Raw genomic sequence first — 72,089 nt, forward strand, 5'->3', positions numbered from 1 at the left:
AACATACGGATTTGATAAAATAACTAGCTTAAGTATGTGTACGGGTATGCGTACTTAAGCAACCGTATTTTGAGTTAATCTGTTAAGTTTCCGAACTCAACAGAAATTCTCGGTTCGAAAACTTCCGCCAGCATGCGTACGGGTACGCATACTTAAGGTGACTAGTTTAGGAGTTTTTAATTCCCAAACCCAGCAGATATTTTCGGTTCGAAAACTTCCTCCATATGCGTACGGGTACGCATACTTATCTTGTCTCCTTCACCAATTTCTTATACACATATATGCATACACTTGGCTCCCGGTTTATGGATTTATACACTAATGTGCGAACATACTATATATGCTTATATCCAAAGATGGTTACATTATCAACTCTACATTTCAATCATTGAAACATTCTTCTATAATGACAATAGCCGTTTTCACACACTATTAGTATCAAAGCAATTTTCAAGATATTAAAATGTCAACATGACTTTCGTCACGAATAAAGATGAACATGGCTAAAGCGAAAGCTTGCCAACACATATTTTGAGAAATATGTAAGCGAGATATACTCAGCTCGAAATATTAACTGTGTATAGAGAAAACTATATCTTAACACGACTTATCTCTCAATACAGGAGATAGTAGAAATAGACTTTCCAAGTGATAGATGAGTTCAAGTCTCCACATACCTTTTGTCGAAGAAGTTCCACAAGATCCTTAGTAGTTGTTCGTCTTCAAATGATGAACGTCGAGAATTCTAAGCTCAACTACACTATCTATGTCCTAGTCCGAGACATCTATGAATAGGCTAGCACTTATAGTTTTGATCACTAACATTGACAAACATGCTTTAGATAGCAACGCATGCGAGTTCGACCGAGCAATGCTCTAACATCTTTCTCGAAATATGTGTTGATAAGCTTTTTGCTTTAACCGCGTTCATCATTATTCTTGACGAAAGTCAAAAGATGATCATTTGAAAATCACCTGGTAACATCTTACATGATTTGTGTGAGACGGTTATTTGATGTAGGCTCGAAATGTTTCGTATTGATCATTCGATCACTTGAAAATTGCTTATAAGCTAATAGTTTGTGTGAGGCAACAATTCTCGTTTTCTAAGAATGTTTAAATGATTGAAATGGGAGTTAAGAGCTAAAACCCATGTCTGGATACATTACGGTTTGTGTACTTAGTGTACGAAATGTTTTGACGGAATTCAGGACCGGAAGTTTGCATACCTGTTCGCAGACTTATTCAACTGTTTAAGTCATGGTACTTAAGTTTGCATACCCGTTCGAAAACTGATTTAATTGTTGAAGTCCGGGAACCAAGTTTGGGTACCCGTTCGAAAACAGTTTCAACTGAATTAGGTCCGGAGCTAAAGTTTGCATACTTGTTTGCAAACTGTCGGCTTGTGACCAATGTCCGAAACTTAAGTTCGCGTACCCGTTTGCAAACTTAAGTGGTTCAAGTTCTTAAATCGGATAAGTATGATTTCATACTCATGAACAAATACATTTATAATTAAGGAATGCAATCTTTGCAATCCGTGGCTAAAATGTTCATGAACTGATTCTTTTGAATCAATCCGATTTTGCTTCAATGTGTCTTGTATACTTCTATGAGAATATAAACAATTGAACGACTCTACGAGTAGCACAATTAGACTCATTTGATTATCAATTGATCTAGAACTGTTAAGATAAACAAGTTAAGAGAAAAGTGTTCATATGGCTAACTTTGGTTACCTGTTATTGAGCCAACTCAATATACACGTTTAGGTACGGTTACCCATATCTAATGAAGGTATATTTCATTTGTGTGTAACAAGGTAAAGACCATCTAACGTTGGAAAGATATTAGCTTGAATCTTAAATCAAGTTTCATTTAAAGGTGAATATTGAATGCTTTGTTACCAAGGTAACATTGATTACAAACCCAGATTTGAAGACTATATAAGGGAAAACTCTAGCATCTGGGAAACCTATTCCCCACACCTCATGTGTGATACTAGTTGCGATTAGAGTCGATTTTCCTTTAACCTAGGTTTTTTCCTAAAACTATTATAGGTTAACGACTTAAAGACTTCATTGGGATTCTGAAGCCAGACCCAACTATTTTCTCTGTAGTTGCGTGTTTTGATCTTACTTTGTTCTATCTATTGAGTACTATCTTCTCTAAGATTTGCTCGAGATTTATCTCCGACAGGTAAGATATAAAAATTAATCACAAATCTCTTCGGCTCATTCTTTGTGATTCCACAATAACTTGTTCTACTACCATATAGTTAAGTTATTGTGAGGTGGTTGATATTTCTAGGGTGTTCTTCGGGAATATCAGTCTGGTATATCAATTGGTTCATCTTCACCTTGATTTATCAAAAAACGGAACAAAAACTTCATAGGTATTTTTGTGGGAAACAGATTTATCTATTCAATAGACTTTTCTTTGTGAGACATATTTGTTTATCAAGTCTTCGACTTTGGGTCGTAGCAACTCTTAGTTTTGGGTGAGATCATCTAAAGGAATCAAGTGCGTAGAGTCCTTCTGGGATTCATAGGCGTAAGGAATGCGACTGTACCTTAATCAGTGTGAGATTGGTTAAGGCTCAACTACATTCCAGTCTGAAGTTAACTTGTAGTAGGCTAGAGTATGTAGCGGGTTAATACAGTGTGGTGTTCAAATCTGGACTACGTCCCAGGGTTTTTCTACATTTGTGATTTCCTCGTTAACAAAACTTCTGGTGTCTATGTTATTTCTTTTCGGCATTGTATTTTCTATATAATTGAAATATCATAGGTTGTGTGTAGTTCAATCAATTGGTAAATCCAACCTTCGGTTGTTGATTGAAATTTATTGACACTTGGATATTGGTCTTTGGTACCATCCAAGTTATTTCTCATATTGATCCGGCTCACAGATTCCTATCTGTTCGATTGCATATTGATAGGCGCATTTATGTGTCTAATATATCTCATTTGTATATACTGTTAGTGCCCATTTTTGTACTTATTATGGTGTTTTATTTATTTATAGGTGTTTTTAGAGAAATAATCCCTTGCGGCGAAATTGGTTAAAAATGCGGCGTTTGGAGCTCCGTTGATAGCGTACCGGAAGTACCCCAGAGGTATGCCGGAAGTACCCTGGAAATGTCCCGGAGGAACACCGAAAAAGTGCGGAAAATATCCCGGAAGAATTGCTAAAGGGACACCACTGTTTGCTAAGGGGGACACCACCTTCACGATTTAAAAGAAAAATTGGCGGGAACTTCTCAAACACGTCTGCATGAATTTCAACCCGATTGTTAGACGTGTTTTGGAAGATTCAATTGCTGGAAATGATTGGGATGGACCTAATATGTCTTAATAGGCCTGGTGCAGCTGTTTTAATCGAGCAAATTGGGCCAGGGAATCCGTGGGAGATAAAACAGAGCAAAATAGGGAAGAATATTTTGAGAGTGATTCTCGGGATTTTTAAGCTATCTTTGGAAGATTGGCATGTTCCTGGACGAGCTTTACTCAATATTTAGGAGATTTGGAGCGTGCATGAGCAACAAAATACACGGGAGAATCAACAGAAGACGCGTGAAAGGTGAACAGGGAAAGAAAATATTCTCGTGAATAAAAACCATTAATGGGTATTTCTTGGAGTTATTGTGAGGATTACAGAGGTTGGTGATGTATAAATAGGATACTAGGAAGTCTGTTAAGGTGATCAAGAGTTGGGGGTCGAGCCAGAGCCGAGAGGAGCGAGAAATCGGGACTTGCAGGATTGTTCACCTGCTGCCGCTGAAAAAGAAGGAGGAGCTCAAGAACACGAAGAACGGACGGCCAAAGACCGTCGTTCTTCAACAGTTCCAGCAGCAGTGGAGAAGTGTCGCAGCTTAGCTGCAGTTTTCTGTTATCGTTTCTTTCTGGACGTGTTTTGTGAGTCTCAGAACCATTGTTTTATAACTTTTGACTCTTTTAATCATACTTTGAGCATCAAATATATATTTTGAGAACATGATTATTATGATTAGCTAAACCCCAACACTGGGATGATGGAGGAAGTCGTTCTTTACGCATATGATAATTATATTAATTATTTTTTTTTGACTATTTGCACTTTTTATTAATCGATTTATGATTTTTCTTAATTGGTTGTGATATCGTATGATGATGTATGCTTGGTCGTAGTGCTTTTGATGCGTCATGCTAGTGATATACAATAAATATTCTAAAAATCTACCTTGGAAAGAATGAGAGTCCTTATGATTTGAGCTATAATTGTTTCGAATAAATATATGAATTGTGTGAATGATTAATGGTGGAATCCTGTGTCCTAGTGTCTCTTGATCCTGTGACAAATATTGTGTATATATTTTTATTTTTAAATCTTTACAAGTCCGAGCAACGAACTTTTACTTATCACTAGAAAAAACTAAACAAAATGGCGCCGCCGACGCGGACTTGTGTATAGATTTATTTTTATTTTTTTTAATTATTTTTGCTCTTCTTTACGTTTCTGGGTTTTTTGTCTTTTTCTTTCAGATTTTGGAAGTTGGAGCGAAAGAAAATTTTGCCAAAGTTTTTGGTGAATACTTAAAGACTGGAGTAAAAGGCAAAGCGAAAGGGGCGAAAGAAGAAGATTTTTTTTTATTTTTTATTTTGATAAAAAAAGAGAGATATTTTTTTTTTTTTTTAGACTTTATTTTTCTTTTGCACTTTATTTTTTTTATGGACTTTGGACTTTAAATTTTGGGACATTATTTTTTTATACCCTACGGAAGGGTACCCCTTAAATATAAATTGTGTACAGGGAAGGACGACGATTACTATATCGTCTCGTCCCCTCGGGTTCGTACATGACATAGGAGTCGTGGCCCGAGTCGACTTCAACGGTTCATCCCCCGTCTAGTACGGGAGGTAAGTCTATCGAAACACTCGCGAATCTCCTGTAAGCGAGTTACTGTATTCCTTAAGGTGGTTCATTGATTGAGGACGAATTTGGACTGTTTTTAAATTCCTAGTAAAGGGAAAGGCCTGGCCATATAAGACAAGGGTTCGGATTTCATCACCGTTCCCTTCTTGCCCGCCTTAGGAAAACGAAACCTAACACGAACCCAAGCTTAAAACTTGACTATAACGAGACCGATAGGGTATCGCGCTTATCAGGAAAAATTTTCGAAGGATATTGGTTACTTTCTTAAGCACACCTCGAAGTTCATGATGGTTTCTGTGAGTTGAATGCGTGACTGCGCCGCCTTGTGATAGCGGTGAGGCCTTGGGTATCAAAGCTCCACTGAGCTTCCCTCGCCTCAATTCAACTTACTTTGACTCGGATTTATTCCAGAGGGGTTTGCTTAAATTGTAACGAATTCCCTTTCGAAGGATTAGAAGCTGGTCTAGAAAAAATCTAAGTGGAGTCATCATGCTTTTTATTTGCTAGAAATCAGTAGGTTTGATTTGGTCGAGTCAGCCTTGTTTGTGATTGTGTAGAATTCCCTTGCAATTAAGAATGTCTAGCTGGTATGACAGAAGCCAATACAATGAGTATCGATCTGAATTTGAATATGGACATCATCATTTTTTTGACCATGGTGGGAATAGTAGTTGGGAACGCCAACCTTTTCAAGGTTATGGTTCATACCATGGTGAGCCCAATTACTATCCACACGCGAATTGGTCTTACGAGCAAGAAAATCAGGAACACTGTAGTACTGGTTACTCGTTTTTGGAAACTAGTCCTGATTATGATATTTCTGAACCTGTTCCTTCTCTAGAAGAGACCCAACAACGGATTGAAAGGACGTATAAACGTTTAGTTGCAATGAATAGTTCAAAAGAAGAGTGTACACGATATTCTGAGATGATAAACGAGAGTGGTGAACGTATAAGTGTTATGCTCAGTGAAATTCAGGCACGTCTAGAGTCAGAAAATGAACAGTTGGCTAATTCTGCTCGAAATAATCTAAATTTCCAAAATAGGGTTTCTAATTCTACCCTTGATATCAATAGTGAATATTTGCCTAATTTAGAGGACGAGGCTAGAATAAAAGACACTACTTATTTAGATAAGGTTCAATCATCTTTATACTATTATGATGATGAGGATAGTAGTAATGAAGAATCTGAAATATGTAGGCATAGTGATCAGGAATTTATTAATCCAATTGAGCTTTATAATGATTATATTATTTCTAGTTCATATCCAAATAATTTTTTATGATTATTCACCTATTCAAAAGGACGAGGATTTGATTAGGGATACCACCGTTTTAGACGATGTAGTTTTTCCTTTTGATTACGAAGCCGATAGTGGTTTAGAGGAACGGGTTTATTCCGAAAATGTTGTTTTAGAGTCTAGCGACTTAGAAACAATAGTATTAGATGAAGAAGATATACCCGTAGAGATGAGTAAAGATGCACTACCTGATAATAAATTAGAAGAATCAATTGACCATTTTCAAGAATCTAATGATCCAGAAATTAGGGAGATTGTAACTAGTCTATCTAGAGACACTGAAAACTCTAAGTTTTGGGGTGATTATCACCTTCCTAGTGCCTTACCTTTAACTCTCAGAAAGTCCCTTCACTTAGGACTTGATATCTCTGCCTCGACAATTTTACAAGATTACCATCATACTCGTTTTCCCGAACCTAATGATGTCCAGGAAGAAGTTCAGTCGTTAGAAACCCATCCTTTGGTTGATGTGGTTTTCCCAGGCTATGATCCCCAGATTGACTTTGTTTTCCCACCAAATAGTTTTCTTCCAACTGTGGGAACGTTTATATTCCAAATGTGTCGAATATTAAGTTGTGAGACTAAACCTAAATGCTTTAGGAAATTAGAATCGACACATTTGCTTAAGAATGACCACTACTCTCATTGTGGTCAATTATGTAAGTCAAATCTTATTGACTTAGAGGATCCTCAGTTATTATTGTGCGCTTCTAAGATCATATTTGAGTTTTTCCAGACTCTAGGACCTACTGATTCGGATCCCACCTATGAAGAAACACAGCCAATGAAAATTTTCTATTTAGACCCTTTCATAGAACCTGAACCTGAACCACAATTAGATATAAATTTCTTAATCAGGAAACTAAGTAAGGGCATGCTAGTATTGTTCACTTTCTTGGTTCATTGCAATTTCCTTTGGTCAGCTCTATTTAGTTTTGAAGACCCACAGTTATTTCGACTGTTACTATATGATTCTACGTGGTGACTAATCCCTGCTTAGTCTGGCTGAATACTTTAAACTTAGCACTTCTTGGGAGGTAACCCAATATTCATGCGACACGGTAATATCTTTCCTTATCTCTTTTGCTTCATTGGTAACAGTTTCTCCTTGTTCATGTTTTTAATTTTATCTTTAGAACATTGAGGACAATGTTAGGTTTAAGTTTGGGGGTATGGGAGAAACTTTTTAGTTGCATAATAAATAAACTCCAGAGCCTAGAAATTTATTCTTATTTAGGATGGCACTAACCAATCTAAGTGGATGGAAGCATTTTGGTTTTAGGAGTTGAAGGACCAATCTGACTAGATGGAAACATCTAAAGAGTCTATTCATAAAAGCACAGAGCTCAGGTGTTAGAAATAACATGATAGTTTCACCATATCTCGTTGAGTCCTTTTCATTTCTGTTTCTATTTTTATTTTTAAACTATGTTTCTCTAGGTGATTAGGTGGGGCTCACGATTCAAGTTGTTACCACTGCTAGGGTAAAATAGAGTGACTGAGTATTGAAAAAAAAATTTAAAAAAATTTAAAAAAAAAAATTTAAATTTTTTTTTAGACCAGACCATTTGACCAAACGGAATAAAATTCAATAAAGTCGGCCACTGGAACCCTTGTATATGCCAGTTGTGTTGACCTAGAGTTAGGATTATCGAACACTGGTTCCCTTGTATATGCCAGTGATTTGATATTAGTCAGACTATCTCAGTCATTTAGGATAGGTTTATTTTGGCAGTGGCCTTCAGACAAATATGAGAAACATTGTTCACCTAGTTAACATCAAAACCATCTATATTTTTTCTATATCCATCTCTTAATCTATCCATATGATTAGTCTGACTCCGAGTATGATGTCCATCGTGAAACTATCTTAGTAGAGTTCTGTCACTTATATGAATTTTAGTATACTTGGGTGCAAACTCGTATACATCAATTGGAATTTCGCATCAGGGTACTTCCTCCTGTAATTAATAAGTATGCCAACCAAGGAGGTTCTTTAGTGCTTTCCAAGATTTTGCGTAGATAGTTAGGGTCTGGAGTAATGATTTTGCGTGTATATCTCTGGTAAGCCCTCCCGAGACTATAACTCGGCCACTAGGGCCACCTAGGGGTTTAAAGGCTTATTGCATATGCTAAATGCAATCGATGATGCCTGCGAAAGTGAGTTAGGATTTTATTTTGTAGTTTTGATTTGCTCGGGACTAGCAAATAATAAGTTTGAGGGTATTTGATAGACGCATTTATGTGTCTAATATATCTCATTTGTATATACTGTTAGTGCCCATTTTTGTACTTATTATGGTGTTTTATTTATTTATATGTGTTTTTAGAGAAATAATCCCTTGCGGCGAAATTGGTTAAAAATGCGGCGTTTGGAGCTCCGTTGATAGCGTACCGGAAGTACCCCAGAGGTGTGCCGGAAGTACCCTGGAAATGTCCCGGAGGAACCCCGAAAAAGTGCGGAAAATATCCCGGAAGAATTGCTAAGGGGACACCACTGTTTGCTAAGGGGGACACCACCTTCACGATTTAAATAAAAAATTGGAGGGAACTTCTCAAACACGTCTGCATGAATTTCAACCCGATTGTTGGACGTGTTTTTGGAAGATTCAATTGCTGGAAATGTTTGGGATGGACCTAATATGTCTTAACAGGCCTGGTGCAGCTGTTTTAATCGAGCAAATTGGGCCAGGGAATCCGTGGGAGATAAAACAGAGCAAAATAGGGAAGAATATTTTGAGAGTGATTCTCGGGATTTTTAAGCTATCTTTGGAAGATTGGCATGTTCCTGGACGAGCTTTACTCAATATTTAGGAGATTTGGAGCGTGCATGAGCAACAAAATACACGGGAGAATCAACAGAAGACGCGTGAAAGGTGAAAAGGGAAAGAAAATATTCTCGTGAATAAAAACCATTAATGGGTATTTCTTGGAGTTATTGCGAGGATTACAGAGGTTGGTGATGTATAAATAGGATACTAGGAAGTCTGTTAAGGTGATCAAGAGTTGGGGGTCGAGCCAGAGCCGAGAGGAGCGAGAAATCGGGACTTGCAGGATTGTTCACCTGCTGCTGCTGAAGAAGAAGGAGGAGCTCAAGAACACGAAGAACGGACGGCCAAATACCGTCGTTCTTCAACAGTTCCAGCAGCAGTGGAGAAGTGTCGCAGTTTAGCTGCAGTTTTCTGGTATCGTTTCTTTCTGGACGTGTTTGGTGAGTCTCAGAACCACTGTTTTATAACTTTTGACTCTTTAAATCATACTTTGAGCATCAAATATATATTTTGAGAACATGATTATTATGATTAGCTAAACCCCAACACTGGGATGATGGAGGAAGCCGTTCTTTACACATATGATAATTATATTAATTCTTTTTTTGACTAATTGCACTTTTTATTAATCGATTTATGATTTTTCTTAATTGGTTGTGATATCGTACGATGATGTATACTTGGTCGTAGTGCTTTTGATGCGTCATGCTAGTGATATACAATAAATATTCTAAAAATCTACCTTGGCAAGAATGAGAGTCCTTATGATTTGAGTTATAATTGTTTCGAATAAATATATGAATTGTGTGAATGATTAATGGTGGAATCCTGTGTCCTAGTGTCTCTTGATCCTGTGACAAATATTGTGTATATATTTTTATTTTTAAATCTTTACAAGTCCGAGCAACGAACTTTTACTTATCACTAGAAAAAAAAAACTACAAAACATATTGATTTGAGAAATTGAGATATAACTCCTGTATATATTTTCCTTAATTGAGTTTGACTGTCTAGTTGATTCTTTATGAATTATGTTAGAGTTAGTCCATACAGATTGCCTAAACGAAATATTGGGTGTGGTTGTTAGACCCCCGCTTTTTCAATTGGTATCAGAGCAGGCAAACACGATAAACCTAATAAGTTTGTGTTTGTTTGTTCTTAAAGACTATTCCTATGGGAAATCACTTTGGGAAACTTGTTCTGGGCATCGGTAACGCATACCATAATTCCTCAAGATTGTTCAGAGTTTATTCTTCTCAAGACTGCTGGTCTCTCAAGATAATCTCTCATCATCTAAGACGCTAGAAATCCTAGATGATAGAAAACAATCTAAATGAAAAATTTATGATTCCTTCAAAAAGGTTCGTTGCAGAAAACGTGTGAATAAAATCTTAAGGATATGGAACCTCACTGGACTTCTTATTAATCTTTTTGAGGAATACTATCATGATGGATCAATTGACAAAGATCTATTTATGTCTTTTGAAAACGTTTTTAAATATCTAGAACGACTTTTCTTGATTAAGGAAAAGGCTTGTACTGGAAAAAATTCTGATTCTGTCATCCGTGACATACCTTCGAATTTTGGCAACAACTCAGTCAAAATTGATAAAAATATTTTCACTGGTGGTGTTGCGAGTTCCATTTATTGGAAAAATCCTTTCTTTAATCATAAAAAATGAGTCAAAATTTTCAAATAACCCCGAGTATCATCATTACTATGATTATACTTCTGATATATTTCACAAATATCGACCAGAGAAGGTGCAGGAGGTTTCCTCTGCTCATCCTGCCTCTTGGTAACAAGATTGGCTTCATCCCATTTTTATATAACTTGTAGTGGGGCAAGTAATGGTCTAATTTGTTTTGTATTAAGGGTTAGTTTTTGGAATTGTTTTTTTTTTCTTTCTTTTTGAGGAAAAACTCTCTCAATGGATTCCTCCATCCCACCTGAGGTTAATTGATGTTTTGCAGTTATGCACCTTGTTCTTCATCACACTGGTTCCTCTCCGTATTCAAACCTCTTGGTTCTGGTTTAAAATTGGAATCCTATTTCCCTTTATGGATTACCGAACCAGTATGGGTCCAGGCCCACTACCGGGTTATTTTAAAGGTTCCCGTACGCGTACCCTTCATCTTCATCTCTTTGTCCGAGTTCGTGAGCAACGACATTTCTAGGATTCACGAGTTTACTCCATTAAATTCCTTGTGGAGGTCAATAAGAGACAAAGGATTATCATCATTCTGAAGGAGCATATCAAGTAAGATTTTATCTTTCTTATTACTCTCAATTTTAGAGTTCATGGGGGAAATCAATAATGATGATAAGGTTTCTAAGAAGATGTCAAAAAATCATGATTCTTCATCTCTTAGGAGTATGAACATACCAAGTGACCAAGATTCTATTAATATTAGATTCATCAATGATTCTAGTAGTAAGATCTTTGAAAAGATTTCTTCCAGTGATTTCATTCTTGAGAAGAAATTGGAATGTGGTCACAAGGAAGACTTGATTTGTTTTGAGAAATATAATCTTGGTAACATCTTTAATGGTCTTGGTGAAGGTTTTGACACTCTCACAAGAATCTTTTATGCTAATATACATGATGTTAATCTTGATGACTTAGAATTCAAGATAAATAGGAAAAGGATTCTTGTTGATAGAGAGTTGATTTCAAGGATTACTAAAATTCCTTTGGGTAATTTTCTCCTTCCTAGACCAAGAGGACAAAGACCATCTTATGAAATCATCTCTAATGGTCTTTGTGGCAAGAATGTTGATTGGTTTAAAGGGAAACTTCCTACAAATGATCTTAGTCATGCTTTGATGATTTTCGGAAAACTTGGCATTCCTAATCTTTGTCCCTCCACAATTGATAACTCTCGGTGGAGTCATGATTTTACGGAGTTAGTCTATTTCCTTGAATTGGGTGCTCAAGGTCTTGATATTTGTGGATTTATCATTCGTCAAATGATCTCGATGACGTCATCCAACAAGAAGTCAGGCTTTCCATGCTTAATTGAGAAAATATGTGCACATTCCATTGCTCCCATTGGCAATTTTATTGGAACTCCCAAAATTGTTTGTTCGATTACTTTCAAACGTATGAAGACGAATGCTTGCAAGAGACAAAGATGTGATTCCCTTGACGGTTCTTATGATCCTACCACCTTGAGTCTTCTTCATCAAATTCGCAAGGGTTTGTGTAAGATCAATTCCAAGGTAAAATGTGTGCAAGAACAATTACATACGATTGTTACAAAGTTTCCCGAAATCAAGGAAGAAATGGAAAAAGTTCAAGCCTCTTGGATGGATTCCGATGATGAAAATGATGATTAGATTTTCTATCTCTTATCATTTTTATTTTGTCTAGGAAACTTCTTACGAGAATTTATTCTTGTGTTTTAAGAAGGATAACTAGGGTTTGGAATAACATATATTGTGATTACACATAGCTATTTCCAATGATTTTCATGCAATGTTTTAGATTTATTTATTTAAATTCTAAGTTATTTGGAAGATGATTTTGTAGTATTAATCTTTATTGGTTTCATACATTGCAAATAATGTTATGGGATATGTGTGTTTATGTCTGTGAACTATGATTGTCCCATATATGTAAAAAGTTAAGTTTATGATATCATTATGCAAATATTGATGAAAAATAGAATGAATCTTTGAATATTCCGCAGTATTGATCTTTTCCTGATCCAATTTTATGTGAAAGTACTGTATAGCTCGGTAAGTTTTCTTATGTTGAGCATTTCCGATTAAATTAATCATTGAGGTTCCTTTGTGGTTAATTTAATTGAGTTTTGCGGATACAAATTCATGTTTCATGTGATTTGTTAATGTCCATAGAAATCCTTATTTTCTTGCAAAAGGAAGGTCGCTCTTCCTGTTCTTTCGGGAATGACATTTTATGGGGAAGAGTTCTTAATTGAACTTGTGATTAATTGCCAAATCTTTGTGGGGAGTGCAGTTGTGGAATATTGTAGGAGTTATCTTGTATCTTTATAAACTCCTTGATGAATACACTATGTTTCGACTATGTGAATTTCATTATGATCCCGCTAGTTTTCGTACCTTTGCCAATTTATATTGACAAAAAGGGGGATAATTATTTTGTAATTCATACTACATATACATATGGGTTACGGATCATTATGTAAGGGAGAGTGGTTTTCATTGTGAGATGAAGTATTGACTAAGGGGGAGTGATAAGTATCACCGTAGTATTATTGTCAAAGTTTTGATACAATTGAACTTTGATGTTGTGTAATAATACTATGACACTGTATAATAATAGTTGAGAACAATTATTTTCTTATTGTTATGGCTACGGATCTTCAACAACTATGATGCCGAGTTGAACATGTTCAGAATCACTGGAGTACTTGGAGTAACGAAGAATTCAAGGAATGTTGAAGAAACAAGGAAATCAAGCATTTGATGAGAAGCTACAAAGTTTATTTATTTTGTAATCCATATGTATTGATAGTTTTGTCACTAAAATTGACAAAGGGGGATATTGTTAGAGCGCTGCTCGGTCGAACTCGCAAGCATTGATATCTGAAGCTTTTTTGTCAAGTTTAGTGATCAAAACTATAAGTCTTGATTTCTAGTCTACTTATAGCTATGTCTCGGATTAGGATAGAATGTGCATTGAGCTTTAGACTTCACGACGTTCATCGATTGAAGATGAAGAACTACTAAGGGGAGCTTGTGGAACTTCATCAACAAAAGGTATATGGAGACTTGAAATCATCTATCACTCAAAATTTTATTTTATTTTATCTCATATTGAGACAAAAGTCGTATAGCTATATAGACTTTACATTATACACATTTGATATTACGAGCTGAATTTAACTCGCTTATATCTTTCTCGAAATATGTGTTGTTACGCTTTTTGCTTTAACCACATCCATCATTATTCTTGACGAAAGTCAAATGATGATCATGTGACAGTCACCTGGTAAAATCTTACATGATTTGTACGAGACAGTTATTTGATGTAGGCTCGGAATGTTTCGTACTCATCATTCGATCACTTGAAAATTGCTAATAAGATAATAGTTTGTGTGAGACGGCTATTGTCGTCTTTTAAGAATGTTTCAGTGATTGAAATGAGAGTTAAGAGCTAAAATCCATGTCTGGATACATTACGGTTTGTGTACTTAGTGTACGAACTGTTTTGACGGAATTCAGGACCGGAAGTTTGCATACCCGTTCGGAAACTTATTCAACTATTTAAGTCAGGGTACTTAAGTTTGCATACCCGTTCGCAAATGGATTTAACTGTCGAAGTCCGGGAACCAAGTTTGCATACCCGTTCACAAACAGTTTCAACTGAATTAGGTACGGAGCTAAAGTTTGTATATCCGTTTGTAAACTGTCTGCTTGTGACCAATGTCCGGAACTTAAGTTCGCGTACCCGTTTGCAAACTTAAATGGTTCAAGTTCTTAAATCGGTTAAGTATGATTTCATACTCATGAAAAAATACATTTATAAACTAAGGAATGCAATCTTTGCAAGTCGTGGCTAAAATGTTCATGAACTGATTCTTTGGAATCAATCCGATTTTGCTTCAATGTGTCTTGTATACTTCTATGAGAATATAGACAATTGAACGACTCCATGAGTAACACAATTAGATTCATTTGATTATCAATTGATCTAGAAGTGTTAAGATGAACAAGGTTAAGATAAAAGTGTTAATATGGTTAACTTTGGTTACCTGTTATTGAGCCAACTCAATATACACGTTTAGGTACGGTTACCCATATCTAAATGCAGGTATGTTTCATTTGTGTGTAACAAGCTAAAGACCATCTAACGGTGGAAAGATATTAGCTTGAATATTAAATAAGGTTTCATATAATGGTAACATTGATTGCAAACCCTAATCTGAAGACTATATAAGGGAGAACTCTAGCAACTGGGAAGCCTAATCCCCACACCTCCTATATGATACTAGTTGAGACTAGAGTCGATTTTCCTTTAACCTAGGTTTTTCCTAAAACCATTATAGGTTAACGACTTAAAGACTTCATTGGGATTCTGAATCCAGGCCAAACTATTTTCTCTGTAGTTGTGTGTTCTGATCTTACTTTGTTCTATCGTATTGAGTACTATCTTCTCTAAGATTTGCTCGAGATTTATCTCCGATAGGTAAGATATAAAAAGTAATCAGAAAGCTCTTCGTCTCATTCTTTGTGACTCCACAATAACTTGTTCTACTACCAAATAGTTAAGTTATTATTTGGTGATTGATATTTCTAGGCTGTTCTTCGGGAATATAAGTCTGGTATATCAATCGGTTCATGTTCACCTTGATTTATCAAAAGACAGAACAAAAAATTTGTAGGTATTTCTGCGGGAGGCAGATTTATCTATTCAATAGACTTTTCTGTGTGAGACAGATTTGTTTATCAAGTCTTCGACTTTGGGTCGTAGCAACTCTTAGTTGTGGGTGAGATCAGCTAAGGGAATCAAGTGTGTATAGTCCTGCTGGGATTCAGAGGCGTAAAGAACGCGACTGTACCTTAATCCGTGGGAGATTGGTTAGGGCACAACTACATTCCAGTCCGAAGTTAACTTGTAGTAGGCTAGAGTATGTAGCGTCTTAATACAATGTGGTGTTCAAATATGGACTAGGTACCAGGGTTTTTCTGCATTTGCGGTTTCCTCGTTAACAAAACTTCTGGTGTCTGTGTTATTTCTTTTCCACATTATATTTTCTATACAATTGAAATATCACAGGTTGTGCGTAAATCCAACCTTTGGTTGTTGATTAAAATTGATTGACGCTTGCATATTGGTCTTTGGAACCATCCAAGTTATTTCTCATATTGATCTGGCTCACAGATTCCTATCAGTTCGATTGCATATTGATTTGAGAAATTGAGGTATAACTCTTGGATATATTTTCCTTGATTGAGTCTGACTGCCTAGTTGATTCTCTTGGAATTATATTGGAGTTAGTCCATACAGATTGCCTAAACGAAATATTGGGTGTGGTTGTTATACCCGCGCTTTTTTCACATATGCAGCCCTACTGATGGGTATCACATTATTTTCTACCAACAAACATGGAGCATTGTTAGAATTGATGTACTGAATATTTTCAAGGAGTCGCAGGAAAAAGGTTTTCTTGATTGGCGTCTGAAAATCACTTTTATTGCTCTTATCTCTAAGAAAGACACCATATAGGAGATTGAGGATTAATACATATTAGTTTGAACAATGAAGTGTATAAATTTTATCCAAAGTTTTGGCAGAGAGGTTCAAGCTTTCTTTACCTCATGTTATCTCCCAGCAACAGTCAACTTTCATTAAGCAAAGACAAATTACATATGGGGTTCTTATAGCTAATAAGATTGTTGATTTAACATTTAGGGTGGGATGTTCTCATTGCCAAAATTCGTACCGAACCGAACCATATACATCCCTAAATATGGGTATCCATTGTTTTCTACCGACAAATAGGGAGCATTATTAGAATTGATGTACTAAATATTTCATTGCTCTTGCCTCTAAGAAAGACTCCTTAGAAAGATTAAGAATTAAGAAATATTAATTTGAACAATGAAGTGTATAAATTTTATCCAAAGTTTTGGCAAAGAGGTTCAAGATTTCTTACTTCATGTTATCTCCCAGCAACGGTCAGCTTTCATTAAGCACAAACAAATTCTAGATGGGGTTCTCATAGCTAATGAGATAATTTAAGAGTTAAGGTGGGATTCCGAGAATTCTTTCTAAAATTGATTTTGAACAGAATTTTGACCGTATTAACTGGTTGTTTATTGGTAAATATTTACAAAAAATGGGCTAGGATACAAAATAGAGGAGATAGATTCGGTGTTGCATCGAACATGTAAGATTTTTTTTTCTCATTAATGGTTCTTCGGATGCTACTTTAAGAGTGGGAAAGGTATAAGACAAGGTGATCCCTTTTCCCCTTTCTTGTTTTTAATTGTTGGATAGGCTCTTACTGCAATGATGTTGAAATCTCAAAATAATGGTTATATAAATGAATTTCAAGTCTTTAATTCTGGTACTAGGATTAGTTACCTACAATTTGCAGATGATATCTTGATTTTTTTAGACGTTAATATTGACCAAGTCAGGTTTCTTAAAGTCTTTGTTTTATGCCTTGAGCTTATAACTGGTCTTAGAATAAATTTTTCGAAAATTCATATGTATGCAATTGGTTTTGATGGAGATATGAATGAGTTCACTTCTTTGTTGACATGTTACCACTCTACTCTTCCTACTTCTTATTTGGGTCTTGTTTTAGGGGATAAGTATAAAAGTGTTCACAAATATAAGATAAGGTAATAGATAGATTTGATGCCAAACTAGAAGGTTGAGAAAATCTGTTGTTGGGAAAAACAGGTAATTAAGAATGTTTTATCTAACTTACCCGTTTATTTCATATCTTTATTTGAAATGACCAAATCTGTTGAAATGAAACTAGAATGACTGATGAGGAACTTTCTATGTAATGATGCTATAAGAAATAAAAAATTCATCTTGTGAAATGGAATTTCATATATAGAAGGAAAAAAAAAAGTGGTCTTGGTGTTAAACATTTTAAGGCTACAAATAATGATTTTCTAGTTAAATGGTTATGGAGATTTACTAATGAATCTGGTGCTCTTTGGAGATGTATTATAAAAGAGAAATATTGTGTTTATGAGGTTGATTGTTTTCCAAGCAGCCTAATGGTTCTTATGGTTATTCTTTATGGAAGAATGTTATGCAGAGGAATGATTTTTTTCTTCAAAACTTTCAGTTCAAGGTTGATATTGGTGAAAGAACAAGGTTCTGGGTAGAAAAGTGGATTTTAGATGTTGCACTTTGTAATATTTTTCCTCATTTATATACAGTCTCAATGTCATAATCTAAAACTTTGGTCGAAGTTTCCTCCAGTACTATGTCAGATCTTTGCCAAAGTCATAAGCTGCCTAGAAGAATTTCGGTCATTGTTAATGGTGAGTTTGAGATAATTCAAGAGAGCCTCTCTAACTTTTGCCTCAATCACGATGTTAAAGATGTATTACAGTGGAATTTGAATTAAAAAAAAAACTTGCATCGTCAAGTCCAGTTATAATAAGCTTGTCCATATAACGGTTTCACCAAGTCAGGCTACTTTTACTTTTATATGGGAACAAAATTATAATCCTAATATCGGAGTTTTCATCTGGTGTATCATTGATTTCCGACTAGCTACTAGAGAATCTCATTGCAACTCCTACTACTTGCTTGTTTTGCTCTCAAGATGAATTTACTGCTCACCTCTTTCTTCAATGTGGGTTTGTTGTTCCACTTTGGCAATATTTTATGGACAAACTTCATGTGTGTTTCATTATTCATGCTTGCAACTGCCAATGCTGCTCTTTTGGCCTGGAAGATGAGTTTTGATACAAAACAGAAGAGGAAGATACATAATTTATTGGCATCTACGATTCTATGGTGCACTTGGAAAGAAAAAAATGCTTTATTCTTCGATGGTTAGGGTTAGAGTTCTAGTTACGTTGTCCACATGATCAAATACAACTTGTTTAAGTGGGCATTGGATATTAAGGAGTTCAAAGATGTTCTTTTGATTATGTTACAATTGGTTCACTGTATATTTTGATCCTCCTTACCTTTGTTGGTTTTTATTTTATTTTTACTTGATTCTTGTAATCAATTCTTTGTTTTTTCTTTGTTTTTTCCTCCCTGGATGGTTCAAACCTTTTGAATCCCTTTTCGATTAATGAAATTTTCTTTGTCGATTAAAAAAAAAAATCCCAAGAATATTGTGAATACTATTTTCCGCATTTTTTTTCTTGCATAATCTTATTGCATTCAAATTATGTTTACTAAAGTCTGCATCACATTATTCATTAAACTTTGTTCATTGTTCAAGGAAAAAAACACAATTAACATAAAAAGAAAGCTAAGAACCAACTTACAGATCAACCAAGGGAAGCGATAGACGACAAGTGGTGTAGTAAATCACAAACAAGATTCCACGTATATCAGTCACTGTACAATGCATTTCAATGAGCTTCAATATATATCTAAATGCTTAAAGTTTCAACAAAATATTACCAGTTTAAAAGTTATGCATATCGAGCTTCCTCCATATGGCTCCTTCATCTGCTAGCGCATACTCTTCTCTCACATGATATTGCACTTTCACCTTATTCTATTATTTTTATATCTACTTCTCCCAATGCTTCCGTATCTACGTAGAAAAAATGACAATTGTTCTTCAAAAAAAATTATGTCAAAGAAAGAAGATGAGTATGACTAAAAGAAATAACTTCACCACTACTCATCAAGACGTACAAGTGGTTGCGTATGATTATGGGAAAATGACATGTATTCCTCCTATTACACCAGGTTCTGATTTCCGATTTTCTTTAATAACCAAATGTAAGTCCTTCTTTCCCTAAATTCAAATACAGAAAAACATAAATCTCCACCCAAAATCCTAATTCGATCGAAAAAACCACTATCACAGGCTAGTGACATACAAGGCAGTGTTGGAAGCTCATAAAACTTTTCCATCCGCCAGATTGAAGGCCACATTCTTTACATCCATTAGAGTCCAATACAAAGTTTCATTTGCAAAGACACTGTAATCATAATGAAATTATGAAAACTTAGTACATATTTTGCTATGTTTCTTGGTACTTCGCTATACTACAAGAATGCATACTTCAATCCATACATATTTATTGGGTTTTCCACGGTCCTACATAATACAGTAAAACCAGAATACTTCCATATAAGAATAAAAAAAAATTGGCCCCGACTTAGGCCAGTTGATATTATAATAAAAAAAAATACAAGTTTTGTTATAATACATCAAAGCTAAATATGTAAAACTAATGTACATTAGTGTTTCATAAGTACATTTTTGTTTTTTTAAACACATGTTCAAAACGTACACACAAACACACACATACGTATATGTCAGTTTTCCTAAGGTGCACATGTATGATATATATGAGTAATTGACATCATAATAATAACAATATAAGTATTGTCATACATTAAATTCTAATACGAAGAAAAAGATTTATCTACTTGGGAAAACTTTTTGTTGCTATGGGCCTTGGGCCACTGTTAACTTCTTACAAATTTCCTTTGCAAACAATTTTCTTTTTAAATTGTACGGTAACATGCATGACTGTATTCTTGCAAGTATATATAGTTTGAATTATAACATGCTATTAATTATAATATCATTCCTTATATCCTTTTAAATCTGTAAATATTCCCAAAAAGCACGACATTTTAACGATGTTGTGTACTTCAAATAATATCTTCTTTATAATTTTAAGATTTTGGAATATTATATTTAAATCTCTTACATTTATATTATTAAGATTTTGAAAGATAAGCAACTAATATGAAACTTATATGTGTGGAAATATTGAACATGTACTTACTCGATCAAGTATAATATTATTCATATTTATTTCTTTGATATTCAAGTCTAAGATCTTGATTAATATTGTGAGAAATATTTTTGCATCCAAGGTTGGAATCGATGTTAACGTGCTTTCATTTCTCAGAGGGATTGCACATAACAAGTTTTCTAATTTAGCCAAGTACATGGATTTCACTAGGTATTATTAGGTATCATTAGTAGGATTTCACATTTGTTGCAAAGTATTCTAAGGATTTTATGATAACACTGTGTGTTAGAGCTTCTCCAATAGTGGATGTGCATGTTTCATACATGGCATCACTTTTAAGACATCCCCTATATATAAAATCCTGAATATTAGGGGGAAAAAAGTTTTTATCTCCAACCCATAAAGTTTGCTATCATTATTTCACTTATTTGTATGCATACAATTTGGAGAAGAGGATCCACTAACGCTTCTATTCTCACACTGTCTCACATTTTTGGCGCCATATTTTAAAATAAAACCTAGAGAGTAATGGACTTGAAACTGATATTTTGGGGATATGTTTCTCTTGAAAAGTTCCACATTGCTATTAAAAATGAGCACATTGAGAAACTTATAACACCACAATCTACTACTTTGAAAATAAACCGTTGAAATTAAAGTTTATAGATAGTGAGGTTTGGTATTTCATAATATAATCATGTTTGGCAGGTATGTAAGTTTTGTAATGAGAGCATATTCCAAAAATATTAGCTTTTAAATACGTTACCGTTGAGGTTTTATTAATAAAAACATTAGCGTCCAAAGTGTTAGACAGTGTGAGATTAGAAGTATGTGTAGATTCTCCCTCTACAATTCGTTAAAATTATTTCCATTCTTTTCAATGATTTTTATTAATTAATGTTACTAGCATATGAAGACATCCTTTAGCTGAATGTCCAAAACTGGAGGTTCACCTAGAGGATGTCTAATTTTCTTTTGTCACATCATCCTCATATCAATGGGTTGGAGATGATTATTTATATATATGGTTGTGGATTCTCTGTAAATTAAGCCTTTTTTCTTCACACACATTCCATTGGAGAAACTCTTAATAATATCGAAAAAATGTCAAGAAATCAATTTTGGAAATATCGTATATTGCATATCTTTGAGTTATTTTTCTTGTTTTCCAATCAAGCCTTAGTCATAATACTATAAGTAGTGAGGCTTGTATTCTTACAAACTCATCTCATTTTTCACATCTTTGTTGTGTGATAGTTGTTAATCAACTAGTAACGAGTAAGCTTTAGAAGTACTGTTGTTTGTAGGGAAGCTAAGCATTGCATTTTAGTTTTTGTTAATTATTACTTGCTATTGAACTAACTCGTATAATTATAACTATCTTCTAGATAAGTTCTTGTTTATTCTATAATATTTCTCTTATGATATAAGGCCACTCAAGACTTTGAAGATTTGACCGTCGCAGATATAAATGATTGTAGATCTGCGGGACAGAACTATTGATCTTGCTAGGGTAAAATACTTCATTCTTTGAGACAATTCATTAATTAAACCAAGTGCAAGTTGTTATTACTTTGAAGACTTGAAGTTTTCTTGTATTTATGATCTTGCCGTGATTATCTTCTTCACTTGGTTATCTTCTTCACTTGCCGTGTATTTATGATCTTGCCGTGTTTGTATAATTAAACAAACAAGTTATTTATCTTTAAAAGCAAACTAAATATAACTTCTCATCAGTCAGATTGAGCGCCATAATCTTTTTGTCCTTTGGACTCCAATAAAGAGTTTCATTTGCAAAGACACCGTAATCATATTGAAAATGACGCCGAAAAAAACTTCGTACGTATTCTCATACATTTCTCTATCCATTATCACTACCAAGAGGGCATACCTCGACGCAAACAATAATGGGTTTCCCTAGTCCCGACATAATTAATTCTAACAACCTTGACGAAGATAACCAAATCTGCTACATACATAATCCGGACTCCTACCATTGTTAGACTCTAGAAGAATAACGTGCTCCTTGGTGATAAGATTGCAAATACAAGTACGGTGAATAAAATACTCCTTGGTGATAGAATTGCAAATACAAGCACGGTGAACAGATGGTACGCCGTGAGACACGAGACAAATCAAACCATTATGTAAATCAATAATAATTACTCTCAAACGGAGGGGTGAGATTGATCCTTGTAAAGTTGTAATACTAGGTATCTCATCATGATTCTTACTACATCCAAGGCAGTGAAGTTGTACTCTTTTTCCTTCGTCAAGGTTTTGTGCCACTGGGTTTTCCTTGTCAAAGTTTTAACGAGGCAACATTTGCGTGTCCAACACTGTTTCGAGTCTTTATGTGCTTATGCAATTTCAGGTTTTTCTCTTTTGAGTTTTCCTGGTACATTTGTAATGATTTAGCCACAGTGGTCATCAGGGGGAGTGTTATAAACTTAAAGTTTAATTACTAAGATGCCCTTTATGTCTAAGATTAGGGTTTACATACCTTGGGCACCAAATCCTCTATCTATATAAATAGAGACTTGAACTCTGTATTCCATACACAACTAATGAAATTCTCTCTTCTTCCCTCCCTCTACTTTGTGTCTCCTTTTATATTTTCTAGTTTTACAACATTATTTTAAAAGTTAAAATCTAACGGTTCTGTTATTTGCGCCTGGTAATTGGGCGCTTCTGTTATTGACCACTGGATTTTGTTTCAAATGTTCAAATCTAATGGTTCCAATCTTTTGCGTTAAACCAATTGGTGCTTCTATGAATCAACCTTCGATAACGTAGAGTAAGTCCTTAAATCAAGATGACATGGCTAGCTGTAAATGTTGGATTGTGAAGGATGATATAAGACTAAGCCTTGGAAGAAGAAGATGGTGATAAAAGACTGAATTGGGTTTTCAGATATATTGTAGACTTTCTAGTAATTGTTAGGGGTGAGCATGGGCCGGTGTGGACCGGTTTTCACCTCATCCGCATCCAATCCAATACATTACGGATTTCAAATTTTGCATCCGCATCCAATCCAACATCCAACGGATTTGCATCTAATTGATGCACGGATGGACGGATTGGATATGGATAATACAATGGATTTGTTTGAGCTAAAATTTATAATAAAGAAAATAAAGCCACCACAAATGACTCCTTATAAAACCTACATATACGTATACAAATATAAAAATGTCATGGGCAACACGCTAAACAAACACCTTAAGAATTCCTAAATGATCCATAGTATTTTCTAGAACTATATAGATACCCTTAATTTAACGGATATGGATGTCCAACGGATTTTCAAGGTTGCATCCGGGCCCAATCGTAATCCACTGGATTTCAAAAATTCCATCCGCATCGTACCCATTAACAAACGGTCTGGACGTCCATCCGTAAAAGAACAGTTGGTCCCAGTTAAATTCGTGGATTACTTCCAAATGCTCTAATTGTACGTATATAAAGCGGAACAACTTTCTGTTGCTATGGGCCTTGGCCCATTGTTTTTAACTTCTTACAAATTTCCTCTTGCAAACATCTTTCTTTTGAATTTACTCTATGTAGAACTGTTTGTATTCTTGCTAGTTTTACGAGGTTGTATATATACTCCAAATAATCTCTTCTTTATTATGGTTTTTTGACGGTACAATGTACATGTTGATAGTATAATGTATAAACACAAATGAAACCCCGAAGTTGCATAATAGAATAGAATGCGCCCATCGGTTTACAGCAAGTATGAAAATGTATGTCAGGCTCCTTCCTGTCAGGAGGAATCAGAAGCCGCAGTGCATGGAGTCTCAGAATCTCGGATTGCCGTAACTTCTAGGAAAAGGGATGACGTCTCTAATGTCGATAAGGCCAGTGGAGAAGAGAACCATATGGTCTAGCTCTAGATTGAAGCCTGAGTGTTTAATTGTTCCGTTTCTGCGAAGCTCCAGATACCACTCATACTGTTCTCTTGGCAAACCTAGTTCGTTCATCCTGCATAAACTTGCATTCAGCCAGTTAGTATGTAAAAATGCAGCTACGCTATGAGCACAAACAGGATTAAAGAAAATTCACCGTTTGCTGATAATATCGTAACGCTCTTCCTTTTGGCTACCTCTTATCAAAGTTCCAGTCTACAAACAAAACTTAATCAGCTTTCAGTCATAACTCATTAATGAAACGCTACGCATATGACAGGCATTTCATACATCCACTTGAAATGACAAGCTATTTACATACCTTTGGTAAGACAACTTGAAACGTTGCACCAGTTCGCCTATCTTCATTTAGACGGACGAAGAATGGGTTAAGTCCTTTCGGGTGGTTGTAAATTATGACAGGCTTTTTGTACATCTCATCAGCTAAGTAACTGCACACACACAAAAAGATTTGATTAAGTTGCAGAATCTCCAGAGAAAATAGTGCAGAAATATGCAGGATTAGGAGTACCTCTCTTGTTCTTCAGTTAAAGCTACTCCCCATTCGATCTTAGATTCAAATTTCTTATCTGGAACCTGTTGTAAAACGGAAACAGTCAAGTCCCATTTGTTGTTCAAGTTCATTTCCTATAAAATTCAACCTATCAATCTTTTAATTACCTCTTGCAATAGCTTTATAGCATGTGTGTAAGTGATCTTTTCAAATGAGCTTGACAACACTAATTGTAGGCGCTCCATAACTTCTTTGTCAATTCGTTTTGATGCAAACACCAATTCACTGGAGCATTTGTCCAAAACCCATCGACAGAGAAACTTCAAGTAGTCCTCGGCACAGTTCATTACATCCTGGAAGCACAGCAAAGACAAATTTTAGAATTATAAAGAAGAATCATGCTGCAAAATGTACTGCGCGAACTTAAACCACGCACATACCTCTAAATCGGCAAAGCCTATTTCAACCTCAACCATCCACATCTCAGCTAGATGCTTCATCGACTGAGTTTTATCAGCTGAAAACGTAGGTCCAATTGTGTAAACACTGCCTAGAGAATTCGCATAGCTCTCAAGGTGAAGCTGGCTAGAAACTGTCAGATACATTTGTCCATGAAAGAAATCATCAGAGATGCCCAGTTCCCCAGACTGAGCTGAAGATTTATTATGCTTCTTTTCTCGTGTTTCCAATTGTAACGCTAGTTCGTTCGCCTTTTTGAGATCTTGTACTGCAAGATCTAACGATTCTCTGTTGCTTTCACTTCTCTTTAACTCATCAATTCTGTCACTTTTCTCTTTAATAGCTGCCTTGACCGCTTGAAGATTGATATTTCCAGTGTTGTCGTCCATTACAAGCGCTTCGTGCTTCTCTTTCTTATCCTCTTTTCCTGAATGAGTTGCGACATGAAACTTCTCACTGCAACCTTTTGAATCAATACTAGTGATAACCGGCATGTTCACGTGAAGGAACCCGTTGTTTTGGAGGAATGTGTGAGTTCCATGAGTCAATGCACTGCGAATTCTGGTAACTGACGCCAACTGCAGGATGAATTAAGTGTAAGATAATAAATAGGTGAAGCATATATCTTATAGCATCTGAAGATTACGAAGAAATGGTGGCATCAAATTACCGTAGTAGTTCGAGGACGGAAATGGGAGTAGTTCCTTAGGAAATCCAAAGGTAGTCGTGTTTTGGATAACGGATATTTATTAGAATCAACAAAACCAACATGTAGAAGTTTCTCCACTTGAAGCTCTATTTTATGTTTTCCTTCTATGGATGATTCTTTGAGCACGCCTTCTACGAATATCGAAGTTCCTGTAGATGTGAATTTGCTGAGAGTAGCTATTGAAGAAGGCAGCAAAACCTGTAACAGATGATAATACATAGATTATAAGGATTGCAGAAAGAAAATTAACCAAAACAAAATGATGAAATGCAGTACTACTTTGTACCTGAAGACTTGGAACACAAGAGCCATCACTAATTTGCAAGTAAGCTTTTGTAGGAATAGGTTTAGCCGGAGTTTGATCTAAACCTTCTCTAGCAGGAGAACCAGAACCATTAGGCTTGTGATTCAAAACCTTGAAAATTGTTCGAAAAAGCGGAATTCGAGATTGAAATATTTCTACACATGAAACATCTCTCGGTCTTGTCATCAACGTCGTTCGGAACGAAGGAACGTCATGTAGCGGCACCACTTTTGATGATTTCACCCATCCACCAACTACAACTCTTTGTCCTATCAATCCTAAACCTTCGTCACTTCGACATAAAATCGTTTTAAGAAGAACCCTTTTCGAGTATTTGTATTGTGGTAGTGGTGGTGGTGATGTACTTGTTTGGCCGGCTTCTGGTGTTATTGGGTTCTGCTTCTCTAATGTTGTTTGCGCTTCTTCTACTGCCATTGTTGTTTGAAAAGAAATGAGAGTTTGAAATGTGGAATGAAATGAGAAATGTAGAAGATTGCAAGTAGTGAATAAGTCTGTGTGTTTGGGTTGTGATTAAATGTGATTGTTAGGGGAGTACTTATAATGGTGTGGAGGTTTAAGAGAATTGAGTATTCTTTGCTTGGTGGGTGTATTAGAGATTTGATTAAGGTGGGAAAGTTGGGGCGGGAAAGGAAAGGGATTGTTTTGAAGTCAGTTAAAAGGATTCTCTGTTGAAAGACAGAGAAGTGGGTTTGGGTTTGGAATTCTTGATTGTTTGGGTAATTGGAAATGAAAAGAGGCTAACTTGACTTTAATGCCACGTTATTTAGTGGGTTGACTTTACAATACAGTCAAACCATTTTAACATAGGTGAAGAAAACCTACCACATGGCAAGGTGGATAACTGGATATCCAAAGACTAGTCCAATTGTTTTCACCCACGTTAATGAAATCTCACTCACTGACTCAGTCACACACCCATCTCCAGCTCCAAAGTACTCTTATCCATTCTCTGTGTCTCTGACGGACCTATAACATCCAGTTGTTGTACAATCTTCACAGAGAAAAAGAAAACACAATGTTGAGTGCAGCAACTTCACCAGCAGCTGTCTCATTTCTTTGCCAAAATGAAGTTTTTTCATCATCAAATCCTTTTCCAATCTTAACTAATTCTGTTAAATACCCATTTTCCACTTTCTCCAAAAACTACTCTCTATCTTCTTCTTCTTCTTCCCAAAGACCCTTTTCTTCTACTGTAAAAGTTTCAGTCTCTGATGGTACTGAAACCATTAAAGATGAACAAGGCATTAGCCAAACCCCTAAAGAAGAATCAGCTTTAAATTCAATTGAAGAAGACATTCGGCAATCTCGGGTGTGTTCTTAATTATTCTCTTTTTAAGTTTTTATAATTCATAATAATTTCAGTTACAATGAGCTAGAATTGTATGATTGGGGTTCTTGAAATTAAATAAAGTTCATGTCTTTAGCGCCTAATTGACGCCTAGGAAGGCCTAGGCGCCGCATTTTGGTACACAGTAGTCTGTTTGGTTCTTAAGTCTTAAAATGTATTAGAATCTAATACTTATAGTTTCTGCAAAGAGGTAGAGGTCTGATGATTGGAAGGCAGCAAGAGCATACAAAGAAAAGGGATCCATCTATGAGGGTAGGGTTGAAGGATTCAATGGTGGTGGTTTGCTGGTTCGGTTTTATACAATACTTGGATTTCTTCCCTATCCGTTGTTGAGTCCTTCACATGCTTGTAAAGGTACTGAAACTTATAATTTGAGCTACTGTTTTTCAATCGAATTCTGCTTTTCCATTCAAGTATATGTCTGGCTTTGCTCGAGGTCAGTTACCAAGTGTGCATTTCTAACAAATGATCTGGAAACTAGAATACTTGATAACCAATTGGAACATGATCTAGAACAAACAAGAATTGACCGGTTGTAGGACACCAATTTCCAAATTAACTTAGTTACCTGGGATTTAAAGTCCTTGCAAATTTCCTGCTTTCAGATTATAGTAGATGCAGAAAAGTTAACCGAATGCTGTAGTGAAAATGTCACGTATAATCCCAGCATCACTGTTTAGTGCATTTTGTTGCTGCTTTCAAATTCTTGTAGACAGAAAAAAGTTAAAGAAATGTTTTGTTGTGAATGCCATGTAAAATATATAGTAGCACGAATTCATGCATCAGTGTTTGTGCTTTTCTTACTTAATTTTGAGAAGTGTGGGTTGTTCAGTTTTTTTTGCCTATTAGATTTAGGTGTATTTTAGTGTAGTTGAAGAATTATGTTCTTAATACAAACATCTTATGCAGAACCCCGCAAATCTATGCAAGAGATCGCGAAAGATCTGGTTGGTTCACTTATTTCGGTGAAGGTATATCAACTGCTCAGATTAATTATGTATGTTGATGCACCTTGATTTATTGTTAAACATATTGGTATCGTAATCTAGGTCTTGCTTTAAGGCCTCTCCCTTAACTGGGTTACAACTACAACCAAAATAAATCAAGGACATGTAGTTCAAATTGATACAGCCTTAGAAACATAGGATATTTTTTCTCTTTTTCATCGGTTGCTAATTAGGTGATGATGAGTTCTCAACTTGGGTGATATCAACACCCAACGACTTTACAATTCTAGTACATTAGAAACACATCTGCTGTAATAGGAATATCTTCTTGCATGTAAATCTTGAACACCACAGGCTCATATTTATCTATCCTGAATATGTTACTATGTAAGCATTTAGTAGTATCTCTTGTGAGGTCAAAATTAGCTGGTTTAATCTGGAACCATATGGTTATGTGATCTGTATGGGAGATACTTGATAACTTATGGAGGATGATAGTGCCTTCAGTGTATGTGTGAACTTTGGCAGACAGGTTTCTGTGGTCCCTTAAATGTCTGGGTTGCATCACCGTGGAATTCACAGAAAAAGAAAGTACTGTCATTAGTAATACAACTGACTGATAACTTGAAGAAAAAAAAATGCTAAACAAAGTTGGAAAACTTGATGTCATGTTTTCTTGATTGTTCATTTGTGTCTATCTTAAGGTAACCCAAGCCAGTGAAGAGGACAGAAAACTGATCTTCTCTGAGAAGGAAGCCATGTGGTCAAAGTATTCTGGAAAAATCAAAGTAGGGCAAATTTTTGACGCGAGGGTGGGATCAGTTGAAGACTATGGTGCCTTTGTTCACCTACTCTTTCCGGATGGTACTTTCCTTGAAGTATTGGTTCTTTGTTTTACTTGAATAAACAATCTGCATGACTGTATCTTCCGAATATGATAGCAGGTTATATTTATGGCGTGCAGGTTACCATCATATTACTGGACTAGTGCATGTCTCTGAGGTCTCTTGGGATTTGGTTCAGGATGTTAGAGACATCCTAAATGAGGGTGAAAAAATCCGTGCCAAAGTTATTCAAATAGATAGGTGTGTTTCCACATGTTTTAAAGTTGCGTTTTTGTATTTGATATGTGCACAACAGTCTAGTCGCCTATTAGGATTTTGACCATCTGCATGACACAGGGAAAGGTTGAGGGTTACATTGTCAATCAAACAGTTGGAGGATGATCCTCTTTTAGAGACATTGGACAAAGTGATTCCTCAGGTGGGGCGCTCGTATATATAGAATGGCCATGATTAAGTGATTGGTGGTTAAGTTCGTATTACATTTATCTCTTGAACATCAGAAATAAGTTCGTTCACTGAATGCTCTTTACAGGAGGGTCAATCAGGGTTTGATTCTTCTACAGCATCCGACGATGTCAACATTGAACCTCTTCCTGGACTTGCTAGCATATGCGAAGAGCTACTTAAAGAAGATGGGTAAGATTTATTTATTTACTTTGTACTTGTTCACTTTTTGTCATACTGTGTTCTCTGTTGAACCGTATTTAATGCAATTTGACTTCGTAATACTTGTAGTTGTATCTACTTTTACGCTATTTCATGTGCAAAGTAAGTACAAGTACTACATAGTCAAAGTGTTTCAAATGTCAACATCTCCCGAATCCTTTTTCTGGCTGATCTATACATACTACCCGCAGTGAGTTCAAGCGGACCATGTACTGTTGGTGCTGATGCACCACCACACAGGGTATTTTACCGAGATTCAATGGTTTACTCGTATTTTCTTGGAAATTCCATTTACCCTTCTCTTTTCTTTTTCTTTTTCTCTTTCTTATTTTCACTTCTTTTCTTTGTGTGTTTTCTCAGTAGATGTTCAGATTTAGTTATAAGAATTCATTAGAAACCTAGTCCCACCATTGAAGGACATGTTTATGCTCGCATAATTCTATGTCAGCGCTAACCATTAAGTTAAGCATATAAGTCATTAACAAATACAGTATGTAGTTAGACAATATTTGAGTGAAATTTTATACAATGTTTCTACAGAATAACTGATGTGAAAATCAGTCGGCAAGGATTTGAGAAACGTGTTGTTTCACCAGATCTACAACTTTGGCTTTCAAATGTAAGTTGCTGATTACGCTTCTCAAATATGCAATACAGTGAATTTCAGTACTGAGAGTTCAGTTACGTTTCTAAATTGTTGTAAACAAATTTTTGCTTTTTGTTTAAATACAGGCACCTGCTGTTGATAATCAGTTCACCCTCCTTGCCCGAGCTGGCAGACAGGTAAGACTAACTGTTGGTTGTCTTCTCCAATTAGACACTATCCGTTAGCAAAAGCCTGCTTCAAGTGTTTTTCTGCACTAGTCACCCTCTGATATGCAAATGATTTTGTTTTTAATGACCCCTTCAAACTCCAGATAAAGATAATTTTTCATCTCCTTACAGATGTTGGGCTCGATGCATTTTTTTTTTCAATCGCCTTGCATTCTTTGAATTGACAAAACATTATGATGTGAAATCAGGTGCAAGAAGTACATCTTGAGACTACACTTGATCAAGAGGGCATCAAAAAGGCACTGCAGCGAGTGTTAGAACGTTTACCATAAACACTGCCAGGTTCCTAATTTTTGGTATCAGCATAGTCCTAAGTTGGTAAAGAAACTTTAATGAGCATGTATTATTCGATTCTACAATTCCATTGTTTTCTGTACAGAAAATGACTTATTCGAAAGCATAACCACAATCATAATTGTATATTTGTTTTAATATAAAGAAGTTTGAAAGTTAAGAACGTATGATCAAATATCTGTCTGAGTGGGAAATTAGAAACGTAGGTTTCTGCCCATCCACCTGGATCTCCTGCAGAGAAGAATAGAGTAATCAGTTATCTTTTGCAGCGGTACGAGCAGTCTGTTTTACGCCAACACTTTTTTACTGTTCTTGTACCTTGATAAAATGGTTCTCCAGTTAAAATTATGTGAAAGTGTTTTAGTCCCTAAGCGGCATAAAGCATGAGGTTTAAAGGCAGGGTGAATCTGGTACATGTTTGGCCACCTCCAAAGCCTTGCAATCACTCATTTATTTTTGAATCAGAATATATTCGTCCCTCAACAACAACCGAGCACTTTTTACAAGGTGTGCCCTCAATACTGTGAGTGCAATTGTGATTCATGCAATCCTGACCATCACGTGACATTTTATCCTCTGAAAAAACAAAGCAATCGATTTTTGTCCCATATTTTACCAACGATTTCTCAAAGTAACTTTTTGTTTTTCTGGTCGCATTTGGCACTTTCGGCCTTTAAGAAAGACCTATAGGTCTACCAAAACCAACATCACTTGACAACCAAATTCCTATCAAGAAAGTAGTAGTACCAATTACCACTGGAAATACGGAAATCCTCCAGATTTTTTTTTTACCTTTCAACAGACAAGAATTCATTCAGGGTTCATTAAAAGTGGTATAGTGGAGGACAACATGGTGATGGGTAAGTGACTACTTTAGTGATGGCAACATTGAAGACTATAATGTGGTGGTGGTTGTTGCACAAAGGTAGAGAACTGTAGCTGTGCCTGTGCCGTTTTCTTAACAAGGACAATACCAAGCTACATATCCAGTATGAGCTCTGTGTAGCACAGTATTTGCCCGCCAGTTAACACAGTATGTATTTATGCTGCAAAAAGAAGGCCTCATCCAAAGATGCGGATTCCCAGCACAGTGGCACCATCCCTTTCTCACAAGAATATATATACAGAATTTGGGACCAAAATATTCAGTAATGCTGGCTGCTGGCATGGTGCTTTGAACTAAAAGATTCCAGGTTGCAGTGTTATTTGCAACTTGGAATCCTCGAAGCATATTATTGGAGGAACCAAATTCAATGCATAATCCCGTTCTACAGAGGTAGATGACGCAGGTACTGCGATACCGTGATGCATTACCAGTAGAAAATAATCAGTAAAAAACATATTTCTTTATATTATCTTCTTCTTCTAAATTCTTACCACCCCACCCATGATTTTCAAGTCAACAATCATAAACAACGAAATATTCACCATCAAGTAAACATTTTAATACCATATCTTCACAAGCACAAAATCTCTCAAAACCTTAATAATTAAACTAACATTAATTCATTCTAATGTATTTTTCTGAATCTTTTTTCACCACCAAATCCCTGCCAGAAAGAGTTTTTCCACCACCACAGAGGGTGGTCATCCAGAAAAACAGACCTTAACCTCCTACCAAACAAAATAAAATACCCCAAACAGGGTATTGAAAAAACTGATTAATTCTGTAAATTTTCAGAGATTTCATTGCAATTGCTATTGTTGTTGTCTGGGTTTGTGATCTTCTTCTCATCGTCATCAGAACTTGATTCCTTCTTGTCTTGTGAAATGTATCGATTGACTGGGTGTTTAATGGCATTAAGATGAACTTTTCTAAGGGCAGCTTTACCAAGATCAATCCCACAGTAATGAGAGAGTTGGACTAGATATAACAAAACATCTGATAATTCCTCTCCTAAATGTTGTTTCTCTTCTTCTTTCCAATCTGGTAATCCTTTTGGTACTTCACCTTTCCATTGAAAACACTCTGATAACTCTCCCACTTCTCCAACCTGAAACTCAGAGAAATTAGTACTACATCTTCAGAGACAGGTAATGAGATAAAAAAGAGATCTTTACAATCGTTTTGGGCACAAGAGAAAGTGACTTTTCAAAGGACAAAACCCAAAAAACTTAAAATAGTAAAAAAAAGCCTCTGCCTTTCTTTCTTTCTTTCTTTCTTATCTACTAGTATCATCTTTCCAGAGCAATAATACAGTAAATCTGATGATTTTCAAATCCAAAATCAAAGTTTAAAAATCATGGGTTCTTGATTAAAACATCAAAAAATCATAATTATAAGACTAAAACATGATGGTATGATGAGATTAAGAAAATGGGTTTATGAGGAGGGTTTAATAATTACCAGAGCAAGAAGAAGATTTCTCGGACTATGATACTTTTCCCAGTCTCTTTCTTTAGCGAAATCCACCATTTTCTGCCTCAAGTCTTCAAGACTAACACCACCACCACCACCATCTTCTTTTGGAACTTCGCCTGTCATCTCTATCTTCTTCTCAGAGTTCTGTGATTTAGGGGTTTGGTAATTTTGTTTGTTGGGATAAAGAAAGAGGGTTTTAAAGAAGAAGGATCTAATTAAACACCAACCAAAAAAAACTTCCCTGTTATATATAACAGCAAGAGGATGTTATACAGCACGTCCTATTCTGCCACCTGTCAGAATAATTACGCCACGTGTAAGTTCAGGTGTTGATCTCAATCTGCTGTGTACTGTTGGTTTTACTGGGCCTCCGGACCCCAAAAGGTTCTCATCCACCCTAAGCGTAATGACGTCAACCTGGTCAAAGTCTAATGTACCCCTTGCTTTAAGAAATCGCTGCCAATTAATGTACACACCCAAAATAAATTCTAAACACAAAACACGATTGATTTGATGACGACGGTATAAATTAGGGTAGAAAACACATACAAAATAAAGAGAAGAGACGGAGATTTAACGTGGTTCGGCAAGTGTTGCCTACATCCACGAAGGAACAGAGAAATATTTTATTGATTGTCGGGTACAACAGTTTTCTCCGGGTTAGCTAACCTAAAATCCCCTATGGCCTTAGGGCTTATGATACATGTATTTATAGAGTTTATGTAACCTTAGTTTTGATGTAAACTTCATGTGCAAGCAACTTGGGCAACAAGCCTTCTGGAAACTTCTAGAATCTTCCGTCATGGGCTGGATTTACGGGCCTTCCGTGTATAAAATACACGGTAAGCCATGTGGGTTTCCATAATAAACCCACCGGTTTCTATAATAAACCGTATTTAGGCTTCCATAATAAGCCTTGTGGGTTTCCATAATAAACCCATCGATTTCCATAATAAACCATATTTAGGCTTCCATAATAAGCCTTGTGGGCTTCCATAATAAACCCATCGGTTTCTGATAGACGCATTTATGTGTCTAATTTGTCCTCAATGTTTCGTATTGTTAGTACTCGATTTCATACTTATTATGGTGTTTTGTGTGTTTGTAGGCATTTTTGGGAAATAAACATTTTTGGAAAATTCGGCTCGAAAAGTTGTCCGGGGCACCCTTGGTGGACACGTGTTATTCGGACTCTCATCGTTGGTTAAGGGACACCTCAGTTTATAAGGGGCACCCTAACTGGACAGCTGCTATTTACACTCCACAGCCGGATAAGGGGCACTTCTTCTTCACGGGAGACAGAAAATTGGCGAGAATTCTTCAGTTCAAATATTTTGTTACGACAAATTTCTGGCGGAAGATTTTGAGGCGATTAATTGAGACTCAATGCCCGGTTTTGATTGTTACAACCCTGTTTCGATTAAACAGGGGTGGTAATGTGTTTTATCTCGGAAAATTTGGGTTGTGTGCGTGGGAATGACGTGAAACATGATTGAGAGACTCGCAGGATTCTGTTGGATTCGTTTTGGAAAGTTGGAGCGAGTATACAGCGTTGTCATCTCATTCTGGAACGTGTATCAATCAGTTTGGAGTGTGTAAACAACAACTAGCTGTGTGAGAAGTTAAAACAGGGAAGAAATTCCCGTATCTTGCATGAAAATAATTTTTATTGATTACCGGGTAATGGAGGATATTTGGGGAGTAATGTCGAGATATTTTGGTCCTGTTGAGTATATATAGGGTGTTGGGAACTCAGAGAAAGGGGATGGAGAGTTAAGGGAAGAAAATAGAGGAGTTTGATCAAGTTGCAGAGTTGTTTCTGCTGCTGCAGAAACCCTAGAAGAAGAAGAACATAAGACCCACGGAGAGCAGTCGTTTATGTTACAGTGGATGCGACACAAAAACGCAGACTTATTTGCTACAGATTTTGCGACACAGAAACAAGGGTCTTAGAGCAACAGTATCAGAGACACATACTGTGGGTCGTTCTGGTTTGTAACAAATATAATTGTTACAAACCCGGTTTTAATTGTTGTTCCTCCCTTTTCATCCTTGTAAGCACCTTTTTGAGCATTAAAAAATTCCTTTGAGTGTGTTTTCACCATGAGAAGCTAAACCCCACCACCGGGACAACGGAGGAAGCAACTTTTCATGACTGTGGTAAATGAATTAATTCTTTTATTGACTTTTTGCATAGATTTAATTGCTTTATGATTTATATTAATTACTTGTTATTTTGTTAGATGCCGCATGCTTAGTTTTAATTACTTCAGATGCGTCATGCTTTTAACTTACAAATAATATTTTACGAAATCTATTTTTGGCAAAGAACTAGAGTCACAACTTCTTTTGTTTGAGCTATATTGTCTAGAAGTAATGACTGAACCACAACAATATGAAAAGTAGTGAAATCCCGAGTCCCGGTCTCTCTTCATCATGTGACAAATTTTGTATATATATTTTTCTTTATTTTCTTTATTTAGTCTTAAAACAAATTCTCAACAAATCTGAGTGAAAGAATCATCTTACTACAACTCAATTGAAAAACACATCAATTTTTGGCGCCGCCGACGCGGATTTGTTTATAAATTTGTTTTTAGGTTTTTTATATTTGTTCCTTTTTACGTGTCTTGGTATTTCTTGTTTGCTTTCAGATTTGGAACTGATCTAAAGAAAAGGGGAGAAAGTGTTGAAAACAAAAGCGAAGCCAAAGAAAAAAAAGAAGGAGGAATCCAAAAGGAGTGAAGAAGAAAATTTTTGTATATATATATTCTATTTTATTTTATTTTATTTAGAAACTGTAATTAAGGTTTTTATTTTTGTAATCTTTTATTTTTGGACATTTTTTTTATTTTTGGACATTGAACTTTGGGACTTTATTTTTTTTAAACCCTACGGAAGGGTAGTTTTAAATATAAACTGTGTGCAGAGAAGGACGACAATTACGATATCGTATCGGCCCCTCGGGTTCGTACACGACATTGGAGTTGTGTCCCGAGTCGACTTCAACGGTTCATCCCCCGTCTGGAACGGGAGGTAAGAATTCTAAACACCCGCGAATCCCCTGTCAGCGGGTTTACTGGATGATTTTGTATGCCTATATGTTGAGGACCTGAAATCGGATTTAATTTTCTAGTAAAGGGAAAGGCCTGGCCAAATCAAGATAAGGACTCGGATTTCATCACCGTTTCCTTCTTGACCGCCTTAGGAACACGTAACCTACGCGAACCTAAGCCTAAAATTTTGACTAGAACGAGACCGATAGGGTAACGAGCTTAATAGGAAAGTCATTCGAAAAATATTGGTTATTCTTTTAAGCATACTTCGAAGTTCATGATGGTTTCTGTGAGTTGAATGCGTGACTGCGCCGCCTTGTAATGCGGTGAGGCCTTGGGTATCAAAGCTCCACGCAGCTTCCCTCGCCTCTATTCAACTTACTTTGACTCGGATTGATTCCAGAGGGGTTTGCTCAAATTATAACGAATTCCCTTTCGAAGGATTAGAAGCTGGTCTAGAAACAATCTAAGTGGAGTCATCATGCTTTTTGTTTGCTAGATAAAATAGGCTTGTTGTGGTCGAGTCAGCCTTCTTTGTGTTTGTTTAGAATTCCCTTGCAGTTAGGATGTCGAACTGGTATTATAATAGCCAATACAATGAGTATCTGAATGAGCAGCTTATACATTATCCTTTTTATGACCATAGTGTGAATAGTGATTGGGAACGCGAATCCTTTGAAGATTATGGTCCATACAATTTTGATCCGAATTACTATCCACATACCCACAGGTCATACGAGCAAAACAATCCTTCTATTTCTCTAGAAGAGTCTCTCAAGAGTTTCAATGAGTCAGCACGGAAGTTATTTATGAAAGATACTTATAATATTCTAATACCAGAAGAGTCCGTAGAGCGGTCAACTAAGATATCTCTAGAAGAGACCCTCAAGCAATTTACTGAGAATACAAATAGGATTGTGGAAAAACTTGCTCAGGATAGTCTTAATTTCCAGTGTAGTTTTCCCAATACCACCCTCGAAAATAAGGATAGTTTTTATTCACATAATCAAGATGACGAGGTTAGAATTGGTAACACTACTTGTTTTGATAAGGTTCGATCATTTTCATGTTATTATAGTGATGATTTTGATGAGGATAGTATTGATGAAGAACATGAAATATGTAGGCATAGTGATCAGGAATTTGTTACTCCGATTGAGCTTTATAATGATAGTTTTGTTTCTAGTACAAATCCAAATAATTTTAATAATTATTAACCTATTCAAAAGGATGTGGATTTTACTAGAGATACCACCGTTTTAGACGATGTAGTTCATGATCCTTTAGCCTGCAGTATGTTGGATAATCCATTATTTGATGTGCCTATCAGTGAATCGTAGGAGGTAACTATGATCAAAACCTTAGTTGATGAAACTTTATATGAAACTTTCTCTGATAAATCCTTTATATGATTGTGATGATGGTTTAAAGGAAAGAGTTTACCTTGAGAATACTGTTTTAGAATCTAGCGATTTAGAAACACTAGTCTTAGAAGATGATAAACTCGTAGAAATGAGTGAGGATGAACCCAACTTAGAAGAATCTATTGACCATTTCCAGGAATCTGATGACCTAGAAATTAGGGAAGTTGTGACTAGTCTTTCTAGAGACACAGAAAACTCTAAGTTTGGGGGTGATTATCATTCTCCATGTGCTTTAACTCTTAGAAAGTACCCTCCTGTAGGACTTGACATTTGTGCCTCAACCATCTTACAAGATTATCTTCATACACGTTTTCCCGAACCTAATAATGTCCAGAAAGAAGCTCAGTTGTTAGAAACCCATCCTCTGGTTGATGTGGTTAACCCAGGCTATGATACCAATATTGACTTTGTTTTCCCACCAAAAACTTTTCAACCAATTGTGGGAACATATGATTTTCAGATGTATCGGTTATTAAGTTTTTAGACTAAACCTAATTACTTTAGGATATTAGGGTCGACACATTTACTTAAGGAAGATCACCTCTTTCATTGTGGTCAGCTGTGTGGGTCAAATCTGATTGACTTAGAGGATCCCCAGGTATTCAGGCTTTTGTTATGCGCTTCTAAGTTCTTACTTGAGTATTTCCAGACTCTTCAGCCTGATCTTCAGATTGCCTTTGAGGAAATCCATTCCAGGAAAACTTCTTATTTAGACCCTTTTATAGAGCCTGAACCTGAACCACAACTAGATGTAGTTGTCTTAAGAAAGGATATGTTCGGTATTTTCTTGGTCTGTTGCACTTTCCTCTTCTTGTGGGTAACACTTTTTGATCCAGATGACCCACAGTTATTCCGGCTACTTCTATATGATTCTATGAGGTGACTAATTCTTCCAATGTCTGGCTGAAGACTTTAAACTTAGCACTTCTTGGGAGGTAACCCAATATTCTTACGACACGGTAATATGTTTCCTTATCTATTTTGCTTCAAATGGTAACAGTTTCTCCTTGTTCATGCTTTTAATTTTATCTTTAAAACATTGAGGATAATGTTAGATTTAAGTTTGGTGGTATTTTAGTCGCATTTTTGAAACTTCTAGCGTCACATGGTATCCGGTTAGCTAAGTTTACATACTGTTTCTCACCGAAAAGATAGAAATTGGAATGCTAGAGATAACAATCTATTGAGACATTAGAGAAAAAGACATTGAGATCCTTGAAATTCAGGAGAGAACTTGTTCCTTTTAGAGGGTAACTGTGATGGACCTAACCATCCATGATGGAAAGAAAAGTAGGTCAGGAAATGCCAGAAAGACAAAGCAACCTCACAATGTAGTCTTAGTTACTGGATTACGACTCTCTCTCAGTAGAAACTTATCATCATCAACAAGCAGAGCGACATCAAAATTTATGAAGAAAGTTGAAGACGTTTAAGGTTTAGAAGCAACAATAGAAAAGAATAAAAAAAAAAAGAAAAAATTATAAGAAAAAATGATATAAGTTGTTGAAGTTCATGATACCAAGACATCACAAGTTGTGAAGATCCAAGTTCTAAAGTCCTTCTATTATGGCCATTTAAATTTTTGTGTTGAAAAAAAAAATCATCGTTACATTTTGTTCAATAAGGCCAAAGGGAAGTAGAAATTTATAAATCAAGCAAGAAATCGAAGAGAAGAGTTAATTGTCAAGGTTCTATGAGGTTCGATAGTTTATCATCAACAGTTGAAGACCGAAGAAGACGTTGTTTATACTGAGAACTATGAGAGAGTCGAAGAATGATACATTTGGTTGCTTTGTTAGTCCGCTTTCAATCTGGCACAAGATCTTTCTAGCACTGGTTTAACTCATCACACGTAATTAGTCCAGCTGTGTAGCAGATGTCCCTCTCATCTTTATCTCTCTCCTAATCTTATCCAGCTGTAAATCAGCGGACACATCTTACAATGTGTTATCTAGCTGTGTAGCGGATATCTCTTTATCTAGCAGTGTTGCGGATGTGTCTCCCCTTTTCTTTAGTCAGCTTTAGAGCTGGCACCTTTAATTTCTCTAGCATTCTAGTTACTTGGAGATAGGTTGAGAATATGTATGTCTTCATAGCTCTTTGGATACTTGTGACCAAGTAGAAGTCATGGTTTTGTGGGTACACCTCTGGTAAACCCTCCCGAGATTAACTCGGTTTTATTTTTTATTTTCTTTTGCTCGAGGACTAGCAAAAAATAAGTTTGGGGGTATTTGATAGACACATTTATGTGTCTAATTTGTCCTCAATGTTTCGTATTGTTAGTACTCGATTTCGTACTTATTATGGTGTTTTGTGTGTTTGTAGGCATTTTTGAGAAATAAACATTTTTGGAAAATTTGGCTCGAAAAGTTGCCCGGGGCACCCTTGGAGGACACGTGTTATTCGGACTCTCACCATTGGTTAAGGGGCACCTCAGTTTATAAGGGGCACCCTAACTGGACAGCTGCTATTTACACTCCACAGCCGGATAAGGGGCACTTCTTCTTCTTCACGGGAGACAGAAAATTGGCGGGAATTCTTCAGTTCAAATATTTTGTTACGACAAATTTCTGGCGGAAGATTTTGAGGCGACTAATTGAGACTCAATGCCCGGTTTTGATTGTTACAACCCTGTTTCGATTAAACAGGGGTGGTAATGTGTTTTATCTCGGCAAATTTGGGTTGTATGCGTGGGAATGACGTGAAACATGATTGAGAGACTCACGGGATTATGTTGGATTCGTTTTGGAAAGTTGGAGCGAGTATACAGCGTTGCCATCTCATTCTGGAACGTGTATCAATCAGTTTGGAGTGTGTAAACAACAGCTAGCTGCGTGAGAAGTTAAAACAGGGAAGAAATTCCCGTATCTTGCATGAAAATAATTTTTATTGATTACCGGGTAATGGAGGATATTTGGGGAGTAATGTCGAGATATTTTGGTCTTGTTGAGTATATATAGGGTGCTGGGAACTTAGAGAAAGGGGATGGAGAGTTAGGGGAAGAAAATAGAGGAGTTTGATCAAGTTGCAGAGTTGTTTCTGCTGCTGCAGAAACCCTAGAAGATGAAGAACATAAGACCCACGGAGAGCAGTCGTTTATGTTACAGTGGATGCGACACAAAAAGGAAGACTTATTTGCTACAGATTTTGCGACACAGAAACAAGGGTCTTAGAGTAACAGTATCAGAGACACATACTGTGGGTCGTTCTTTAATTGTTGTTCCTCCCTTTTCATCCTTGTAAGCACCTTTTGAGCAATGAAAAATTCCTTTGAGTGTGTTTTCACCATGAGAAGCTAAACCCCACCACCGGGACAACGGAGGAAGAAACTTTTCATGATTGTGGTAAATGAATTAATTCTTTTATTGACTTTTTGCATAGATTGAATTGCTTTATGATTTCTATTAATTACTTGTTATTTTGTTAGATGCCGCATGCTTAGTTTTAATTACTTCAGATGCGTCATGCTTTTAACTTACAAATAATATTTTACGAAATCTATTTTCGGCAAAGAACTAGAGTCACAACTTCTTTTGTTTGAGCTATATTGTCTAGAAGTAATGACTGAACCACATCAATATGAAAAGTAGTGAAATCCCGAGTCCCGGTCTCTCTTCAGCCTGTGACAAATTTTGTATATATATTTTCCTTATTTTCTTTATTTAGTCTTAAAACAAATTCTCAACAAATCTGAGTGAATGAATCATCATACTACAACTCAATTGAAAAACACATCAGTTTCCATAATAAACCGTATTTTGGCTTCCATAATAAGCCTTATGCAATTCGCATGTACACTATTTGAATAGGGTACAAACATCGTCCCCTTGAGAATTAAGAAGAATATAATCCCGACTGTCCGTAGTGTGCCTACGATGACCCCGTTACTTTTACGATCATCTTGCCGCAAATTTAGCGTTGCTAACTTTCCGGAGTGCGCCCGGGTTTATGTCAACATTTTTAAGTATAACAATTATACTTTAAAATTTCATGCACCCTCATACTGCAGGTACCTAACACACTGTAAACACGTTCAAAGTACCAATAATGTACTAAAAAATTTCTTATATAGATTTACACACATACCGGCATGTGAAGCTAGACGTATAGATGTGCTCTCTGTTAGCACTTCCTTGTTTTGACCCGGAGTTAGTGACCAGCCACTTTGCTGTTCCTCTTTCATATAATAGCATTCTATTTACTAGGAATTACCAATAGGTACTATTCTAGTGTTCTTAGTTAGTGGCAGGTCCACCCACTAAAGCCCAGTAACGGTAGGTCCATAATTAAAAGAAAAGAGAAAAATAGACCTAATTTTTTAAGCCCAGGTCCTGCACACGTGTGTAAATATTACGTGCATTTTTAGAATTCCCAAAATAGCCTTTACTATATATAACAGAATCATAAGCCAATTTCTCTCCATATTCTTTTTCTTCTCAGATTCAGTTTCTCTCTCTCTCCCCCTCTCCCTCTCCTCTTCTCTACTGATGCGGGAAATCTTGTTTTTTCTTCATTCATTTTCTTCATTCTTTAATTTCTAGTTTTTTGTATTAGGATAATTCTAGTGCTCATTAGATCTGATCTCATCTCATCTGAGTATTTGCTTGTTTTTCAGGGCATGAGATGTGTTTGGAAGGAGAGGAAATCGACAGCTTAAACAACTCTGGAGACTTCGTGGATTATTAGAACGATTATATGTTGCACTCATTGTTCTTTTGATCTGTTGTATCTCTCTTTTCACTACTTTCAAGAGTACTACCAATCGCCCTGGGATTCACTCCGGTGTAAGTTCTCTCACACTCTTTAACTCATTTCTGTTTCAATTCGCGTTCATAGACATGAATCAAGTTAAGCCCCAGGTATTCAGCAAAAAAGATTTTTATATTTGATGAGATTTAGGAAGAAATTATCATCATCAATCAAATTATTGTTGTATTGTGTGCTGGACACAATCTGAATGATTGGAAATATTGGGAATGATGATGGTGATGATATGAATGGGAACCTATTTTATTTTTCTTTTTCTTGATCTTGCATTGTTTGGTGATTTTTTTCGATCTGTACATATATATGGTCCTTTTTGATGTTTGATTTTTCGATCTCCATGCTTGATTAGTTTATTCTCGTGAAAATAGGTCAGATCTAGATGGATCCTCACATTTTTTGTTTATTTCGTTATGAGATTTGCCTATACTAGTTTCTTTTTGTTAGTTTTAGATTTTTTTCACTTTTTTTTTCTTTATGAACCATCAATACATATATGATGTACTGGTAGTTTTTGATGAAAATAGTTCAGATCATGCTTGTTTGTTGATACAAATTGTTTGGATCAGCAGTACATATATGGAATACTGATAAAAATTGCTTTAATTTTGTTGTATTTATAGTTTTTTAAATTTTTTTTGCTTGATCTAGAAGTACATATATGCAATACTGAGATATACCTGTTTTGATTTTGTTGTATTTGTAGATTTATAAGTTTTTTTTGACATGCAGTTGATTTTTACTTATGAATCATAGGTACATATATGGAATACTGAAAAGAACTTCCTTAATTTGATTATCTTTTTGTTTTTCGCTTCAAAACCACGCTGGTTTGTAGATTCAGATGTTATTATCCACAAGTACATATGTCAGATACTGATATGAAGTGCTCTTTGTTGTGTTTGATTCATAGTTTTGTCACCTTTTTAGTCTTATCCTTCAGTAAGTATGTTAAATACGGTAATATGTCTTTCGATTCTCTTATTTTTCATAGATCTGTCACCTATTCTTGTCATGCAGTTGATTTGTAATTCAAGAATCTTTAGTACATATGTCACATAGTGATAGTAAGTGCTTTTTGTTGTGTTTGATTCAGTACGTGTGTGAAATACTGAAATAGATTCTACTTTTGTTGATGTGTTTTACGCGGTACGTATTCATATACAGGTTTGTACTCGCCATTTTGCAGGTACAACCATGGTTTAATTTCCCTCCTTTTGGTATTGCTTCTTTTTCTCCCGCTGATGTACCTATGAAATCCATGAAAAGTAGATTACTATGTAGAATAGGCTTTCATTGGTGTTTCCTTTTGCCGTGTGTTGTTTTTGCTGCTCAAAACCACCGTTACTCCATTGGTACTGCCTTTTGGTATTGCTTCTCAACCATATGTATCAAAAGACATCAAAGTTGGCTGGGAGACAACCGGCCGTTGATGATGAGCATATGGAGTTGGTACTATGGTGTTGAGCTGTTAATATTGAACTAAAGCCCCAACTGTTATGGAGTTGCATTAGCCAATACAGTCTCCATGAGTCGTGTATACAAATAACTAACCTTAAGTTAATTACTATCAAAGAATATTCCTATCTTGCAACGATTGTCGTTTTTAAGAATGCATTTTAGCTCCAGTCTGTTCTCCCTGACACCAATGTTGATCTTTTTTTTATCAACTCTATATACAACTAAATGGTTAACCATTTCTTTATTTTTCCTTTGCAGGAAGAGTCGACCAAAGATGAGAAAAATGCTATTAAAAAATCGCCACAATAATAGGGATTTTCCGGTGTAGAATGATTGCTCTCACAGGTTTGGTTCAGTTAATATGTTAACTTAACTTTCTTATTTATCATCTGGAAAGTTGTTAATGCTGACTAAGTTGAACACATCAGATGAAACAATGGTTTTGATAAAGCTTAGGAAATGAGCATAATTTGGAGACATGGCGTAGAACTCAGGAATTGATTTAGATGTCTTTGAAAAGAATTCTTCTTCAGTGGAACATTAATTGATTTTTTCCATGACCATTGTCTTCTATATTGATATTAGATGATTCAGGAGTTTGGGTTTTGCTATTTTATTATCCTATCGAGTATATAATTCCATGACAATAATAGAGCCTTGCAAGCAGATTAAATTTATTAATATGTGCGCATGTCTGAGTTGCATAACAAATGTGACATAGAGAACTTCGTTGTTGGAACAGATGTGTACTTTTCTCAGTAACACTCAAGGTTAGGGTTCCTTCATTGATCCACCGAATTGCAATCCCCGTGCTTGCTTAGAACCATTTTTATTTTAGATGTTAAATTAATGTCTCCTGCGTTTCAGATTCGGCTCTTCTTAGATTTGATTAAGCTACTGTTGATAAAAAAAATTCTCATTATGTGGTAACAATCGACAGGTAAAATCATTGATAACCTCCCATGGTAATTTGAATTTAATTACACCCCTTTTAAATTCTTTATGGCTATGATTGAGGAAAACTACTAATGTTAGCTTCGGGGTAAAGTGCATCTTATGCTGTAAATGTCTTCTCATTGTTGATACTAATGTTTTTTTTCTTTTTCTTAATGTATTAACTGTTTGTGTATTAGATGCTTTGGATTAATGGCAGGGGCATCAAGAATGCCAATTATGTGCTTCCAGTTTAGTTTTTTGGTTGTCGATTAACTGTAAGAAACTAGCAAAAACAAAAAACATAGTTGCACGACTTATTTCAGCAGAAGTAATATAGTTTTTCAGTTATATTATGACTGGATTTCTATGAGATTGCTGCTTTTGTTGACCAGACTTCGATGTATTTCTGCAGGATTTATTGGTGGAGACCGCGACAGAGCAGGATGGCTCAGTCAGTAATATCACTGTGCAGCCCACAGTTTTTCAGGTTCATTAAATTCTGGATTTATTGGTGGAGACCATTTTTCGTGCATTATGAGTTTTATTTGCATTGGTTTGTATGGTTCCTCAAATTAGACTTTGTATGTTTGGGCATAAGTTATGGCCCCTATGATGAACGTTTTAATTTTTGTGTGTCTGCAGGCATTGACACTAGCAGTACGTAAAGCGAGTCAATCTATATGCAGTTAAGAAGAAAACGATAATAGAAGATCCTTGCTTTTCCCCCAGAAGCATGGCAATACAGTCGAAGAAAAATTATAATCATCACAATGTATGTGATGTAACACGTTTTCTAATTTATTTATCATTGATTCTTACAGATTTGTACTCTACTTGGAAGCAGTGCAGCAAATATGTACTCGAATTTGTAAGCATTCAGATATATAATCAGATTTGTAAGCAGTACGAAAGATATGGAAACAGATTTCTAAGCAGTGCGACAGATATGTACTCAAATTTGTAAGCAGTGTAGCAAATATGTACTCGAATTTTTAAGCAGTGTACCAGATATGTACTCAAATTTGTAAGCAGTGTAGACACACACGTTTGGTAGTAATGGGCATTATGGACATTTCCATGTTTTAATTAATTTTGGACCTCCGGATAAAAAAAAAATCCGGTTGGACCCTACTATAAATAATTATATGGGCCTAGGACCAAACAAGAAATTTTCCTTCTATTTATATGTTTTCCATTTGTTCGAATGCAGGTACCAGCAGTAGCCATCCAGGCACGTTAATTGCCCAGCTACTTCGGTCCTGCTTTGGCACATTTTGCTCCATCTCTTCGGTAAGATATTGCCATAACTCACTTGAATGTAGGATGTTCTCATAAATTGTTAGGCACAGTGTTTGCCTACATGGTCTCGTACTGGCGTAGAATTTGCTGACTCGAACCTCTTGTGCCTGCGAATAACGAATGCACGACAATCTCCAGTGTACAGGTTGACCGACTATAGCTTTTTGTCATATATTTGCTTTTTTTCCTCTTTTATTGAAACATTTTACTCTTATTCTTGAAGGACATCTGTCAAAAAACTTCGTCTTTGTTTTTCTCTTTTCTAGAAAAACATTGCAACTATTTCCTTGACAAGCAAAACACTTCGTTTTTGTTTTTCTCTTTAATAGGAAAAAAATGCAAGTATTTCTTTAATAAATACATGCGAAGGTGCCCTAAATTGTAACTATAAACTCGATTTATAATGTACCAATCGGTGACGACTTACCTCCCCGGGCGTTCGTTCCTTCAACCTTAGCCGCCCCTATTACTTTCCATGATACTAAAAAATATGTCTTCTATTGTTCGACTTCTTTATACAATTTTCTTTTGATTGCATGCTTGGGTCACTTTAGCCGCCCCAATATTTGTAAAAATATTCTCAAATAGAAAAGACGCCCCCATGTGAAGTAGGAACTAGATCTATTATATTCATTCCTCACTTGCTAGATGGATCTGGGCTTATGATCAAGTATCTTTTCCGTTGACATCTTATTTCTGGTTCCATCGAGATTTTTCTTTTTGGAATCGCACTCAAGCGTGAGTAGAGACATTACAAGGACACCCCCAACTGTAATAACCTGCAATAAAATGTGCTCACGTGCTAGACGAGACTTTTTGCCACGTGGTGGACTTGTGATGTGATGCAAGGCTAAATATTGAAGGGTCTAGGAAATCCTCATCTCGCACTCGATCATGTTGCTGATCACGAACCTCGAAACTGATTATGTCGCTATCCACGAACCTCGAACTCGATCATGTTGTTGCCTCAAGTGCACATAAAAGTTTCTCGAACATAGAAATTTTTGCTTCCATGTTGTAGTGAATATAAAGACGATTCTAATGAGCCAAAAATCACTCAATTCGGACTTAAAACGAAGAAGTTATTGGCGAAACAAGATTTGAATGAAACGCGCGCTGAACAGACTAATGTTACTGAGTCATGTTTTGCTGCACAAAAGAATTGGCAGCATAGATGGTTGAAGGATGGAAGGTGCAACCTATAGGTCATGAGATCGATTCTTCCCTCCTGAACATATTTTTCTTCTTTTTCTTGAAAGGCAGCCTAGCACACTATGCTGACGTGGCAGTCTATGACTGGACCATTACTGTTGACGTGGCAGTGCAGTGCTGACGTTTCATCGCTTACCGGATTAATATGATGACGTGACACCGTACTCGCTGACGTGGAAATGCTTACGTGGCACTATGCTTACTGGACCAGAACGTATGATGTGGCAACCTGTAAATATACCAACGCTGATGACATAGAATTCGGTGCTGACGTGGCAGACTGTGTTGGCTGTGCTGACGTGACAATCGTTACTAACATGTTACCGTGCTGATGTGGCAGTCGGTGCTGACGCGGAAGTCTGTGTCGTTGGCCGTACCAATTGCTGACGTGGCACCCTTTGCTGACATGTCTGACAAGAGCTGACCTGGCGTTGCTGACTGGGCACATGGTGATGGCTTGGAAACTGGTTAGACCCGAACGGTCCAAGTTCGGTTGGACCGTAGCTGAACCAGACCTCTAAACCGGATAGGATCTAAACCGAACCAGTTTGTTTGAACCAGAAGCTGTACCATAGGCCGGACAGATCATACGGCTTGGATCTTCTGCATCTGACGGATATGATTTGCTTAGACTGAACAGATCGTACGGATGTGATGTAAACTTGACAGATCCAGATCGTTGGATTTGAAGTTTTAGGCGAGGCTAAACCTAACGTTGGATGAAGATTAGGCTGTCGCAACGCTTTCTGCAACATATATATCTGTTACAATATCTTTGGATTTCGCAACTCTCCTGCTACTGCTTTCGCAACAGCTTGTTCAACTGTTTCGCAACGGTATTGCTTCTTCTGCAACGGTTACGGGAGAACCCTATTGTTTTTTCTTTTTTTTGCTGCTGATTTTTGCATGGAATTCGTGCAGATTTCTTCCGCGCTTTTCTCAATGGTAAAACACGATTGTTTTCACGAATCCCCTTAGTCGGCGCCAATGTTTGTACCTAAAATAAATTCTAGGCACTAAACACGATGATTTTTGATGATGATAATGGATATTAGGGTTAGATGATACAATGGATTTTCTCCGGGTTAGCTAACCTAAAATCCCCTATGGACTTAGGGTGTAGGATACATGTATTTATAGAGTTTATGTAACCCTAATTTTGATGTAAACTTCATGTGTAAGCAACTTGGGCAACAAGCCTTCTGGAAACTTCTAGAATCTTCTGCCATGGGATGGATTTACGGGCCTTCCGTGCATAAAATACACTGTAAGCCATGTGGGTTTCCATAATAAACCCACCGATTTCCATAATAAACCGTATTTAGTCTTTTATAATAAGCCTTGTGGGTTTCCATAATAAACCCACCGGTTTCCATAATAAACCGTATTTAGGTGATAGACGCATTTATGTGTCTATTTTCATCTCTTTTGTGTATTTTGTTAGTACTCGTTTTCGTCCTTATTATGGTGTTTTGTGTGTTTTGGGAAAAACTTATGTATAAAGGCAGATGTAAGTTGTTCATAGGTTTCAATTGACTCAGAATCCAAACTATACAGCCAAGATTTGGCTTTATCTTTTAAGGAAAAGGGGAATAACCTAAGTTTCAGTGCATCATCACTAAGGTTTTTAATTTTCAGAGTACTACATACTTCCTCAAATTCCCTAACATGAAAATAGGGGTTATCATTCTCTTTTCCTAAAAAGGTTGGGTTCATAACATGAAAATAGGGGTCCATCTGTAAAGTCCCAGGTTTGAGTTCATAATTTGCCTCGGTTTCAGCTAACTTGATACAAGATGGACGAGAGGTCCTAGTTGGGTTCAATAAAGCTTTTAAAGTTGTCATTTCTGGCACTACCAAAGGACTAGGAGAAATTTCTTCACAAAGACGCAGATTCTCAAAACTGAAGTTTCCAAAAACGGGGCTCTCTAAAGAAGAGTCTTCAAGCTCCCCGCCTCCACAAGAAGAACTACTAGGTTTATCACTAATCAGAAGACCTAGAGTATCTCTTTTCCAAGCCCTATTAACAAAATCGGGCATACACTAAAAAAAAATCAAAAAGAAATAAAAATCCTAACAGGAAGGTTCTAGCAATCACACAGCAGGCTGACTCGACTTTACCACAGCAAACCTAGAGATTTCTAGCAAACAACAAGCATGATGGCTCACTTAGATTGTTTCTAGACTAGCTTCTATATCTCGAAAGGGAATTCGTTACAATTTAAGAAAACCCCTCTGGAATCAATCCGAGTCAAAGTAAGTTGAATCGAGGTGAGGGATGCTTAGTGGAGCTTTGATACCCAAGGCCTCACCGCAGTACAAGGCGGCGCAGTCACGCATTCAACTCACAGAAACCGTCATGAACTTCGAAGTACGCTAAAAGAATAACCAATATCCTTCGAAAATTTTTCCTAACAATCTCGATACCCTATAGGTCTCTTTCTAATCATATTTTAAAGCTTGGGTTCGCGTTAGGTTTTGTTCTCCTAAAGCGGGCAAGAAGGGAACGGTGATGAAATCCGAACCCTTATCTTGTTTAGGCCAGGCCTTTCCCTTTACTAGGAAAATAAAGACAGTCCGGTTCGTCCTCAAAAAATTAGCACCTTAAGGAGTACATTAACTCGCTTGCAGGGGATTCGCGAGTGTTTCGATTGGACTTACCTCCCGTACCAGACGGGGGATGAACCGTTGTCGTCGACTCGGGCCACGACTCCTATGCCGTGTGCGAACCCGAGGGGCCGAGGTGATATTGTAATCACCGTCCTTCCCTGCACACAGTTTGTATTTAACTACCCTTCCGTAGGGTTTTAAAAAAAAAAAATAATAAAGTCCAAGAGTCCAGTCCAAAGTCCAAATAAAGTAAAGTGCAAAAGAAAAAGAAAAAATAACCTAAAAAAAATATAAAAATCTCTCTTTTTTTTTCTCTCTTTTTTATATATAAAACAAAAAAAAAATTCCTCTTTCGCTCCTTTCGCTTTAAGCTTTTCCTTCCAAGGTCCTCTGCCAAGATGAACCTAACCTAAATGACTGAGATACCGGTCTGACTAATATTAACACACTGGCATATACAAGGGAACCAGTGGTTAATAATCCTAACTCTAGGTCAACACAACTGGCATATACAAGGGTACCAGTGGTCGACTTTATTAAACACACATTTATTTAAGAACTAACACATGATTGGACCTTGTGGACCGAAGCGCATGTTTCCTGTCAGCAGATTACATGGTGATTCCCGTGGATCCTGCATTCCACGCTTGTTTAGGCGACGGAGACAGGGAGAACACACACATATTGCTATCCAAGTGTTAGTATTTATTCCGATTGGTCTACTGGTCTGGTCTTTTGGAAAGGTAACTCAGTCACTCTATTTCACCCTAGCAAAGGTAACAACTTGAATCATGTGCCCCACCAAATCACTTGAAATATAAAAGAAAACTAAAAAATAGAAAGTGAAAAGGACTCGACGAGATATGGCGAAACTATCATGTTAATTCTAACACCTGAGCTCTGTGCTTATATGAATTTTAGTATGCTTGAGTGAAAACTCGTGTACAGTAATTGGAATTTCGCATCAGGGTACTTCCTCCTATAATTAATAAGTATGCCAACCAAGGAGATTCTTTAGTGCTTTCCAAGATTTTGCGTAGATAGTTAGGGTCTGGAGTAAAGGTTTTGTGGGTACACCTTTGGTAAACCCTCCGGAGACAACACTCCTCCACTAGGGCCACCTAGGGGTTCAAATGATTTTCCTTTCTAGAATAAATTTGCTCGAGGACTAGCAAATAATAAGTTTGGGGGCCTAATGATAGACGCATTTATGTGTCTATTTTCATCTCTTTTGTGTATTTTGTTAGTACTCGTTTTCGTCCTTATTATGGTGTTTTGTGTGTTTGTATGTATTTTTTTGGAAATAAATAATTTTGAAAAAATCGGCTCGAAAAAATTATGCGGAGCATCCCTGGAGGACATTTGTTATTCGGACTCTCTGCTTTGGATAAGAGGCACCCACTTGATAAGGGGTGACCACTTGCTATTCGCACCCCTGAACTGGATAGGGGGAGGTCATCTTTTTTGTTTGAATTTGGTTTTGGCGGAAATACTTAATGCGGACGCTGTTGATTTTGGGTCGGATTGTTGGAGGGATTTCAGCGAGATTCAATCGCTAGAAACGGTTGGGTTGGGCCTGAATAAATTAGACAGGGTATATGCAAGCTATTTGATCGAGTAACTTGGGCCAGAAATCCGAGTTTGGAAGTAAACAGGGGACTGAGATATTTTAGAAGATTATGTTAATTACGGAAGTTGTGTGAAGATTGGGAGAAGATATTTGGGAAGATATTCTCTCATGATATTATACAAACAATTTAAGACAATCCAGAGACGCGTAGAAGAGTTAAACAGGGAAGAAAATCCCATATCCTGCATGAAATACAAAGAAAATATTCCCGACGTTAATGGAGATTTCTGGGAGTTATTGTGAATATTTGAAGGCATTAAACAGTATATAAAGGCTCTTTGGGTCAGCTAACGAGTTTTAGAGAGAATTGGGAGAGGTTTAGAGCACTACAGAGCAAGAAAATTGAAGTTGCAGAGATTCTGGTTCTGCTGCTCGAGGAGGAAGAAGAAGAGGAAGAACATACTACCAAAGGCAGTCGTTTACCAACAAAGACAACGACTGTCGTTCGTGGATCATAGTTTTTCAACGACAACATCACTTTATCTCTATCGTTGATTCTGGACGCCTTCTGTGGGTCGCAGAATCCTGTTTTATATCATTTTCTTGTCTTTCTCTTCATTGTAAAACACATTTGAGCATCAATGAAATATTTTGAGAGGTTTTCCAACATGATGAGCGGCTAAAATACCTGGTGATTGAGGCAATGGAGGATCTATTCACTCATGTTTGATTGGTAATATTTTTATTTATAATTTCGTTAATTATTTATTTTATTTAATTCACTTGGATAAAAATATAAAAAAAAGGGATAAAATGGTTTTCTTAATTATTTGTGAATCAGTTTGATGTTTTATCCTTAGAATATATTCTTTGATAAATCATGCTTAAGGATTACAACTTAATATTTGGACACCTTTTAAATTAAAAAGTGATTTAATAAGAAAAAGAGCTTAATAATAATTTCTGAAATATTATTTATAACCAATCAACTTGAAGCAATAGTGAATCCTGAGCCTTCATCTTTCTAAAATCTTGACATTACTATTAATTTCCTTCATTTATTTATTTGTTTAGATCTTAAAAAAAAAAAGAGTTACCTTCACAAGTTCGAAAAGAACCCAGTTTTCACCACTATCTACAACAACATTTGAAAATACATCAGATTTTTGATAGACACATTTATGTGTCTATTTTCATCTCTTTTGTGTATTTTGTTAGTACTCGTTTTCGTCCTTATTATGGTGTTTTGTGTGTTTGTAGGTATTTTTTTGCTCTCTTAAAGCGAAAGGAGCGAAAGAAGAATATTTTTTTCTCTCTTTTCTATATATAAAACAAAAAAAAAAAATTCCTCTTTCGCTTTAAGCTTTTCCTTCCAAGGTCCTTAGTACTCCACTTCGAACCTGCAAATCAAAGACAAAAAGAAACGTAAAAAGGAAAAAAATAATAAACCTAAAAAAAAAATCTACCTAAGCACAGGTCCGCGTCGGCGGCGCCAAAAATTTGATGTATTTTCAAATGTTGTTGTAGATAGTGGTGAAAACTGGGTTCTTTTCGAACTTGTGAAGGTAACTCTTTTTTTTTTAAGATTTAAACAAATAAATAAATGAATGAAATTAATAGTATTGTCAAGATTTTAGAAATATGAAGGCTCAGGATTCACTATTACTTCAAGTTGATTGGTTATAAATAATATTTCAGAAATTATTATTAAGCTCTTTTCTTATTAAATCACTTTTTAATTTAAAAGGTGTCCAAATATTAAGTTGTAATCCTTAAGCATGATTTATCAAAGAATATATTCTAAGCATAAAACATCAAACTGATTCACAAATAATTAAGAAAACCATTTTATCCCTTTTTTTTTATATTTTTATCCAAGTGAATTAAATAAAATAAATAATTAACGAAATTATAAATAAAAAATATTACCAATCAAACATGAGTGAATAGATCCTCCATTGCCTCAATCACCAGGTATTTTAGCCGCTCATCATGTTGGAAAACCTCTCAAAATATTTCATTGATGCTCAAAAGTGTTTTACAATGAAGAGAAAGACAAGAAAATGATATAAAACAGGATTCTGCGACCCACAGAAGGCGTCCAGAATCAACGATAGAGATAAAGTGTTGTTGTCGTTGAAAAATTATGACCCACGAACGACAGTCGTTGTCTTTGTTGGTAAAGGATTGCCTTTGGTAGTCTGTTCTTCCTCTTCTTCTTCCTCCTCGAGCAGCATCAGCAGCAGAACTCTGCAACTTCAATTTTCTTGCTCTGTAGTGCTCTAAACCTCTCCCAATTCTCTCTAAAACTCGCTAGCTGACCCAAAGAGCCTTTATATACTGTTTAATGCCTTCAAATCTTCACAATAACTCCCAGAAATCTCCATTAACGTCGGGAATATTTTCTTTGTATTTCATGCAGGATATGGGATTTTCTTCCCTGTTTAACTCTTCTACGCGTCTCTGGATTGTCTTAAATTGTTTGTATAATATCATGAGAGAATATCTTCCCAAATATCTTCTCCCAATCTTCACACAGCTTCCATAATTAACATAATCTTCTAAAATATCTCGGTCCCCTGTTTACTTCCAAACTCGGATTTCTGGCCCAAGTTACTCGATCAAATCGCTTGCATATACCATGTATAGTGTATTCAGGCCCAGCCCAACCGTTTCTAGCGATTGAATCTCGCTGAAATCCCTCCAACAATCCGACCCAAAATCAACAGCGTCTGCATTAAGTATTCCCGCCAAAACCAAATTCAAACAAAGAAGATGACCTCCCCCTATCCAGTTCAGGGGTGCGAATAGCAAGTGGTCACCCCTTATCAAGTGGGTGCCCCTTATCCAAAGCAGAGAGTCCGGATAACAAATGTCCTCCAGGGATGCTCCGCATAATTTTTCGAGCCGATTTTTCCAAAACTATTTATTTCCAAAAAAATACCTACAAACACACAAAACACCATAATAAGGACGAAAACGAGTACTAACAAAATACACAAAAGAGATGAAAATAGACACATAAATGCGTCTATCATTAGGCTTCCATAATAAGCCTTGTGAGTTTCTATAATAAACCCACCGGTTTTCATAATAAATCGTATTTGGGCTTCCATAATAAACCTTGTGCAATACGCACGTACACTATTTGAATAGGATACAAACAGTTCTCATCCACCCTAAGCGTGGTGACGTCAACCTGGTCAAAGTCTAATGTACCCCTTGCTTTAAGAAATCGCTGCCAATTAATGTACGTCCGATATGTTTGGTTTCCCCCAGAAGCTTTCGGTGCCGATGTAAGTAGCTCTTAGTCCCGTTCGTGGTGTTTTGGGCGAGCCGGCGGGGAGAGAATGAAGGAAAGCAGTGGAAAGGAGAAAAGGGAATATGTCACATGGCAAAAGGTAACGGATAAGTATTTTTAAAGTGTTACAATTTGTTAATCATTTGATAACGGAATTAGAATATAAGTATATCATTTCATAATCAAGAAATTCATGTGAGGTAGTTTGAAGATTCCATTCGCAAATGACTTTGTTAATGAAGAAAAATGAAACGCCCTCATTCTTTTTTTTTCTTTCCCCCGCCCCTTTGTCCACTACAAATCAAAAATGGTTTTAAGTTTAAATGTGTTGAAAGCCGAATTAGTATTAGCTTGGTCAACATCATAGTGATTCTAAATACTGATAACATAAGAATAAAATGAAGATTATGGAGATCTTATTAGAAAGTCAATTTATTTGTTTATTGTTCCATAGTAGGCGCTTAACTTCATGCAAACCAAACACATAAACATTGCTGGTTTCATTTTTAGCCGCTACATGGTTTACATCGTTAAAAAATTTAGTCAAATTTTTTTTGGTTCCTCTTGCTTGATTTTCCACTTGTTCATGTTGCGGAGATAGACGCAATAAACGCACCTTTATTTGAGATGGATTATGCCTTCAAAACAAGTATGGATTTGGTCTTCAAGCCAAGGCTACTGTTGCTACATACAAGAACGCTTCCAATATTAGCTAGACCATTGGCATGTCAAACTAAAATATTCTTCTAACTTTCGTAAACTCTTCCCGTACTATTCAATTTTCTTTCAGAAAATGGATTATTTGGCCAAAAAGATACTTTTCCTGGTTCAGATGGACGGGTAAACTTTTTCCCTGGGTCAAATGGATAAAACTCTTTTTTATTTGAACAAACTAAATATCCTTATTTATTTATTTTAATTACCACTTCACTTAGAAAGCATCGAGAATATCTTCTTTTTTCCTCGCTCATCTCCTAAATGAGTTTTCTCCATCAGAAAAACTCATCGACACCGCCATCATTAACCTCTTCTTGTTCTTTTCCTTTTTTTTTTACTCCACCACCATCATCCACAACTACCACCACCATCGTACATAGTAACTACAAACCATGATCACTGTTATCAACAGAAATTAAATCCATCACCATCATCGACGGAACTACGGCCACCACCGTATTTCTCCACAATTACAAACGAAAACAACACCATCATCGATAATTTTTGTTTCTTCATATGCCTTAACTGAAACTAAGATTATTAGGGTTCAATATTCCATCAATTTTACAAGATGAGCAGACGTCGTAAGTTTCAGATCCCTAATTTTTGTTTTGATTTTATTTTCTGAACACATCAATTATGTGATTCTGAAACTAATACGCCTAAGTGATTCTTTAACTAAGAGTTTTTGATTTTATTTTTAGAATGACATGGGTTTTTATTCTTGAATTGATTGATTTTGCATTCATGTAATTTGATGCAATTAACTAAGTGATTTTCCTGTGTTGTCTTTAATTCCTTATTCCTTATGATTGATGAATTTAAATCTAACTGATGAAACCAGTTTCATTTAGGTTTAATTTTTAGTGTATATTGTTTTAGAACGTTTAAACTAGGATGAAAGCAGTTTCATCCAGGCTTAATATAGTATAAATTAGGATGAAACCCCTTTCATCTAGGTTAAATTTGTGTTGTATATTGTTTCAGCAGCATGTTTAAACCAGGATGAAATTAGTTTCATCTAGCTTTAATATAGTACAACTAGGAAGAAACCAGTTTCATTTAGGTTTGAATTGTCGTGTATATTGTTTTAGCATATCCAGGTTTAATATTGTATAAACTAAGATGAAACCAGCTTCATTTGGGTTTAATTTTTAGTGTATATTGTTTTAGCACGTTTAAACTAGGATGAAACCAGTTTCATTCAGGATTAATATAATATAAATTAGGATGAAACCAGTTTCATTTAGGTTTAATTTATGGTGCATATTTCAGCACGTTTTGACTAGGATGGAATTGGTTTCATCCAGGTTTAATATATGAGTGCATGTTTTTGACTAAATATTATTTTGCGGTTTAATGTGTGAGTACTTGTTTTTGACCAAATATTTTTTTAGGTTTTTATAAGAACTGCCAATGTGATTAATAGTATAGTTGATGGTGGTGTTGTAGCGGCTGCCAATTTGGAGAGGTACGTTGATGGAGTTATGAAATGAAGTTGCAGCTGCGGGATTGGATTGAGCTTGGTTGCAGTTGAACCAAGAAGCTGAAATGGGTGTTTCTGAAATGCAAGAGAGTATTAGATGTATGCTTTAGGTGATTACAGGGAAGTGTTTACATGGTTGGCTTTGCAGAGTTGCAGCTGAGATTGCAAGTAGTTGTTCAGTGAGATAACGATGCAAGAAGGTATGAGTTGCAGAGCTGCAGGAGATGGTGCTATGTAGGCAAGTGAGTTAGAGATGGAATGGCTATGGGTTGTATGAAGCACAGTGGCTGGTGGCAGAGCTGGTGTTGCTTGCAATGTATGAAATGGTATTGATGAATGTGCAGGGAAGCAGCTCAGATAAAAGTTTCAATCTATGTTTTAGTTTGAGAACAATGAATGTGAGCTGTTGGAGTTGAGTTTACCTTGGCAGCTAATCATAAAAGTTGCAAGCTATCTTCCTCTTCTTCAGGTGTTGGTAGAGGTGGTGGCGATGGTGGTGACAGTAGTGGCAGTGATGCAGGCAATGATGGTAGTATTACAGGCGGCAGTGATATCGTTAATGACAGTGATAGATTTCTAAATAATCCTTCATGTTTAAATGGTTAAGGGTTATTTTAGGTAAACCATATTTTTTATTTTTTATTTTCTTGGGAAGATCGTCCAAATTGGTTAATAGAAAAGTATATTTGTAAATCTTGTCCATTTGAACAGTATCAAAATTTAGAAATCTATTTCACCCAGGAATTGTTAGTTTTGGTCTTTTTAACCAATTTTTTGATTTTTTCTTTTTAACAATATGTTTTTGATCCCAAAGCTAAGAAACTTACGGGGCTGTTTGGTAACCATTATTTAATCGATGATTAGCTTATAATCCATTATGCAGATTATAATGGATTCTATATGCGTTTGGTAACCATTATAATAATTGTTTATTTTAATCATAATTGAAAAATCCATTATTTCCATAAACAGGAAAAAGTTGTTTTGAAATTTTATTATAACCATTTATTTTTTCTAAGGAACTCAAATTGATTTTTTTCTTCTTATTTTCTCTAAACTATCAAGAGAGAGACAAAAAAACAACATAGGACTAAAAAAATATCCTAGATCATTGTTTTTTCCTCTCCTTTTTAAGATCATCATTCTAATATAATCAATTATTTGAAAAAAGTGTTCGGAAAAATTTATTTTTAAATATATCAAAATCATTTATCAACTTATGATTATCTATAATCATAAATCGATAATCATAAATTTACCAAACAAAGCCTACATATTGCTGATGCCAAATACTTATGCTTATAAGTCAAAAATGCTCGGTAGACTCTACGATATTTTGCTGTTTTTTGCAAGTCCCATTTGATTTGTCGGTCTGTAATATAGAATAATTCTTTATGGATACCATTTTGATTTTTTTTTGCTCGATTTGTAGATATCATTTTCTGTAGTACAAGAACAAAATTATTATAGAATAATTCTTTACAGATACCATTTTGATTTTTTTTGCTCGATTTGTAGATATCATTTTCCGTAGTACAAGAACAAAATTATTGACGCTCAAAGTGAAAAAAGAAAAAATGATGCAAATATATCAACATATGAATTGAGGTCGTGCCGCGCTAGGTCTCAACGATAAAATGATTAAAGTTATGTCGGTTATGATAGTTCCCAACCAAAGGATATATTCCTTTTATCGGACCCAAAGATGAATTAAGGTCGTACCATTGGCTCGGAGCCTCGGACCTAAAGATGAAATCAAGGTCATGTCGGACCCCAAACATGTGTTTAGGGCCTGAGGCCACGTTCATCTCCCTAGGACCTTAAAAACATTTGCGGTCGTTTGTGACAACCTTCTCATATTTCCGAGGGGTCGTTATAATGCCAAATTTATGAGTAATGCAACGAGATGATGTTCATGTCCATCTTTTCTTTTTGGTTTATTTTTTTCATCTGATTTTGATAATTTCTTTTACATGATTTTTTTTTGTTTTTGAACATGATAACTGCACTTTTACGAATCATGGCAGAGTCTTATCGGTTATAAAGTTGTTTTTCCAAACACAAATGTGAAAATTTCCATTATCACCCATGAAAAGTTGACCAATAATGTGATAAACGGGACTTTCACACAACATAATTGATTAAAAAAGTGAAATTTGCGGTTATCATTTTGTGTGAAAATTGAAATTTTCGGTGATAATTGAAATTTTTCAAAGCGCAAATCGTGAAAAGTTGAAATTTTCGGTGATAATTCCATTTTATGCAAAACGTACTTGTGAGAAGTGGTATTATCACTTAATTGTGAAAATTTGAAATTTCAAAAGAGTTATATAACAATTTTTTTTATTTTAACTTCAATTACGGTATTACGATCAAATATTAGAATAAGTGATTTTAGGGACTGCCCGAGTTAATTTAGAGCATCTCCAAGAGAGGGTGGATATATTTATTTTTAGTGACACGTAGGATTTTAGACTCCCGTTTGGCATAAATCCATCTCCAACAGTAGGGACCTACAAGTTAGGAGGGACCAATTACTAAATATGAAGGTGTTCAAGAAAGTGTTATCTACACCTCCGATTGCACCTCCACGTCATGTTTTTAACCAATTTTCTTTTAATTCTAAGAGTTAAATTTCTCACTGTTGGAGATGGTTTTTTAGATATGAGGTCCTATATTTACTCTATGTGTAGACCCCTTAAATAAAAGGACTAAATAAAAAATCCACGTAGGATTTTTTACACCTTCTGTTGGAGATGCTCTTAGGGTGGTTATGAATTATAACTGCCAGAGTTAATTTAGGGGTCTGTATAAAAATCTGGATAATTACTAATATAAAAATAAGATAATTCTCTATATAATAACAGAGTTTTTTGAAGCGTTCCCATTCACCGGAGCTTCACGTTAATTCTCGCTTCTGGTTGATTATGGCCCCACCAGTTTTCTATTTTGTAAAGTTATTAAATTTATGCCAATAAAATTCAAGTAGAATATCTTTTTATTCCAAAAATAAAATAGCTAAATCTTAAATATTTTTCTAACCTAAAATAACTAGATCTTAAAAACCTCATAACATGCAAAAAAATAGGTTAATTCTTAATATAATAATCACATAATCCATTATTTCATCATCATAATTAAAATATAAATAACAAAATCCACGATTGCATCATGATAAATCAATAATCAGTTACGCGTTCACGATTTATCATAATAATCAAAAAATTAAATCAATCATGCATCGTAATCAATCACATATCAACGAATTAAAAAATGCAAAAAAAAATGTTCAATGTCCAATGTCCAGTTACAGCTTCCAGAATCATTCTTTTCCTAATTACAACTCTATTCTATTAATTAAAAAAGATTACACTTCCGATGAGAATTATTAAAAAATAAAATTGATCGTGGGTACTAACCTTTTAAATCGAAGTTGTGTCTTTCTTGCGAATTTATTTTTTGGTGGTGCTATCCAAATGTAATTATTAGAATCTGAAACAAAAGATTGGAGCACGATTAGAATCTAAAGCGAGCCGATACAAAAACGATCATACAAAAATTCATATTATTTTTCTTAATTTTGTTCATACCATAATTAAAAATACAACAAACTTAAAATAAACTAAATAAAACCAATTTTCTAATTTTGATATGTTTTGATATGTATTATATTTTTTATACAAAAATATTTGTTATTAGTTTATCAATTTTGAAATAATTTTGTAAAAGCATAATGTAGATATTCTGCGTGCAAAAATAGAATATCTTTCTATTTTCATAATGTAACTTGAAATAATTTTGTTATCTTTCTCAACTTTCGTTTTTTCCATAATTAAAAAAAGAATATCTTTAGATATTCTGCGTGAAAAATAGTTGCCGACACTTATTGTGGATATATAATTTTCATCAATATTGTGATATTATTTCCTTAGTTGAGGATTTTTTTATTATTTTTATGTTCTGTATAATTGGAAGAAAAAAAATTCTTAGATGCTCTCTATGTAAAGCGCGCTGGCAAGGGTAGGATCTCAGTATTTTCCCGGTAATATTTTTGTTTTAGCGCAATTAGGGTTTATTATTTTTAATAGTAAGATTTAGCTATTTATACCTAATGTTCAGTTATTGATGGTTGTTTATGGTTTGCAGGTGCTGACGGTGCTTCTCGAATTCTAATCGCAGCAAATTAACATCGGGTGAAATCTGAAATATGTTAGGTGATATATTTGAAATCTCTATTCTAATCGCAACTCTTTTTTTTATTGCCAAAGTCCTTACTATCTTATTGAAGTTCATGCACGCTTTCCTCATGCTTTATTTGATCTGACATAGAATATCGTTACTTCTTTATCTTAACAGAGTTTTTTGATCTCGGTTACTGAGTTTTTTTATCTAAATTATTTCGTTTCCTAAATCGCTTTATTTGATCTGACATAGAGTATGATCTCGCTTATTTTGTTTCCTAAATCGGATGGGTCTTAACCTTACCTCTTTCTTTGATCAGACAGGTTACATCTTTGCGAGCTGACGTTTATTGTCCTTATTGCTGTCCTTCATTCGGGAAAAAACATAAAAACTTTCCTTGAACATTACCCAAGATTTACGACTGTTATTGTTGTGCAGGTGCTTATCTGTGTTATCCGGATGATCCATTATTGTGTTATCCGGATGATCCATTATTAGTTGTTATTGGTTATCGAATTAATACTGCTTTAGATGCTTTTCGATTGGTTTTGGTATGTTAACAAAACCAGCAGTCTCTTGGATATGGATACACTTTTGGACTTGGTTCCAATAAGGTGTCACGGTTAGTGCTTGGTCCTGTAAACAAGCTTGCGGCCCTGTTAACAGCTGCGGTCATAAAAATAGGCCAAAAGCGTGAGCTCGAGAGAAGTTTTTGTAGAGATTATAACCTTTTAAGTATCGAGATTAGAGAGCTAGAGAGAGGAATATTTTGTTTGAAGTTTATAGTTTAGACTGTTGTATTCCCTTGTACTCCCTCCGTCCCTAATAAGACTACCTAGTTGTAGTTTGCACAAATTTTAAGACAAGGAGGAAAGTGGAGTATATTTAACTATTTTTTACAATTATACCCTTATGGGCAATAATTAGTGAAATTTAGAAACGATTTATCTCTTAAACTATATACCACGGTTTTTTATAAACTTTATACTGTTGAAAAGCATTTTAAAACACCTACACAACGAATATAAACATGATTATCAAATTATACATATTTTTTATAGAAAAAATAATCAATTAAAGGGGTTGTTTTAGAAATATCCCTTGATTAGTGAAATAGGTCATCTATTTATGAGACAAAGTTTAAAACCAAGTAGGTCATCTTATTAGGGACGGAGGAAGTATATCTTTTCTCTTCTCTCATTGATTCCATTCTCTTCCCTTTTCCGATTCTATTCTCTTCACTATATTGTTATACACTGGAATGAAAAGAATTGTGAACTAGAAGGCTTATTAAATTCCTTCTCAATATTCTTGTCCTAATTTCTCTCACAAGGTAAGCTTTAGGGTTAAGCATTAGGGTTTCTTTTCAGTTTTACATATTGTGTCTTTTCTGTAACTTTTCTAATATAGGTAATGCCAGTTAGGGGTCTAAACCTTTACACTGATGACGAATCTCCTTTTCTTATTCTTGATTTAGTTATTATAAATGGTTTTGATTGATAGATTTGGATGATTTTTGTATTGCAAAAAAAAAATTGTACCAAAGCAAAGTTTGTCGAAGATATCAAAAACATTGATTGGTTTTTATGTTGGATTCATCTGAATCTTTTGATGTAATCTCTTTCAGCAAACTTTAATATATTTATACTTTTGATTCTCTTATTACTTTTTTTGATCCAATTTTTAGTTCTGCTGCTTTGGGAAGTGTTATAATATATAACATGAACTGAAAGTAAGGACTTGTTGTGCTACTTAATTGGCTCTGGCCCGTTGTTTGTAGTATCATAATTCTTCTGCAGTATTCCATAGAAGAGGATATCCAAATGAGGGGTTTCAGTGGTCTAGATATGAGTATTAGTAGCGTACAATTTGTTTGCTCGGGCACCAAAGTTGTCTTTTCAATGGTGAAAGTAAATCTGCAGCTCAAAAGAAACCCAAAGGAAGGTGATATTCCCCGTGTAAATTTACATTTTTATTTTCCAGAATTAATAAAAGCTACATTTATGTGTATAATTAATGTCAACTGCAAGATGAAACTTAGCTTATATAAAGACAACTCTCTTTATTGATGTTTAGAAAATCTCTCAAAACTAAACACAAGATATAATCTTGCTCATATGATCAACCACAACTTTGGTGATCATATATATATATAACTATGAATTCCTTTTCCTAGTCCTATTACCTTATTACATTTCTTTCCTTTTCTTAGAACTAGATGATTTATAATTCCCTTAGGATTACATCAATTTCCTAATCTTGTCCTAACCAGCTTGTTAGTGACTTCTATGTTGAAGATTAACCAACATTCTCCCCGTTAAGCTTCAACCTTACCCGTGACATATCTTGTACTCCAATCAGTTGTCTCATTTCTTCAAACTTGATCCGAGCTAATGCCTTTGTCAATATATCTGCTTTCTGCTCAGTTCCTGGTATGTGTTCAACGTTGATGATCTCCTTCTCGATACATTCTCGTATGAAATGATACCTTTTATGAATGTGTTTCGTCTTCCCATGAAATACTGGCTTTTAGTGAGTGCAATTGCAGACTTATTATCAATCTTGATGAGAACTTTTTCAGGTTCTCTTCCTTTGATTTCACCCAACAGTTCTTGAAGCCATATTGATTGTTTAGCTGCTTCTGTTGCAGCCATAAACTCAGCTTCACAGGATGAGAGGGCTACAATGTCTTTCTTCTGTGAACACCATGTAATAGGTGCTTCTCCTAGATAAAATATATGACCAGTTGTACTTTTTCCATCATCTTGGTCAATATTATGACTGTTGTCACTATACCCAGCAATTCCTTTTGATCCTCCTCGACCATACTTCAATCCATAGCTGATTGTTCCTCTTAGATATCTCAATATCTGCTTTATTACATCACCATGAGACTTGCGTAGACTCTGCATATAACGGCTTGCTACTCCCACAGAGAAAGCCAAGTCTGGTCTTGTGTGTAACAAGTATCTAAGGCATCCAACATTTCTTCTATAACTCGTTGGATCAATCTCAGCTTCTTCTTGTGTCTTTGAGACTTTAAGTCCAAACTCCATTGGTATCTTAGTTGGATTACAAGTTTCAAGTCCTGCTTCTTTCAGAATTCTCCTTGTATAAGCTTCTTGTTTAATCTGAATCCCATCTACTCCTTGATGGACTTCTATGCCAAGGTAATAAGTGAGTTTTCCGAGGTCTGACATCTCAAACTTTGATGAAATTTATCTCTTGAACTCATTGATCACCTTAAGGGAGTTTCCAGTCAAAAATATATCATCTACATAGACTGCAATCACAAGAAGCGTTCCCTTTTCTTCTCTTCTGTATACTGATTTTTCTTTAGAGCACTTAACAAATCTGATTTCTCTTAAGATTTGATCTAACTTTGTATTCCAGGCTCGAGGAGCTTGTCTTAGACCATATAGAGCTTTTGATAACTTATAAACCTTATGCTCTTGTCCTTTTACTTCAAAACCTCCTGGTTGTTCAACATACACATCTTCTCGCAATTCACCATGTAAGAATGTTTTCTTAACGTCTAACTGGTGAATTTCCCATGAGTTTGATGCTGCTTCTGCTATTAAGAGACGAATTGTCTCTAGTCTAGCAACTGGTGCGAAAACTTCATCAAAGTCTATGCCTGATTCTTGAACGTATCCCTTAGCTACAAGTCTTGCCTTATATTTGTTGACAGTACCATCAGCATTCCGTTTTATTTTGAAGATCCACTTAAGACCAATCACTTTTACCCCACCTGGCTTATCAACTAGAAACCAAGTCTTGTTTCTGTTGATTGAAATAATTTCTTCTCTACATGCTTGTGTCCATTTAGTCGAGACCTTTACTTCCTGAAAATTCCTTGGTTCATCATTAACAGAAAGTAGCATTGTCTCACATTCTTCTGCAGCTTGAAGAACATAATCCTCCAGATACTGTGGCTTTTGTATCTGTCTTGTTGATTTTTGCAGTGGAATGGGTTAAGTTATTTCATCGATCTCTTCTTCTTCTTCTACTTCTTCGTTATTCTCAGTGTTTTCATTATTCTCTTCTTCTTCTTGATTAACATCATTGTTTCCATTGGTATTGATGATTATGGGTCCTTCGCCTTCATAAATTACTTGACCCCATCTCATGTGAAACATTCCTGGATCCCTACTTGGTCCATCATTAGTTTATTTCCAGTTCCAGTTTGCTTTTTCATCGAATACCACATCTCGACTCACTATTACTCTTTTGGTTGTTGGATTGAATAATCTGTAAGCTTTGGATCCAGGCTCAATTCCTAGATTCACAAGAGTCTGAGATCGATCATCTAGTTTCTTAAGAGTTGTAGAATCAACTTTTGCTTATGCTTTGCAACCAAAAACTCTTAGATGATTTAGATTTGGTTTCCTCTTTCGCAAACTTTCATATGGAGTCATGTCTTTCAAAGCTTTCGTAGGTATCCTGTTTATTAGGTATGTGGAGTGTCGTACAGCTTCTTCCCATAGATAATTAGGTACCTGCATAGCCTTTAAATAACTTCTTGTCATCTCTATTAGAGTCCTGTTTCTCCTCTCCACCACTCTGTTTTGTTGTGGTAGCCCTCGAACCATCTTGTTCTGAGACATAGTTTTTAAGGTTCTGAAACTTATGTGTCCTAATCTTGCATGCCACTTCCATGTCTGATCTTCCAGTCTCATATTCAGACACAATGACCTTCCAATCATGAGACTTATCTCGTAGAGTATATTCTGTGAGCGTGAGACTCTAACTAAAAGTCTTCCACTTGGGTCATGAACTGTTAGATAATCTTGTCGCATTCTAACATCACATCCAACTTCTGTAGCTTGTCATAAACTTAGAATGTTGCTTTGTAAGTTTGGGATGAAGTAGATGTTTGTGACAAGCTTCTGTTCTCCGGCCTTGCTCTGAAATAGAATTGATCCTTTCCCTTCAATTTCTACAGAAGATCCATCCCCAAACTTCACTTTTCCTTTGATTTTCTCATTGAGTTCAGAAAAGTAGTGTCTCTTACCAGTCATGTGATTGCTGGCTCCATTATCTAAATAACGGATTACTTCTTCTCCATCCTTTGATTCGTAGTTCTTTGGTATTAGTTTCCCTTCGTTTAAGAATACAAATTCGTGCATGAAAAGAGCCGTATCTGCTTCCCTTGTTTCATTCTTGTTTGCTTCTTCCATCTTTTGTATTCTTTAAGGGCATACAGAGGAGAAGTGTCCTGGTTTATCACATCTGTAACAAATAATGTTTGATATATCCTTCTTTTCTTTCCCTTGGTTTTGATCATTCTGACTTGTTGTTCTATCTTGTGAGTTAAACCTTCCTCCCCTTCCTCGGCCTATGTTTCCTCTACCACCTCTTCCACGACCTCTTCCTCTTGTCGCAGAGTTTTGTTGGTAAGAGGTTGTGTACAAGAGTTTTCCTTGAATTTCTCCATTGTTTTCTTCATCAAGGATTCTTTCTTCATATGCTTTCAATCTTCCAATTATATCTTCATAGCTAGTCTTCTTTAAATCTAAGACTTGTTCGAGAGAAGCTATGATATGCATATACTTGGATCTTGGTAAACTATTGAGAAACTTCTTTACCAGTTTATCTTCATCAATGGATTGTCCAAGTGACGCCGCTTTTGAGGCTATCTCTGATAGCTTTCCTGCAAAGCTATCAATAGTATCAGTGTCCTTCATCTGCACTCTTTCAAATTCAGACATTAAGGTTTGCAGACGGGCTTCTTTAACTCGATCAGCTCCGAGATTACGTGCCTTTATTGCATCCCAAATTTTCTTTGAAGTTTCCTGTTCACCAACTTGTAGAACAAGACATTATGGTATTGCTTGAAAGAGTAATCCAATGGCAACATTGTTTTTGTCTGGGTCCAACGTACCAGGATCAATTGTTTCCCAAACTTTGTAGATTTTCATCAATACCTTCATTCTCATGGCCCATACTGTGTAGTTTGTGGCGTTGAGGATTGGAACTTGTATTGATGGTGGCGTGAACTGTTTTGCACCCACAATGGTGGTTTCGTTTTCCATGGATCAGAAACACGCTCTGATACCAATTAATGTCAATTGCAAGATGAAACTTAGCTTATATAAAGACAACTCTCTTTATTGATGTTTAGAAAATCTCTCAAAACTAAACACAAGCTCTAATCTTGCTCATATGATCAACCACAACTTTGGTGATCATATATATATAGAACTATGAATTCCTTTTCCTAGTCCTATTACCTTATTACATGTCTTTCCTTTTCTTAGAACTAGATGACTTCTAATTCCCTTAGGATTACATCAATTTTCTAATCTTGTCCTAACCAGCTTGTTAGTAACTTCTATGTTGAAGTTTAACCAACAATAATTATATTACGGGGTATGGAATATGAAATTCTGTATTTTTCTTATATCACCTGTATGTTCAATGGTCGCCATGCTGTTTGGTTCAACAAATGGTTTAGGTGCTTTCCGTAGGAAATGCAAGTTTTTTTGAGTATCTCAACCTTCATGTATGTCTTCTTTTCCCTGGGTTGTTTCTTTTCTACTTAGAATATAACAACTACATGAGGAAGAATCTATAGTGTGATCTCTACTTATATTGCTGAAGTTTAATTAATTGTGATTATTAGGTTCGAAACTTATACTGCAATGAGATGCAAATAAAAAAATAACGCTTGCTCATACAGCAATTTATCTCATTACATTGGCATATGGCTTATCTTATTTCGTTGATTGTTCACACCACATATGGTTCTTATTTGAAAGCTGTTTAAATTATCAGTTAAGTAACTATTGAAGGCGGGGATGCCTGGCCAGTAGTTGTTATAATCGTTAGGTGACCAACGGGGTTGTGTTTTTCTCTATCAAACTACCGCAACCAATTGCAAATGAGGAAGATGCAGGCCCTGGCATGATATATGTGAATTTTATCAATTAGTAGAAAGTAGTAATCTGTACAGGAGTTGGGAAGAGACCCTGTCGTGGTACCGTAAATCTGTATGTGTATGGATATGTACTTGAAAAAGACCTCAAGGTCGTGACTGAATAAGAATCTTTTCTTACTGAATTCTTAAAAACATTTGAGTTAGGGAGAAAATTATATAAACATTAAAGTGCGATGGTGAAAATGGTGATATCTATGTCTAGAATGTATTAGAGCATAAAAAATTGAGGAGGAAGCCGTTCGCATGTTAGATTGGCCAGGGCTATAAAAGCGCGGGATAAAGGTGTTATGAATATGCACGGGGTTCTTGCCCATTTTTTTATGCCCTTTGGTGCGTTGTCCCAGACTACAACGCTTACTTGCTGCATGTTGAACTTTGTTTCTGATATGTGTTAACCTTTCTTTTTCAGCTTAGTGATCGAAAGTTACATTATCAAACTCCATCACTATTTGTTAGACCCCTTATTTGTCAAAGGTGATTTGTTAGACCTCTTATTTTTACTGCATAGTGGTCATCAACAAAAAGATATCGAACCAGTTAGGCCCCAAGTTCAACTGGATGCTCTTAGGAATGATGAGGTTACAATTACGGTTATGCACTCAGGTGGTATACGATCTTACAAACCCTTCCATGGATTGTATGAATGTAGATCACACAAAAAGCGCTAAGTGAACCCTATGAAGAAGAGACGAAGATGAAACTCATTACAGATGTGCGTATCACTGATAAAAAAGAACAAAAAAAAAAGGACCGTGGTGGTTGAATATTTCATTGCTAGCCAGATAGTATAAGGTTTAAGGGATGAGCAAACCGTTGAGGTTATGTCAAGGAAAACGCTATCTGAGAAATGATTCAAATAAAAGCGATTGTGTGGGGTGGTGGTGTACATGCTATTTGCGATTATGAACTTCCCATTGGCGAAAGATTAGTATAGTATTGTATTATTAGTATAATACACACTAATATTGTGTAGACCATACTATTATCAGATTACATTTGATGTGTGTACACAATTTGGGGTGGTGGTGTACATACTATTATCATATTACAGATTACATTTGATGTGTGTAAACCACCACCGCCACACATCCTATACTAACCTTTGTTCGTGATGTGGGTTTGGTGGTAACTGCAGAGAGAAAAAAGAAAGATACAAAAAAAGAAGAAGAAGGGTACTGTTAGGACTTAGGATGTGTATTTTTATTATTGTAAAAATAGAGAGAGAAAAAGAAAGTAAAAGAGGAAGCAGTAACGGAAAGAGGGAGAGCGTGACTGATGGAGGGAATCATAGGCTAGAAACCATTAGCACTAAATCACTAACACTAACATGCTTAGACTCCTAACTATTAGGACATAACATTAGCTATTAGCTTATTAAGTTTTTCTTTCTTGCATCAACTAAGCTATTAGCTTATTAATTTTTTACCAATATGTACTATTTAACAATATTATAATATTTTCGTTTTAATGAAGTTAGTTTTTCTAATAGCTAATGTTATTAGAATTCGAGTGAGAAACATATCCGTGCATTGCACGGATGAAAAACTAGTCACTATAATAGAAAGTCAGTATAGTAAAACTAGTAATTCTAAAATTAATTTTGGATTTTTAACATAGGATATTTTAATGGTGGGTTCCTAATATAAAAAATTTCCAAATTGGGCTAGCCATATTTTCCCCCAATTTACAATACTGATGATTGTAGTCGTAGCGTATATTCGTCTATGACTCTGCTTAAAACGGCCTTAACATACATACACCCGACCCTGTACTTTTTGGAGTTGACAAAACAAAGTCAACTTGACTCAACTGGTCAATGCCGGAGAAAGAAATCATGTACATGGAAGTAGATTGGTGGATTGTCGCCAAAACACTAATTTATAGATTTCGTACATTTCTTGTAAGGTTTTTTTTCCCTTTGTTTTTCAATGGAAGTTCTTGATATTAATTTTTAAATGCACGATGGATGATAAGATTGGGAGTATTTTTTTTCCTTTGAAGCATATATTTATTATAAAAAGAATTAGTTTATAATTTGTCTTGGGTATTTGGTACCCACAAAATCTTGAAATAAAATGTGACTAATAAAAGATGGGATTGTCTGGTTCCAGATTTTGGTTGAGTAGTTTCCTGTTTGACTTCCATCCGCTGCATGGTTTGCCAGTCCGTCCGCTGCTTGATTTCCTTCTCTGTAGTTGTGATGTACAACGACTTGCGGAATTTGCCTCAGTCTATTTTTTATTTCTTTAATCATTTCTGTTATGTACCACGGTGGTGTTGTAGTTGTTGTGATGAGACGCATGAGGTTCTCCGAGTCTGTTTCAAAGAGAATTCTAGACCATTGTCTCTCTGTTGCTGTTCTTGAAGCCAATAGTAAGGCCCATGTTTCTACAGTTAGTGCAGTAGTAATTCCTAATGGTTGTGCCAAAGCTATTATTGTTCGTGCATCAGAGTCTCTGCAAACGAAACCCGCCCCTGCAAATCCTAGGTGGCCTCTGACTGCTCCATCTGTTATATTAACACTATGAATTTCACAGCTAATTGTCCAACAAAAAAAAGCATAAAATATATATGTCACGCCGTAATTGGACTCGAAATTTTGACAAAGAGATGATACGAGCTGTTGCGGAATAAAATACTACGTAGTTCATGTACGTGTATGTTTTTTTGCGAGCTACTGTACCTGGATTTGTTCATAAGAGAGGAGACTAAGAAGAGGTGTTAGAAAAGAGGCTTTTTAAAGAAGAACAAAAACATCTTTGCTGACAATTTCAAGATTTCATTTTTGGTTTTTTGGCAAAGAAAAATTTAATTATCATTGAGAAATTAGTTTGACATCCCAAATTGGCTATTATCTTTAGGCTACACACATTTTTGCTCCAACACCCTTTTTTTATAAGTTGAATTCTGGAAGAAAGCCCTTTTTATGCCATCCTTTGTAGCATTTCAGGATTTCATAGGACAACAGAGCTTGAGAAATGCTCAATTTTAACTAATATTGAGAATGAAAACATGGCATGATTATCATCATCTTAGGCCGGTTCCTATGGGAGCTGGTATAAAGATTGTTTTGCAAACTAGTTTCCCCACTATGATAAAACTGACAAATTTTATTAAAATAGTATATTATATTATTGTGTTTTGTGGACCCTTGTTAATAAAATATCTAATTATTTGTATTTGGTGGGGTCCTTTTTAGTTTTTTGGTATTATAAAATATTTTGTGAGACCCTTTTATAATAAAAATCCATTATAATAACTAAAAAGTAGGAGAGAAGAAAAAAAATACTCCCTCCGTTATAAATTATTAGTCCGCTTTGACTAAGTCAAAAAATTAAGAAGACCGGAGAAGTTTACTAAACTACCCCTATTAAATGTTATGTTATTTCTAAAATTAAAAGGAGTATACCGAATATGTAAGAAAAATACATTGGTAATTATACTATTTATAGGAATATTTAAATTGTAGATAAAAATAAAAATCTTTATGGATTGATTTAGTAGA

At 35.7% G+C, this 72,089-nt stretch overlaps 3 protein-coding genes and 1 long non-coding RNA gene across 5 annotated transcripts; 2 read left to right on the plus strand and 2 right to left on the minus strand.

The window, feature by feature from the left end:
- Positions 1-24,017: 24,017 nt before the first annotated feature.
- Positions 24,018-26,828, minus strand: LOC113314221 (asparagine--tRNA ligase, cytoplasmic 2-like). The gene is made up of 8 exons (XM_026563001.1): positions 26,292-26,828; positions 25,967-26,203; positions 25,278-25,874; positions 25,005-25,190; positions 24,856-24,920; positions 24,646-24,775; positions 24,481-24,539; positions 24,018-24,399 (listed from the first exon to the last, which is right to left on the minus strand). Exons 1-8 carry the CDS (start codon positions 26,742-26,744, stop codon positions 24,216-24,218), a joined length of 1,911 nt encoding a protein of 636 aa, XP_026418786.1. The 5' UTR covers positions 26,745-26,828; the 3' UTR covers positions 24,018-24,215.
- Positions 26,829-27,287: 459 nt separating this feature from the next.
- LOC113314230 (30S ribosomal protein S1 homolog) lies at positions 27,288-31,431 on the plus strand. Of its 2 annotated transcripts, none has more exons than XM_026563012.1 (10): positions 27,288-27,639; positions 27,873-28,032; positions 28,588-28,649; positions 29,330-29,489; positions 29,590-29,710; positions 29,807-29,888; positions 30,003-30,106; positions 30,677-30,755; positions 30,869-30,919; positions 31,159-31,431. In XM_026563012.1, exons 1-10 carry the CDS (start codon positions 27,346-27,348, stop codon positions 31,240-31,242), a joined length of 1,197 nt encoding a protein of 398 aa, XP_026418797.1. In that variant the 5' UTR covers positions 27,288-27,345; the 3' UTR covers positions 31,243-31,431. The 2 variants fall into 2 exon arrangements, with proteins under 2 accessions (XP_026418797.1, XP_026418803.1); XM_026563018.1 differs by having other exon boundaries at positions 27,511-27,639; positions 27,867-28,032.
- A 1,242-nt stretch (positions 31,432-32,673) lies between these two features.
- LOC113314244 (dCTP pyrophosphatase 1-like) lies at positions 32,674-33,820 on the minus strand. The gene is made up of 2 exons (XM_026563029.1): positions 33,612-33,820; positions 32,674-33,258 (listed from the first exon to the last, which is right to left on the minus strand). Exons 1-2 carry the CDS (start codon positions 33,747-33,749, stop codon positions 32,926-32,928), a joined length of 471 nt encoding a protein of 156 aa, XP_026418814.1. The 5' UTR covers positions 33,750-33,820; the 3' UTR covers positions 32,674-32,925.
- Positions 33,821-44,624: 10,804 nt separating this feature from the next.
- LOC113336009 lies at positions 44,625-45,732 on the plus strand. Its single transcript, XR_003353590.1, has 3 exons — positions 44,625-44,676; positions 45,465-45,542; positions 45,680-45,732. It is a non-coding gene; the product is annotated as an uncharacterized LOC113336009 (long non-coding RNA).
- Positions 45,733-72,089: the final 26,357 nt, after the last annotated feature.

This window comes from Papaver somniferum, chromosome 1, assembly GCF_003573695.1.
Source record: "Papaver somniferum cultivar HN1 chromosome 1, ASM357369v1, whole genome shotgun sequence".
Lineage (NCBI taxonomy): Eukaryota > Viridiplantae > Streptophyta > Magnoliopsida > Ranunculales > Papaveraceae > Papaver > Papaver somniferum.

Coding starts and splice junctions, on each gene's coding strand:
- LOC113314221 (XM_026563001.1), bottom strand. CDS start 26,744: ATGGCAGTAGAAGAAGCGCAAACAACATTAGAGAAGCAGAACCCAATA. Junction 26,204..26,291: donor CTTGTGTTCCAAGTCTTCAG/GTACAAAGTAGT, acceptor CATCTGTTACAG/GTTTTGCTGCCTTCTTCAAT. Junction 24,540..24,645: donor TTCAAGTTGTCTTACCAAAG/GTATGTAAATAG, acceptor TTTTGTTTGTAG/ACTGGAACTTTGATAAGAGG.
- LOC113314230 (XM_026563012.1), top strand. CDS start 27,346: ATGTTGAGTGCAGCAACTTCACCAGCAGCTGTCTCATTTCTTTGCCAA. Junction 28,033..28,587: donor TCCTTCACATGCTTGTAAAG/GTACTGAAACTT, acceptor CATCTTATGCAG/AACCCCGCAAATCTATGCAA. Junction 29,889..30,002: donor TGGACAAAGTGATTCCTCAG/GTGGGGCGCTCG, acceptor TGCTCTTTACAG/GAGGGTCAATCAGGGTTTGA.
- LOC113314244 (XM_026563029.1), bottom strand. CDS start 33,749: ATGACAGGCGAAGTTCCAAAAGAAGATGGTGGTGGTGGTGGTGTTAGT. Junction 33,259..33,611: donor GAAATCTTCTTCTTGCTCTG/GTAATTATTAAA, acceptor TCTGAGTTTCAG/GTTGGAGAAGTGGGAGAGTT.